The 72,089-nt window shown below is 38.8% G+C and overlaps 2 protein-coding genes and 1 non-coding gene across 4 annotated transcripts; 1 reads left to right on the top strand and 2 right to left on the bottom strand.

Moving 5' to 3' along the window:
- Positions 1-283: 283 nt before the first annotated feature.
- Positions 284-4,167, bottom strand: LOC133798812 (probable receptor-like serine/threonine-protein kinase At4g34500). Of its 2 annotated transcripts, none has more exons than XM_062237257.1 (7): positions 3,395-4,167; positions 2,386-2,490; positions 2,165-2,287; positions 1,746-1,916; positions 1,498-1,627; positions 1,193-1,409; positions 284-651 (listed from the first exon to the last, which is right to left on the bottom strand). In XM_062237257.1, the coding sequence occupies exons 1-7, from the start codon at positions 4,012-4,014 to the stop codon at positions 635-637; spliced, it is 1,383 nt and encodes a 460-aa protein (XP_062093241.1). In that variant the 5' UTR covers positions 4,015-4,167; the 3' UTR covers positions 284-634. The 2 variants fall into 2 exon arrangements, with proteins under 2 accessions (XP_062093241.1, XP_062093240.1); XM_062237256.1 differs by having other exon boundaries at positions 1,200-1,409; positions 3,395-4,166.
- A 16,094-nt stretch (positions 4,168-20,261) lies between these two features.
- LOC133813274 (small nucleolar RNA R71) lies at positions 20,262-20,368 on the bottom strand. Its single transcript, XR_009884304.1, has one exon. It is a non-coding gene; the product is annotated as a small nucleolar RNA R71 (small nucleolar RNA).
- A 3,814-nt stretch (positions 20,369-24,182) lies between these two features.
- On the top strand, positions 24,183-25,103 carry LOC133823335 (uncharacterized). The gene is made up of 3 exons (XM_062256012.1): positions 24,183-24,302; positions 24,432-24,636; positions 24,799-25,103. The coding sequence occupies exons 1-3, from the start codon at positions 24,183-24,185 to the stop codon at positions 25,101-25,103; spliced, it is 630 nt and encodes a 209-aa protein (XP_062111996.1).
- Positions 25,104-72,089: the final 46,986 nt, after the last annotated feature.

Raw genomic sequence — 72,089 nt, forward strand, 5'->3', positions numbered from 1 at the left:
GAAAATAATAAAAATAAAAACTCCTATTTTCAACCACATGGTACCTCATTAATATAATCAAACTGAACAGTATTGCTTATAATAATACACTTGTTACGCCAAAACAATAACTGAAATAGACCTACTGTAATTTTGTTACACTGAAAAAGGCTGTCTTTTTTGCAAGGCACGCACAGCCAACGTTTTCAACGCACTTGGCAGGTCAAGCATTCTCTTCTCTACATAGTCTGATGTGAAATTCTAACCATGAGAACTGCAAATACCACTTTCTAATACCACAAACTAAGAAAAGTAAAAACCAAACAAACTTGGTATTGATATTTTGAACAGGATTCACGTACTAAACATTTAAGTTCATATTTACAAAGCTCGTCTACATAAAATAAGCAGCAATACAACCCAAAAAATATATGTGATCAAGAAAGGTAAAATATGTATGATTATGAAAAGTAAAGGCTCTGCAAGCGTGAAAAATTATGATACAGATATGGCCACACGAACTACTGGTTCTCTTACAAAAAAAAATCACCTCCATCTTGATCTCTCTGTACCGGGATCACCTATCTCAGAATGCTCGGGCAGATATGGAACTTTAATGGATGCAGCTACACAGGTAGGAGTGGGACCTTTATCTCTAGCTGCACGTGGTTCCTGTAAGCAGTTCATCAAATTAGATAGAGTTTTTTTTATTTTGCACCTTAAGGTGTCCAACACCACAAGAAGTGGTATCCTTAGTTAGTGATACTCCATAATAATTATTAATTAAAATATGTATGACCCATATTAGATTTTACCAATAGCAATATACCCCTTCTTTGGTGTTGGGCACCATTACTGCCCCTTGGTAATTCTCAATTAGATCAAAATGAAGAGAATAAATATGGCATAAAAACGTGTTTAAATAATGAATAAAACACCAAGCACCAAGATGGGTTTAGCTCAAATGATGGAATGACTTCTCTTGAAAATTAGAGGGGTGCAACTTGAAGAACATATTATAATCCCCAACCATTCTAACTGACAATTCAAAAAAAATAATGAATAAGACAAAATACCTAAAATATTTTAGTATTATCTTATGTAGTATAAGACACGTGGGCAAATATGCCTTCTTTCCAATAATATCAATTTGTATCAACATGGTATATGAAGCAAACTAGTATAATTTGATAAGAAGAATGATGTAGACCACCGGTTACCGTGCGAAAAGGGAAGTCATCTCCTTCAAGCATATGAACAATTTGGCCCATTTTTGGCCGCTTTTGGACATCTAAGTCTATACAGCGCAGGCAAACAAGCAAAGCCCGTTTCAGAATCCTTGGAGGAGGCTGAACTACGATCAAAGGATCAATAACCTCCTCACCACGACGATTTGAAACCATTCCCTTAAACCAATCGACCAAATTCATCTGAAATTCCCCAATCAAACGGTCATTATAAAACTAAAAATGCATTAATGCTCGAAATGGATTGAAGGAAGAGGATACTTGATTTCACCTCCCCAGCTGGTCTGGAATAATCAATTGGGCTTCTTCCTGTTATTATCTCCATAAGTAGAACTCCGAAACTATATACGTCACTTCCCTCATTTAGCATACCTGTGCTTGCATACTCTGGGGAGACATATCTGCAGAACGATGATAAAAATTAGGTAATACAGAGTAGAGACCTATAAGAACTCCCTTTAAACCTGAATAACTTAAAATTATCAAAACTAGCTTCGGCAGTATGAAGGAAGAACGAACCCAAATGTTCCCATAACTCGTGTAGTCACATAGGTTGACTCAGGCCCTAATAGCTTGGCCAATCCAAAATCTGATACTTTGGCGTTCCACTTTCTGTCCAGAAGAATATTACTAGATTTAATATCACGGTGCACTACTTTGGGCTCTAATCCTTCATGCAAATAGGCCAGTCTGTAATAATGACAAGAACCAGAATTATTAAAAAAAACATGAAAAATCCAAGGAAAAATAAATCTAAAATTTAGGGGAACCAATGCAAAACATTATTTTATTTCTAGTCTAAATTTATTTTGTTTTTCACTAATTAACCATATCGAAGTAGAGAATATCGATAATAGCTTCACTTTGACCAATCAGGAATGCGGTGAGATGAAGAAAAATCCCGTCAAGAGAACACAAATATGAAAGGATCTCTATACCCTTTAGCTGTCCCAATGGCTATCTTTAATCGAATATCCCAGGTCAAAGGGCTAACAGGCCCAACATCCCCATGCAACCACTGCTCCAAATTCCCATTGTCAATATATTCATACACAAGCATCCTGAATAGCCAAAACAAATGTTCATACAACATTATAAAAGAGAAAAAGCAATCTTATAAATTTTCAGACAAATAAAGCAATCTTATTACTGGGATTACCTTTGAGGGCCGTCTGCACAACAACCTACTAAACCCACCAAGTTCTTATGCCTAACTTTCCCAATGGCTTCGACTTCAACCTTGAACTCCTTCTCAGCCTGACCCCTATACGAATGAGATAATTATAACGTTTGAACTTCAATAAATTAAACTAGTTAAGTTAACGCATTAGTTAAACAAAAAATTATTTTAGCAATGTCCTGATGCGTAAAAATAGTAAAACAATTGGGTTTCATAGAATTTTTATAATCTCAGACATACATCCAAAAACTCGAATTTTTCTAAATAAGATTAGATCAGGAGGAGCATTAGCATTAGCATTGGCATAGCGTTGCCCTTCATTATTATTGTTCTCTACCATATAACTTTTTAAAATGTTGTTAATGCGAAAGAGGATAGAGATTATTGTTTTTCAAAATAAATAAATATTATTAACTCTAGTATTTGGAACAAGGGAAATGAAATAAAGAAATACAGAATAAACTACACAACAAAGAAAGATAACAAAAATGAAGAAACAAAAGATTATATAAATAAGTTAATTAAAGTGAATAAAGCAGAAAGTGACTATCCATGCCTTTTTCTTTTCCTTTTTTAAGAATATTTCTTTTTACTAGTAGAAGACCGCAATGACCGGAAAAACAAAGAGAATCTTTAACCCATGTACTAAAAAAAACGAAATGAAGAACTTACTAAAAACAATACAATTAGGCTAATACCGACATAAATTATGCGATCCCAGATCCAAGTTTTACTGTATAAAATTTTACAAAGTAAACGAATGAGTTTAATAAATAAGTTAATAACAGAATGACGGAGTCAAATTTATATATTAAGGAAAGAGTAATTAAACCAAACCTCTGTTTGTCTCGCTAGAAATTGTTTCAATTGTGAACTTTCTCGAGAAAATTAAAGATGAACAACAAACACGAGATACAAGTATAACCAACTCATAGAAAAGAAGATTAATAATTAAAAAAAAAAGTTAGGATATGGAAATTTCATGTACTTGTTGTTAAGAAGATTCTTTACGGCCACCACAGACCCATCCTGCAAAACTCCTCTATACACAATCCCGTACCCTCCTTCACCAATCACATTCTCTTCGGAAAATCCACGAGTTGCAATCTCGAGCTCCTTCAAGCCGTACCACCGACCCCAACCGATATTCTGCGAATCCACCGCCGACGCGTCGCTGCGGCTCCCACCGGAAGTATCGCTCTCTTCGCTGATTTTTGCCCTTTCAACGACATCAACCCTAACCTCTCCAGCTCTATCTTTCTCCTCCTCCTTTAAATCCAAACTCCCAATTTCGACCTCCGCCTTCACAGAATGATCCAACTTTTTGTTGATGGCTCGATCAGAATCTTTGATCTCCACGATCTCCTTCGACACCAGAGGGATGGATCCGGAACTATGCTTCACGCGCATTCGGCGCTTACGGGAACTTCGATTCGTACGGATGCAGAAAAAGATCAGAAGTACTAGAGCGGCAAAAACGCAAAGAGAGAGAATTGCGATCACCACGTAGAGCTTCAAGCTGAGAAATGGCGTCTTGGAGTTGAGCTTTTGGGTGATAAAATTTCCAGAAGCTTCGGCCTCGCTGGAGGTGCTTCCGGAAACCGGCATTGTCACCGGCGATGATTCAAAGAGTCGGAGAGTATTTTCTCGGGAAAATGAGGGAGAAGATGTGACCTCAGGAGAGAAAAAGAAATAGAGACGTTAGAACTGGTAGCACTGTCTGATAGAGATGGATGAGAGAGAGATTGCGATTGCTGTTTCAACGGATCAGATTGAAGAAAAGGAAGTTTAGGAGGGACGACTTATAGTTATTTGGGTTTGTCCTGTTAGATTATTACGGAAATGCCATTGCGATGTTTATGCTTTTTAGCTTCATATCTAATTTTGCTTTACTTGACTGTTTGGCTTTCTTCTCTTCTAAAATTACGAAATCACCCCCAATCACTTAGTAGAGTAATAGTGTACTGTGAACTGTACCTGTGCGTACCGTTTTAAAATAATGCCCAATGCTCATCATTGTAAAGATAAATATAATTTAGGCACGAAAGGAAAAATAATATATAAATAATCTTTTGACATGTTAAAAATAAGAATACTTTGAAATATCATCGTATTACTAAAGATACATGTATAACCAAAAAAAAAATCAAACTATATTATATGTGTTACATGTTAAGCAAGCAACACTCACTTTTTCCTTTTCTACTACATTCTATGTACAACAAATATTAACAAGGATTCTAAATTGTTTGAGTTTCTTTTATTTCAATTCTTAATTATTATGCGTCTGTTTTACATTGTCTTTTGTTTTTTATGTTTCAAAATTGTATTTTTTATTTTTTATTTTTAAAAATCTTAAATAAAAAATTAATAAATATATTTATAAAAAAAATATTTTAAAAGTTTGTAATAAATAATTAAATAAAGTAATATGAAAGAAAATTTTATCAAAATAAGGAGAGAAAAAGATTTGAAGAAAAATTGAGAAACGAGAAATTGATGCAAAAAAAAAAGTAATGAGAGAGAAAATAACGAAATAGAAAAAAAATAAAAAGAGATAAAATAAGAATATAGGAATGAGAGAGAAAATAATGAGATAATAAGTGATGAGAGAGAAACTAATATTAGAGAAAGTGAGGAGAGATAAATTAATGAGAGAAAAAATAATGTGAGATAACAATAATTAAGAAGGTTACGTGAGAAAAAAAATTGACAAAAAAAAATTTAAGAACAACTAAAAACAATTTTTAGTTGTTCTCAAAATTTTATGTCTTTATAATTTTATTTTTAAAAATTGTTTTATGAAAACAATATAAAACACCCTTACTTATTTTTAAAAAGCAGTTTCTATGTTTTAAAAATAAAAAATATTTTTTTAGTTAAGGAGTAAAACACCATTTATATTTCTAAAATGATTTTATTTTGAATGACAGACTTAGCAGAGAGAGAGAGAGAGAGAGAAGAATAGAACCCAAAATCCTCCAATATTTATCGAAGCACTAAAAGTAATTTTAAATAGGAAATTTGATATATACACTTTAGTCTTATTATCTCTACGTGCACAATGTCATGACTTCTTTATTCTTTTTTAGAATAAATAATATTTCATCTCCTAAATTATGACCACTAGATCGCCCCCACAAACTGTGTTAAACCCTGATTTTAACATTATAAATTATCCAAAAAATTTCAAAAAAATTTGCAGGAGGCCAGATATGACTACAATGAACACTGTCATTAAAAAACTAAAGTAAAAATAATTTTACATGCCTCAATTAGGAGTGTGTTGTATATGTGCGACATTTTGGCGTGTCGCATTACAAACTAGTCATATATATATAAATATAAAATAGATAATGAATGGAGAATTCTTTTAACCCATTTTATATATATTTTTGTTATCCATATTTTCCACCTTTGCCACGTAGGCCTGAGCCTAACTTGGGCCCAGTGAACGAGGAACGAGGAAACCCTGACAGCCTAGATCATACTGAGCCTAATGACGGGCGAGTGGCGCGAGCATTATAAAGGGACCGGGACTAAGATGCAGGCCCGAATTACCTTCTCGATCACACCCAACCTACATCCTCGAGGATGCAAATTATGGTGGCAGACTAAATATTTTTAGGAGACGGATCCTATCAAGAATCAAGGTGAGGTCTCTGCCATCAAGATGTCTGCCTTGACAAATAAATCGGGGTCCTGGTAAACGAACCAGGACTTCGGTAAACGACCCGGACACTGGTAAATTAACCCGAACCATACGTCTGGATAGTACAAGCCTAGTCTTCCCTGATGCTGATGTGTCCCCGAGAAATCCAGAAGTTTCCCTAACTAACCTGGAGAATGGGGTACGAACGGAACATACACTGCTCCTAGGAAACGGTACTGCCACTACTCTGACAGATACTGTCCCCAGGATCTCCTCGATAGCCCACGCAGATTAGTCCGTGCTAACGTACAAAGGAAAGTTGTGAGGCTTTACCACGCCTAAGCCAGCCCAATGGGCCCAGATTAACAACCCTTAATTATGTTACATTTCTTATACTATGGCTCCATTAGCGAGCAATTGTAATTATATCCCTATTGGGCCCGGATTAGTCCGACCCAAGTGACATGACTGCCTATAAATAGGGTCAATTGTGCACTGTAGCGGGGATCCCAGATTTTCTCTTGTAAGCAAAAACGCTGGTAAACTTACAGAAAACCTCCATTGTCAAAACGCTTTAAATCCTAATACTAGTGACTCGTGGACTAAGGCTCATTAACGCCCCAACCACATAAAAATTGTGATCTCATTTAATTCTTAGTCTTTCTTTCTAGCTTTGATTTCTTAATATATTTATAGTTTTTGAAAAACTAGATAAACATTTTGGTGCTTTCATTGAGAGCTGAAGAAAGCTTGAATCAACCTTGATCATCTACGAAAATGGTGAACACCAGGCATACTGTGTTTGATCCTGCTCACCAGCAACAACAAGACAATGGAGAACCATTGCCAAATCAACCACTTCCTCAAGACAACCAACAGATGTGCCTTATCATGGGCCCCTGCCTGACGACTCCCAGAACTTTGGAGAAGGGGGTGACTACGATGAAGATTACTACGAGGAAGATGGAGAGGGATATGAAGACCACGAAGCTTAGAATCCCATTGATCCTGACAAGAATGACGTGGAACCTAAGCAAGAGGATCCAAAAGTGGTCTGTCTGAGGCAACAAGTTTTGGACCAAGAAGCAAGAATGGTGGAACAGTAGAAGACCACCCGCCAGATACAAGAGTCCATCTTGGCTCTTCAAGCTTTTATTGTTGCGCAGGGATTTGCAGCCAATCCCTCAGTCATTCCTCCTCCAAGAATGTAGCCGCTTGTCCCACCTACAGGGACTGGCGTGCCCAACAACGCAACCCCTATCCCTCCTCCGAGACGATCCCCACATCCCGGAGTCGGTCCGTCAAACCCAGTTCAAGAAAAAGGGAAAGCCAAAGTGGTCAATCCCATCGAAAAAGCAAACCCCACAAGAAAGCTTCTCCCGCTCCGAAAATTGGGGTTGGCCTAGGGCAATTCCCTAGGAAAGAACGGATGAATCCTGCCCCAGGACGAAATCATCCGAACAATTTGCAAGGGAATCGCCCGCAGGGTACTAAGCCTCGGAACGTCCCCAGACTGGACGGTAAGGGAGGACGCTTCTATCCCACTGCTTCCGTGAACAAGGATCATAGAGGGCGTAGACGCGGAGAGGACTCGAAAATGGTCAGTTCGGGAGATGATACATCCCGAGTGAATTTTCGAGACGGCCTTAACGCCTGGAAGGAGCAGGCCCGGAAAAAAAAAGATTCGCCCTCGAGGAGGCGACTTCAGGAATAACCTCAACGACAGGAGGAACAAAAGAGTTCCCCTAGACGATGGAATGGGCAGGCAGTTCATGCAACAGCTGCCCGCTCTAAAAAAGGTCACAAACTGCTTGGTCCGTAAACAAGAAGGCAGAGGTTCCGATTCGGAAGATGAGGAAAATGAGTCATGCGCCAAGCACATCCTGGGCATCGTGTTACCCAAAGGGTTCAAGATGTCGGACATACCCACCTATACCAGGAATACTAACCCCAAAGATCATTTGTCCCGCTACAATTGCCTGATGACTGTAGCCCATGTCTGCAACAACAGTAAATGCATATGCTTCTTGATCACTTAAGTCGGACTCGTTGAAGAATGGTGGAAAAGGCTCAAGATGGGATCGATCCAATCTTGGTCCAGATTGCAGTCAGCTGTCCATAAACAATTTGTGGCCGCCCAAAAGTTGGACATAGAAGTTAGTGCGTTGGCCAACATCAAGCAACTTCCTACTGAAACACTTAGGGCTTACCTTTAAAGCTTCACGGAGGAAGCCTCAAAGACTAAGGTGGATGATGGACAGCGCCTGGTAGCTCTCCAATCCGGAATCATAGTTGGATCCCCTCTCTGGGATGATATGCAACGCAGTAAGGCAGTCACACTCAAAGAATTTATAAGGAGAGCACAAGGCTTCATCAACTGGGAAGAGGGTCGAATCTAAGCCTTCGGATGGCAGCCAACACCCTAGTCAATAGCACAAACCATTCCTGGGTACGGAGCGTAGTACTCGACAAGCCTCTATCCAGCACCTCCAGCGGTGTCCAGATCCGCTGGATCCCTTGAGATGTCGTTCATGACCCCAACTGTCTATGGACCCATTTCGTCAAGGTATTCCCCAGCTCCATCAACCCCTTTCTCCAGGTACTAAGTAGCACCAACCGAGTATAGTGCCATTCTTAGAGGTGCCCAACCCTCCTAGGCCGGAATGGCTGAGGCAAGCATCAACCATTCCCAGGGAAAAGGGTCTAGCAAAAGTCAGAATTGATCTGAGCTCACGAAGAAGGGAAAGAGGGGGTACGAACCCTGGTATACGGAGTATACAAACTTGATGGATACCTGGGAAAACATCTCCCTTGCAACGGGCAACGTAGTCTAATACCGGAAACCAAGCCCCATGTTTAAAGGGGGAAAGAACTTGAGGGACACCAACAAAAGGTGTGCCTACCATAAGGACGTGGGCCACACGACTGAAGAATGTCATCAGCTGAAGGACAAGAATGAGAACTTGATCAAACTGGGACATCTCCACCAGTGGGTCAGAATGCCAACAGGAGTTCCGGGACTGCCAACAGATCCCGAACAATCTTTGGCCCAGGGTGCGCAAGGACCATACCGAACTCATCAGGGAGGGTATTCTTCGGGATCGAGATCACATGCCCCTCAGGGGGCCCCAATAGTTCAATCATCTGGAGGTCCTATTGCTCTAGGGCCCACGATGTCGTATTTCCCCAGAACCACGCCTCCTTGAGTAGATGGCCACATGGCCACCATATCGAGAGGCCCACATCTAGGAGGACCGTCTCAGAATGATCAGAAGAGATACCTCAGCGAGCTCGATCACGACCATGAGGTGTGCGCATTGGTCTAGACTCCAACCTAGCACCCAAAACTGATGAATTTGCCAATAACATTCATGGAGGAAGATGCTCGAAATGTTCATTTCCCGTATCACGACCCCTTGGTCATTGATGCTCAAATCACCAACAAACGAGTATCCTGAGTGTTGGTGGATGACGGAAGCTCCGTCAATGTCCTATTCAAGCCAGCCTTCATGGCGATTGGGCTAACAAAGGCAGACCTAGCCTCCTGCCCTACGCAGATCTACAACTTCAATGGGGATTCATTGCTCCCGATGGGCAAGATTCAACTCCTTGTGACATTGGGGAATGAGGTTCAGGGTTCGTTCAAGTACTGCACCTTCTTGGTGGTGAATTTCCCCACTGCATACAACGTGCTCTTTGGGCACCCTGCTCTAGTTAACTTCGGCGCCATCACCTCCATCCGCCATCTACGTATGAAGTTCTCGTGTGATAACAACTGAATGAGAACTATACGGGAAGATCAGAAGATAGTCCAAAAATGTTATCACTGTTGGGCTTTATGCCCTTATAAAACCATGTTGGACATGTAACACGATTTCATATTGTCAATAAAAGTAGTAGAAATCATTTAGTTTGATAACTATGTTTCTTGCTTATTTTATTACATGATTATTGAAATAATACAAACATTTATAAAATCCCGAACATATGGATAGTTACAATTATAGTGACTAGGTCACAGTGGATTGTAGTTGTAATTATATGTTCAAAAGAACGAGTCCTAAGATTAGATCAATGCATTGGATTTTCACTGATTAGGTAATCTACGATATGATCTACTTACACATTCGGGGTATGATGTCTTGTCCAAGGCATTGACCAAGTAGACAAGATCGGATGTATTTGGTTACATCGGACTAGGATCGATATTGATTATTGATTGATAAATAAGTATCGTTGTTATTGAATCTAATTGTAATGCCCTAGTTAGCCAAGACTGTCACACTGTGTACTTTAAATAGTGCTTAACTCGCTAAATGAGTCATTAGGCCATAAACATGCATCTAAGTGTTATTAATGGGCCAGGGTGAAAATCTCGGTCAAAAGGAATGGATATATTTTACTTAAAACATTAAACTGTACATGGGATCCCATAAGAGTGTTTACAAAGTTATTTACTATCCAAAATGGTCATTACAGTTCAAAAGTTACAATCCACCGACCTAAGCGACAAAAATAAAATTAAACCCTAGTTCCCCTGAGAAACACCTTGGTCGTGATGGTCAAGCGGCTGCATATGTACACGTCGCCACCTAAGCTCTCCACTCAAGGCTGGGTGAGCTTTTCTTTTCCTTTACATGCACCGCATATCACCTGTGAGCCAAGGATCAACAAGAAAACTTATTACTGTACGTATACAATATAAATAAATGATCATGTAATCATTCTAGGGCTTCAGCCTTAATCAGATGACTAATGAGTCTCTCGGGGGTCCTGCGCCCTGAATAGATGATTAATGAGTCTCTCTGGGGTCCTGCGCCTTGAATAGACGACTAATAAGTCTCTCTAGGGTCTTGCCCCCTGAATAGATGACTAATAAGTCTCTTTGGGATCCTGCGCTAAGCCATGTGACTATCAAGTCACGTGAACCTTTTTGGTTTTGACTCTGAGTAACTAGTCATAGACTAGCCAAGCACTTTAGTTTTCTTCAACCAATAGGTCGGTCAAGCATTTAATGCTTATGTTGATTAAATATAATCATTTTGGCCTGCAGTCAAAATGCTAATGTTGTTCTTGACTCATAAGTGAATTCTATACGACCAGCACTCAGTACTATTGCCGATCATGACTGATAAGTCAGAACTTCCCAACCATTACTCAACACCATTGTCGTTTCTAACTAATAAGTCAGTGCCATTCACAAATAAGCAACCCTGCCAATCATGCACAATGCAACCAATGTCCATATACAGAGCACTTAACATGCCTCATCAATAATCGTGTATGTCACATACTGGGTGCAGTTTTCTTACCTCAGGTTCGAGCGTAAAATAAATAAAGAACGACCCTTGAGAACGATCCTATCCTTAGGCCCTTAGCGGTCACCTAATCATAACCAAATATGAAATCTCATCAATAAAATAAGTAATAAAAGGTTCATGAACTAAAACCTAGCTCTTGGGACCTCGAATCCTACTAAAACGATTAGTAGATTCGATCCCGAGCTAAGAGAATCAAAAACCCGCGCTTAAGAATTGTTAAAACCCAACCTGACACAAAGAAGATAGGTGGGCCATGACCTGCCCCCAAGGGTTGCAGTGCGCCCCCAAGACAGGAAACCCCCCTATCTAGGTGCCAGGGGTGGGCCACGAGTTGACCCTAAGGGTCGCAGCACGCCTACCAGACAGAGCCTAGGGGAGGCTCTGGGATACATTCAAGTTGCGACTTACATAAACTCGGTGGCGACTTGACCCCGCGAACCCAGCTCCCCTGCATTTTATCCAATCTAAACCTCAACCAACACAATCCCAAAATCACAACCAAACATCACCACAACATTATCACCATTGAAACAACAAAACCCAAGCCTAGAAACACTTAAAACATCAACAAATAGCCACTTCTAAGATCAAAATCTCAAGCTTTCAAATAACCTCAAAAAAGAGTAAAAGCTCATAAATTTACAACTGAAAACCTTACCTCAAACTTGAATTTAACCCCTTTTTAGATGCTAATCACTAGCCTAAACCTTCAAGCCTTAAATCCTTAAGCTTTAATTCTATAGCCTGCTTCAAAACTCCAAATCGAGAGAGAGTGAGTGAGTAGAGAACCCTGTTTTTTTCTGCCTTAGTTAATTCCATAGCCTTCTAAACTTAAACTTATCTAATGGTCAAAATGACCAAATTGCCCCTAGGGCCTTCTAAAGGCTTCAAAGCCACCAAGGGCAAAACTGTCATTTCCCACCTATCTCGTTAATCATAATTAACGTCCTCCAATTCCCGTTACTCCTATATCCTCAAATAATTATTAAAGCATATCCCATTACCCGCTCATTCCCGGTAATGTACTAAACATCAATTTGCCCCTAGGCTCACCCCGAGCCCGGTAATTAACCCCGTTATGACCAAACCGCTAACTTGCATCCTAGGATCGTCTCATGCCGAATAGCTCAAACATATCCAAATAATAATGTGGTCTCACCCATATATCACATACATGCACATAAATATACAATTATGCTCTCAATGGCCAAAATAAGAAGTGGGCCCACATAAATGCTATTATCATCATATAATAATATAATTAACATAATCATGCATATAATCACATAATCACATAGTAAATCAATTATGGCCCTCCTGACCCCTAATCCAGGCACTAAGCCACATTAGGGAATTTAGGAAATTACAACTATCCCCTCCTTACAAAAATTCTATCCTCGAAATTTACCTGAACAGCTTGGAATACCGACTCTGCATATCTGACTCCAGCTCCCAGGTCCCTTCCTCAACCTTGTTGTTCCTCCATAATACCTTAACCAAAGGTATAGTTTTATTCCTCAGGACCTTGTCCTTTTTGTCTAGTATCTAGACTGGTTGTTCCTCGTAGGAGAGATTTTCCTCAAGCTCCAGATCTTCATAACTCAACACATGAGTCACATCTGATACATACCTCCAAAGAGCTTAAACATGAAATACGTTATGCACGGTCGATAATGCCGGTAGTAAGGCCAACCTATAGACCATCTGACCAATCCTCTCCAAGATCTCAAATGGATCTACAAATCTAGGGCTCAGCTTGCCCTTCTTCTCAAATCTTCTCACCCCTTTCCATGGCAAAACTTTAAGGAAGACATAGTCTCCCACCTGGAACTCCACGTTCCCGCGTTTGGGATCTGCATAACTTTTCTGTCTGCTTTGAGAAGCGATCATCCAAGCTCTAATCTTCTCAATGGCCTCATTGGTCCTTTGAACTGCCTCAGGACCTAAGTATCTCCTTTCTCCTGTCTCATCCCAATGAATGGGAGATATGCATTTCCTACCATACAACATCTCATAAGGAGCCACCCTAATGGTCGACTGGTAGCTGTTGTTGTAGGAAAACTCTATCATAGGTAGATACTTACTCCAGGACCCACCAAAGTCCAGCACACATGCTCGCAGCATGTCTTCTAATATATGGATCGTCCTCTCAGATTGTCCATCTATTTGAGGATGATAATCAGTACTGAACTTCAATTGTGTACCCATGGCCTTCTACAAACTATCCCATAACTTAGAAGTGAATGTAGGGTCCCGATCTGACACGATCGACCTCGGTGCCCCATGAAGGCCCACTATCTCTCTCACATAGCAATCTGCATACTAGTCAACTGTATAAGTAGTCCTCACTGGTAAGAAGTGAGCTGACTTGGTGTATCAATCCATGATAGCCATACTGAATCATGTTGACCCACATTCCTGGGTAACCCCACCACGAAGTCCATCGTGATGTCCTCCCATTTCCACTCTGGAATGTCCAGAGGCTGTAATAGCTCTGATGCTCAGCCTTGACCTATTGACATGTCAAGCACTTAGCCACATACTCTACCACATCCTTCTTCATCCCAAGTCACCAATACAACGATCTCACATCCTGACACATCTTCATGGTGCCTGGATGCAAAGAGTAAGGAATAGTATGAGATTCATCCAGAATCTCCTGTCTCATAGTAGTGTCCATCGGAACACATATCCGACCTTTGTATCTCTACAAGCCCATCTCTAACATTGTATAATCTTTGGACACTCCAGCTAAAACGTCCTCTCTGGTCTTGGTCAGTTGTGGATCACCCAATTGACCTTCCTTTATTCTTTCCACAGCGTAGACTGTAGGGTAATGTTGGCCAACTGGCCTACCGGCAACTCTATAATGCCCTACCTCCTTAGAGCCGCTACTAAGTGAGTTTAAAACATGCAATTAACTCGCTAATTGAGATTTAAGGTTAAAAGTGTAGCTAAACTGTAATAAAAGTCATATAATTTGAAAATGTAATCATTCATTGAAATTATAAAGCGTTATACATTTGGGATCCCAAAATATTGTCTAGAAATATTTACAACTCAAAATATAATTAAAGTCGACTAGACTACAAAATTAGGTTTAATACACATCATCTCCCAAAAATACAGGCAGGCCGAACATGTACACGCCGCTTCACGCTCTCCGTACTCATGGTTGATCGACCTTTCCCTTGCCCTTACCTACACCATAAAGCACCCGTGAGCCGAAGCCCAGCAATAAAACTCCACACAAGAAATCAACATATGCACAACTATCAATCGGTATATAACAAAGCCGCCAACAGGCTAAACACATAATAGCCATGCCATCCCAGGCACTTTACCAGGCCATGGGTTTACGGTCTATACCGTGAGGATATCCCAGGTATCCAATAGGGGTCTCACCCTGGCAACTTGCACTCCACGTGCTTAACGTTGCTCCCGGCTCCTTGCCATACTCGGCCTTGCCGTTCTCAGCCTTTGCCATTCCCGGCCCTTGCCTTTCATTCACAAATATGTACACATAGCTTAAATTTAACAAATGCTTAAACATATATAAACATAATCAATTGGGCTATGCCCTAAAAATCATATAGGGCCATGCCCTGCAATACAAACTATAGGGCCACGCCCTGCTCTATGGGTACAACAATTTTCTTACCTGTGTCCCAAGCTTTCCGAGCACCGATATCCTGAGAACAGTCCCCTAGTTCGAGCCTCACTGAAAACCTAGTCACAATGTATCAACAACATCCATCCATCAAGTTCTAATCCATTAAATAACTTTAGGTTATAATTCTAGTCTCCGGGACCTTGAATCCTATCGATCCGGGTGATAGAATCCATCCCGAACCTTAACTTTTGGATTCCCGAGCCTAAAACCCTCTCGGGGTCCAAAAACCCACTAAGCACCGCGACCCCAAGGCCTTGAACTACGGCCTGTCTTAACCAGAAACCAGCCTCCCATTTCAGCCTATGCGAGCCGCGGCCCAACCTATAGGGCGTTGCGGCCTGCCCCTCTTCTTGGCCTCCCAACCGTTCTAGAGGGTTGCGGCTCACCAAGAACAATGCCGCGGCTCGACCCTTTGAACCCAGAAAAATTCCCCATTTTCACAACTAAAACCAAGTCAATTTACCCCAAAATCAATCTAACAACTAAATTTAATCACCATAGAAGTTCTAGAATAGTCCCAGCAACACAACCTAACAAAAAGCTAGCTTAAAAACCTCATCAAATTCCAAATTCAATCTTCATTTTCAAAGACTTAAGAAAGCTAAAAACTCAGCCAATAACTACAGAATCTAAAGGCTAATATCACAGTTCAAAGCTTACCTTATCCTCTACTTGAATCCATAAGTTGAAACTGAGCTAATCTCCAAGTTTAGAGCCCAAATTCCTTGCTTAATCTTCAATGTTTCCCTTGGTAAGGTTTAGAGAAAATAAGAGAGAAAGGAAAGGGAGATAGGGTCGGTTGCCAAGTTTCTGAGTGTTTCCTAAGTTTTGTTTTACTTATTCTAGGTCACTTAAGTTACCTCCAAGGCTAGTGGTACCAAAAACATCCCCGAGGGCAAAATGGTAAATCTCCCCGATATTCCCTCCTAAATGTCCTAACTTCAAATATATCTCCAATTATTTATTTTCATAACCCGATAACCCAGTAAAATGTCTAAGGCTCGAAATACCCCTTGACTCGCCCCGAGTCGGGTATTGGGTCCCGTTGTGACTTCCTAGCTAAACTGCTCCCTAGGACTGTCTCAGATCGTGCATCACAAATATATCACCGCTCACACGTGGTAAAGATCACAATAATCACAAGTATTACATTTATGCCCTCAACGGGCTAAAATTACAAGCATGCCCCTAAGAACTAAATGGGGCCCACATGCATATTTAATTCACCTAAACATGCATTTCTAATCACATACTCATCAAATTCACATATTAATATAATAAATCACTTATTTCCTTCCAAGCACGCTAATCAAGGCCTTAAGCCCTATTAGCAAATTTGGGACGCTACAAACTCTATGCCAGCTCTGTTCATATCCTCTGCTATTTCTCTGGATATCAACCTCGCATTGAAAATCTATCACGGACCCCTCCAGCTTAAAGCATCTGCAACCCGTTGTCCTTCTTTGGGTGATACAAGATTTCACAATCATAATCTTTCACTAACTCCAACCAATGCCTTTGTCTCATATTCATGTCTTTCTGTGTGAAGAAGTACTTCAGGCTCTTGTGGTCAGTGTAGATCTCACACTTCTCCACATAAAGATAATGCCTCCATACCTTTAATGCAAAGACTACAACTGCCAACTCTAAATCATGAGTAGGGTATCTCTGTTCATACCCTTTCAACTAACATGAGGCATAAGCAATCACCTTGCCTGACTGCATAAGAACACAACCCAAACCCTGATGTAAGGCATCATAGTATATCACAAACTTCTCCTGATCTGTTGGAAGACTCATAACAGGAGTTGTAATTAACCTTTGTTTCAATTCCTGGAAGTTGTTCTTACACTTGTTTGACCACACAAATCTCTAATTCTTGCGTGTCAGCTTAGTCAATGAAATGGAAATCATTGAGAATCATTCCATGAAACGTCTGTAATAACCTGTCAATCCAAGGAAACTTCTAACCTCTGAAGCATTCTTTGGCCTTGGCTAATCCCTGACCGACTCTATCTTGGCTGGGTCTACCTTAATTCCCTACTTACTGACAATGTGTCCAAGGAAAGTTGCCTGAGATAACTAAAACTCACATTTCTTGAATTTTGCAAACAATTTGTGTTCCCTCAGTCTCTATAAAACCAACCTCAGATGTTGCTCATGTTCTGACTCTAACTGAGAATAAACCAGAATATCATCGATGAAGACGATCACAAACTGGTCCAAATAATCCTTGAACACTCTTTTCTTCGAATCCATAAAAGCATCTAGGGCATTAGTTAGCCCAAAGGACATGACCAAAAACTCATAATGCCCATATCTAGTGTAAAAGGCATTCTTTAGTATGTCTCCCTCCTTGACCCCCAGTTGACGATAACCAGATCGAAGGTCTATCTTAGAGAATACCCCTTTACCTTGAAACTAATCAAACAAATCATCTATCCTTGGCAGAGGATACTTGTTCTTGATTGTTAATTTATTCAGTTATTTGTAATCAATACACATCCTCAGAGAACCATCTTTCTTTTTCACAAACAAAATGGGTGCACCTCATGGTGAGAAACTATGTCTGATAAAACCTAAGTCTAACATCTCCTGCAGCTGTACTTTTAGTTCTTTTAATTTTGTTGGGGCCATTCTATAAGGTTCTCTAGACACTGGCCCCATCCCTGGTGCCAGTTGAATCACAAATTCAATCTCTCTGTGTAGTGGCAACCTTGGTAAATCTTCAGGAAACACATCCAGAAACTCACAGACTAGTTTGGTATCCTTTGGTCCCACTACATGACCTGAGTTGTATCAACCACACTAGCTAAGATCCTATGCAACCTCCTTGCAATAGTTCTCTAGCCCTCAGAATGGATATCATAGGTATACAGAGTCCATGCACAGTACCAACAAACACAAAAGGATCCTTAACTTTAAGATCAATGGTTATCATTTTCCTTCTTCAATCTATGGTTGCCTCATACTTTACCAACCAATCCATACCCAGAATCATGTCAAAGTCGGTCATAACCAACTTATCAAATCAACTGATAACTCTCTGCCCTCCACTGTCGCTGGCAATGATCTGACCCATCTTCTGGATACTACTAGCTCCCCAATGGGTAATAAGGTTCTGAACCCCACAACATAATAATCACATGGTTGATAAACGAGTTTTAGGCTCATTTATGGTCTAGTTTTTAGGTTGGTTTTCGTTAGTTTAGGGTTATTTTATTGGGGAATTATGCTCCTTTGTTCATGTTTTAGGTTTTCCATGATAAGTTGGTGAAAAGAGTGGAATGAAGTGAAAGTGGAAGAAAACGGAGTTAATTTGGAGAAAATCGTGTTTTTCGGGAGCAATATGTCTGAGTTTTGATACTGTCAATAGCGCTACGGCGCTATCAAAGTGGTGCCACACTGCTAGGAAGAATATGATGGAGCCTGTTGAATCTGTAAGTAGCGCCCCAACGGTACAAGGCAAGCGCTACAACGCTATCAAGAACAGTAGAGCAGCGCCCCAGCGCTACATCAAGGTCGCTACAGTGCTAGTGAAACGATTTTTAGTGCATTTTTTACTCTGACTATAGCACTATAGCGCTCAATACATAGCGTCACAACGCTATAAATGCGTTTTTTCAGATTTTTAGCCACTTTTTGAAGGACAAAATGATCTTTTCACTTGGGAACCTTGGAAAACTATTGAATGAACATTATTTTGCGATTTTTGATAAGCAGTTTAGTTTGAAAAATCATAGATTTAGAAAAGGTTGTTGTAATTAGATTTATTTTTATCTGAATTCTTTAGGTTATTTTCTATGAATAATTATTTGAAGTTTATTCTCATCGTGTTATTTATGAACTAATTTCTTTTATCTAGGGATTAATGTAGTCAGTGGGATTTCTATTTAATTTTATTATGATATTCTATTGATACTTCTTCTCTATTCTAATCTATATGATGTTTGTTTAATGTTGGTAAATACTTGATCACTATTTACTTAATTTAATGGTTTTGATTCAAAATTCAAAAGATAAGAATTGAATATGCTATCATTATATAGACATAGGTTGCATATTGGACGAAAGTACCTGTATGACTTGTGTAGCAATTAAAGTTATTTGCTTAATGCCTTCTATATATTCAAGTTTATCACAGAAATGTAGAAAATCTGCATATAGACTGGGATCTTATATCTTGAAAAAGAATAGGAATCGATTATATTAACCTACTATTAGAATAGGAAGAAGAGGTTTAGAATTGATTAGTAAAATTAATAGAATGAAAAGCTGATGAAATTAATTCCTAGGCTTTTTAGTATTGATTTTGAATTAGTTGATTCATTGTTTTGCTTATAGTTATTTAAATTATGTTCATAATTTAGGGTATTCATTTTAATTTTAATTATTCATTTAAGTTTAAATTCACCAAATAGAAAGTTAAAGAACAAGTAGTGGTATTTGGAAAGCAGTCTTCGTGGGATCGATACTCTACTTATCGTATATTACTTGAATTGACCACGTATACTTGCGTGCTAATTTTCACAGATCAAGTTTTTGGCGTCGTTGCCGGGGACTTAATTTCCAATATCACAGTTAATTGTTGTTTGTTCTAATTTGGTTGTTTATTTTATTTTATTTCTGTTTAACATTTATTTGGATCTAGGTTCTATTGTGTTTTAGGAATTGTTGGTATATGCGAAGAAATAGACAAAAGGAGATTATACCAATAGATTTGGAAATTGAAAAAGCGTGTAGACAGAACCGAAAAATAAAAAGGAGATTGGAGTTTACCATGGCTGACAATTTGGGAAACGGTGCTAATAATGCTGCAGAGGTTCCAAGGGAGCAAGGACCAAGAACATTGAGAGACTATGTACTTCCTACTGTTATAGGAGTGCATTCACGCATTAGACCTCCAACCATTGCTACAAATAATTTTGAGATTAAACCAGCAATTCTTCAAATGGTCCAATCAACTGTTCAATTTGGAGGTATGCCAACAGAGGATCCCAATTTACACATAGCTAATTTTCTGGAGTTATGTGCTACGTTCAAGATGAATGGGGTGAGCGATGATGCTATAAGATTGAGGCTATTCCCATTTTCATTAAGGGATAGGGCGAAGAGTTGGTTGATATCCTTACAGGCGAATTCTATCACTACATGGGAGGAGTTAGCTTAGAAGTACCTTGCCAAGTTCTTTCCTCCAACGAAGGTTGCAAAACTATGGGGAGAGATCAATAATTTTTATCAGATGGAAGGGGAGTCACTGTATGATTCTTGGGAGAAATTTAAGGAGTTGTTAAGGAAGTGTCCACATCATGGTATAGAAAAGTGGATGTTGGTGCATAATTTTTACAATGGGTTGAATGGAACAACTAGAACAATTATAGATGCTGCGGAGGGAGGTGCTTTTATGAGTAAGAGTGCTAATGAGGAGTATGAGATATTAGAAGAGATGGTGATGAATAATTATCAACGGCCAACTAAAAGGGGCCAACCAAAGAAGGTGGTTGGAATGATGGAATTGGACGCTATATCAATGCTTACAGCTCAAGTAGCAGCCTTGACAAAGCAATTACAAAAGACTACACTCCCATCTCAAGCTATGCAAGTTCAAAACCTTTGTGAATTGTGTGGTATAACCCATCCACCCAACCAATGCCCTGCTCTAGATATGAATAACATGCCTATGGAAGAAGTTCAAGCTATAGGGAATTACCCGAGACAACCCAGTAATCCCAATTCCATGACCTACAACCTAGGTTGGAAGAACCATCCTAATTTTTCATGGTCCAATACTCAAAACACTCAACAACCTTACCCTCCACCTCAGCCACAATATCAACCTTCTCAAAATAAACCACCATATCAACAACAACATTCATACCAACAACCTCCACCTGGATATTATTAACCACAAAATAGACCACCACACCAAATGCTACTGAAACCAGCTGAACCCCAACCTGATGCACTTAACCAATTTATGACTGAAACCAGGGCGTCTGTAAGGAGTTTGGAGACTCAAATAGGGCAGTTGGCTACTTTAATGTCTAATAGAGCTCAAGGAAATTTGCCTAGAACTACATAAGTTAATCCTAAAGAATAGTGTCAAGCTATTACTTTGAGGAGTGGAACAAGGTATGAAGAGCCAAAGAAGAATCAGTCAGAAGAAGAAGGTTAGAAAGGAAATACACAAGGCATAGAAGAAGAGAAGTCTAATGAAGAAAAGGTTATTGAAGACCTTAACAAGAAAGAAGTGGTACCACCTGTGAGCATTGACCATTATGTTAGAATTCCATATCCACAAAGGCTTTGTAAGCATAATCTAGATAAGCAGTTTGCAAAGTTTTTAGAGGTGTTCAAGAAGCTACATATTAATATACCGTTCGCAGAAGCATTAGAACAGATGCCCAGCTATGTGAAGTTTATGAAGGAGATTTTGTCTAACAAGAGAAAGATGGGTGATTATGAAACAATAGCGTTAACAGAAGAGTGTAGTGTTGTGCTGCAAAGGAAACTTCCTCAAAAGTTAAGAGATCCTGGTAGTTTTACTATTCCATGCACGATTGGGGAGTTTGAATGTAAGCATGCACTTTGTGATTTGGGGGCAAGTATTAATTTTATTCCTTTGTCGGTATTTCGTAGACTTGGTTTGGGTGAAGCTAGGCCAACCACGGTAACATTGCAGCTGGCTGATAGGTCTATGAAGTATCCACGTGGTATTATAGAAGATGTGTTGGTGAAGGTGGATAAGTTTATATTTCTAGCTGATTTTATAGTTCTTGATATGGAGGAGGATGGGAATGTTCCTATTATTTTTGGGAGGCCATTTTTAGCAACTGGGCAAGCATTGATAGATGTGCAAAAGGGAGAGTTAAGGCTAAGAGTATAAGGGGAAGAAGTAGTATTTAATGTGTTCAAGGCTATGACTTATCCTAAAGCAAGCGACAATTGTTTCTCAGTGGATGTGGTAGAAGAGGTAGTAGGGGAAGAAAGTTAATTGAAGATCCCCTTGAAATTAGTCTTACAGTTGATGATGTAGATGGTGAGGATAGTGAAGTAGCATTGAGTTATTTGAAGTGGATACAATCATATGGGCCATGGAAGAATAAAAGGTTTGAAGAATTAGGCGAGGGATCGAAAAGACCATTACCATCAATTTTAAAGCCACCTGTGTTAGAATTGAAGGCTTTACCAGAACATCTACGCTATTCTTATCTTGGGGAGAAAGAGACTATTCCAGTCATAGTTTCATCATTTCTTTCGAAAGTAGAGGAGGAGAAGTTGTTGAGGGTATTAAGGGCTCATAAAATTGCTATAGGATGGACTCTTGCTGATATAAGAGGAATAAGCCCATCGACAGTTATGCATAAAATTTTGATGGAAGAAGATGCTAGACCAACTATTGATGCTCAACGAAGACTTAATCCAACAATGAAAGAAGTGGTGAGGAAAGAGGTCTTGAAATGGTTAGATGCTAGAGTGATTTATCCTATTTCTGATAGTGCTTGGGTAAGTCCAGTACAAGTAGTACCTAAAAAGGGTGGCATGACCGTGGTGAAGAATGAGAGTAATGAATTGATTCCAACAAGGACTGTGACGGGTTGGAGAATATGTATAGATTATCGGAAGTTGAATAAGGCAACTAGGAAAGATCATTTTCCTTTGCCTTTTATTGATCATATGTTGGCTATTGTTTTCTAGATGGGTACTCAGGTTATCATCAGATTGTAATTGCACCGGAGGATCAAGAGAAGACAACTTTTACATGTTCTTATGGTACTTTTGCTTTTAGAAGGATGCCATTTGGGCTATGCAATGCACCAGCCACATTTCAACGGTGTATGATGGCGATATTCTCTAACATGGTTGAGAAAGGGATTGAGATTTTTCTGGATGATTTCTCGATTTATGGGTCTTTGTTTGACAATTGCTTAACTAATTTGGAGTTGGTTTTGAGGAGATGTGAAGAGTCTCATTTAGTACTTAATTGGGAGAAATTCCACTTTATGGTGAATGAAGGAATTGTATTGGGGCACAAGATTTCTAAGAAAGGTATTGAGGTAGACCGAGCTAAGATTTCTACAATTGAGAATTTACCAACTCCAGTTTCAGTTAACGGAGTGAGAAGCTTCCTTGGTCATGCAGAGTTTTATAGAAGGTTTATCAAGGATTTTTCTAAGGTTTCAAAGCCTTTATCTACTTTGTTGATGAATGGAGTTCCTTTTGATTTCGATGAAAAGTGTCACCAAGCTTTTAAAATACTTAAGGAGAAATTGATTTCGGGACCTATAGTTGTAGCACCTCAATGAGATTTTCCATTTGAATTGATATGTGATGCTAGTGACTTTGTAGTTGGGGGAGTGTTGGGACAAAGAGTTGACAAGGTATTTAGAACGATTTATTATGCAAGTCATACCTTGAATGATGCTCAAATTCATTATGCAACTACAGAGAAGGAGTTGTTTGCCATAGTGTTTGCCTTTGAGAAGTTTAGGCCATACTTGATTGGGAATAAGGTGGTTTTTTACATAGATCATTCTGCGATAAAATATCTTATGACCAAGAAAGATTCCAAGCCTCGTCTTATTTAGCGGATTTTGTTGTTACAAGAATTTGATGTGGAAATTAAAGATAAGAAGGGCACAGAGAATTTCGTGGCTGATCACTTGGCTAGATTGGAGGTTGATGAGGATTCTCTTGATAAAGAAGTTCAGATTAATGATACTTTTCCTAATGAGCAGTTGTTTGAAGTAAGTGTTTGTAAAGATGTTCCATGGTTTGCAAACTATGGTAATTTTTTGGCTACAAAGGTTATACCTCCTAAGATGACAATGACACAATTAAAGAAATTCTATGCGGAGGTGAAGCACTATTACTGGGAGGAGCCTATTCTGTATAAACATTGTCCTGATCAAGTTATTAGAAGATGTGTGCCCGAAGAGGAGATGCTGTCAATCTTGACTCACTGTCATACTTTGTATTGTGGCGGTAATTTCGGAGGAACAAGAACAGCAACAAAAGTTTTGCATAGTGGGTTTTACTGGCCTCATTATTTAAAGATGCTAATGTCTTTGTCATAAGTTGTGATTGTTGTCAACAAACCGGGAATACATCAAGAAGAGATCAAATGCCAATGACTGGTATTTTAGAAGTCGAGTTGTTTGACGTGCGGGGAATAGACTTTATGGGACCTTTCCTGTCATCGTATAATAACAAGTACATTCTGCTTGCGGTGGACTATGTTTCTAAATGGGTAGAAGCTGCAGCAACTCCTACTTGTGATGGGAAAGAGGTACTTAGATTCCTTCACAAAAATATCTTCACTCGGTTTGGTACCCCAAGAGTAATTATTAGTGATAGGGGGAGTCATTTTTGCAACAAGTCTTTCACTGCTCTCTGTGCTCATTACGGTGTTCATCATCGAAAGGCATTGTTTTATCATCCACTTTCCAATGGTCAAGCCAAAGTTTCGAATAGGGAGATTAAAGGTATCTTGGAAAAGACTGTAAATACATCAAGGAAGGATTGGTCGAAGAAGCTCAATGATTCACTTTGGGCTTATCGCACTGCATTTAAAACTCCGATTGGTATGTCACCATATCGATTGGTGTTTGGTAAGGCATGCCATTCACCAATGGAACTGGAGCATAGAGCTTACTGGGCTGTGAAAAAGTTAAATCTTGACCTCTTTATGGCGGGAAAAAATAGGCTTATGGAGTTAAACGAGCTTGATGAATTCTGAAATGAAGCTTATGAGAATGCAAGGATTTATAAAGAGAAATCGAAGGCCTTTCATGATAAGCGGATACTTAGGAAGGATTTTCAACCAGGAGATAAAGTGCTGCTATTTAATTCAAGACTTAAGCTCTTTCCTGGTAAATTGAAGTTGAGATGGTCTGGATCGTACACGATAGTTTCTTCACTTCCTTATGGAGCAATGCAAGTTCATAGTGAGAAGATGGGACACTTTAAGGTGAATGGTCAGAGATTGAAGCATTATTTGGAGGGCCCGGTGGAAAAATGCCAGTTCGTGGTGATTTTGAAACCACTTTGATCTGAATACAAACAAGAGTCTGGCTAAAAGACGTTAAAGACAACGCTTTTAGGAGGCATTCCTAAGTTTAGTTTTATTTTTTCTTGTATTTTAAATTTATGATTTTTGTTTTTGTTTGGTTTGGAACAATGTTTAGGGAATTTGTTTTAGTGATTATTTTTAGTTTTAATTAGAACAATTTTGATGTATTGTATGAACCGTGAAAAACGTGAAAAAATGCAAGAGTTTACAAGAAAGCGGTTAGAAAAATGTTATTTTTGAGGCAGTAGCGCTACAGCGCTGGGAAGGAGACGCTATGGCGCTGGTTATAGAAAGGTTGGAGGATTTTTTTTTTCAAGCAACAACGCTAGGCATTTTTTGTTGCATTTGGGGTTGGGTACATGTGTTGCTTGTTTTTGGTGGAATTTAGTTTTTGCTGCTGAGATTTGGAGAATTTGGGTGATGTGTTGTGTGAAATTGAATTGATAGGGTGGTTGTGAATAAGGAAAGTGTTTATTTTAAGGGGAGGTGCTGTAAAAAAATTTCTAGGTTTGTGTGTTGTTGAGAGTGTAGACAATGGCTCCTAATAGTACAGCGGGAAGGTCTAAGGATAAGGGAAAAGGCCAAGCTTCTGCCTCCCAACAAAGGGATGATAGCTCGGAGCAGGAGTTTGATGAAACTAGGTTTATAAATTTTCAAGCTCAAGAGCGTTATGAAAAGTTTGTAAGAAAAACATTGATTTCTGAATGTGAGGTAGAATATCAATCTGAACCCTTTGAGCATCAGATTTTTGAGTTGGTTAGAGAAAATCCTGCAGCTCGAAAATGGGACAATTTTGTTACAAAATTGGCGCATGCAAATGTATCATTGGTTTATGAGTTCTATGCAAATTTAAGAGCTAAACACAATGATAAAGTTTTTGTCAGAGGTAAGCGGGTGCCGTTCACTGCCAAATCGATTAATAAGGTTTTCAATGTCCCGCACATAAAAGAGCAAGAGGAGGAATATGCAAGATTTTTGAAGGGATATATAGATTATAATGCTGTGGCTGAAAAGCTATGCTTTGAAGGGGCTCCATGGAATTTATATGGCTCTTTATCCAAGAGTATCACGTCATGCCAATTGAATATTGAGGCTAGATTTTGGGCATTCTTTGTATGTGCTCGGTTTATGCCAGCAAGTCATGTGTCTGACATGACTAAGGATCAAGTATTTTTTATGAATGCATTGATGACAGGAATGACTGTTAACGTGGGTTCGTGGATTAAAGAAAATATAGAGTTCATTGAAAAGGGCCATACCACTGGAGGTTTGGGCAATGGATCTGTCATCACAATGATATGCTATAAGGCTGGAGTTCCTGAGTTAGTTACTGATATTTATCAGTCTTTGCAGTAACCTTTGTCGATTACTTTGATGAAGGATTCTCCCGCCCCTGCTCTTTATGTGCCACAGACTAGGAAAAAGGGTAAACGTCGTGTGGAAATGGAGGTGGAAGAAGAGGCTGATCCAGTGTTGTTGGGGGGTATTAGTGACCATAGCATGAAAGAACGTCAGTGAGAAGTTGGATTATCTTCTCCAACAAAATTAGTATATGGTTCAACAGCAGCACATGATGAATCAATACATGGGCCAACGGTACGAATAAGAGGTGAACCATGTGGCTCACTTAAACAACTTGGTGAGTCGGTGGTCTTTAAACAAGGTGGATCAAACTTATTTTGCTCCACCACCACTGTATCCACTGTATTCTCCGTTTTACTCTCTGCCTCCGCCTCAGTCATTTGTTGGATATCCAGAACCTCAACCTCTGCCGTCTCAACCTTTCGAGGGACCTTCGTCCTAGTCGCCACAACCGCCATACTGATGTGGCTGGTCAGGTAAGTCTCTGTTCTCATTCTTTCTGTACTTTAGCATTGGGGACAATGTTCGGTTTTAAGTTTGGGGGAGAGATTTATTTCTGGTGTTCTTTGATGCGTTTGCATTTTATGGTTTGTTTGTTTTTATTTTCGTTATCTATTTTGAGTCATGCTATAGAGTGTAAATTAAGTTGATGATAGTTGCCCTTTTAATATGATTGACTGATATGTTGTATAATCCAAAGGAAAAATTGATGTACTTCTGAAACAATCTGTGTGATTGGTTAGATTACTTTGTTTTTTTACTGTGATTTGTTGACATTAGAGCTCTATTGCTCATAAATTGCAAATGTTATAATTGAGTTATTTTATGCATGTCGTCATTGGATTGTGGATTGAGAAGATTGAAATAACTTCTAAAACCTGTTTGCTTACTATTTGAGAAGAAATTTGAAACAATGCGCATTTTGGGGAAAGGATATAGGCAATTTTTTTGGACTGGTTGTGCCTTTCAAGCTAACCCTATTAAATTTTATCCTTAGTTAACCCTTTTGAGCCTTATAATTGTTTTCTTGTTAACACATTCTTTTGAGCCTACCTGTGAATTGGATTACCATTTACTCTTTTTGACCCATACCATGAGCATGCAAATTATTATATGAGGGGAGTGAATGTGTAATGGGATGTTTGTATTATGTGTTATTCAGAAAATTACTTGTGATTGAGAAAAAAATTAAAGAAAGAAAATGAAAAGAAAGTGAAAAACGATTATGCTCCCAAACAATTACTATTGAAAAAGCAAAGTTTGGGGGAGTGTATTGAAAAAACGAAAAAAATATTCTCAATCATTGCACAGAAAAAGGGCTAACAAGGGATGAGTGGTGTGAAATTGCTGGGAAAGTTTGCTTTTGGTATGATTAAGCCTAAAAATGTCTCTTTATCTACCTATACCTAAGCCTTCTATTACAACCCTTATAAAGTCCTATTGATTCTTGTTTGTGCATTTGTTTATATTAATGGAGAATAGTAAGTAATGCAGGCATATGGAAATATTTGGTTATGTGGTTAGTTGGTGAGAATTTGATGTGCATAAAGTGGTTCGATTATTTTATGAGTTATGAGTAAATGAGATTTGGTGTTGATAGATTACAGTGAAAGGGTGAAGTAATTTTGAATGAAAATCTAGATTACTGTCTTAAATAGCATGATTGTTTTTCTTGAGAATTATATGTGCATAGCAGTCTTGAGTGTTGGAATTGGTTAGTTATGTCAACTTGGTTTGTTTAGGTTTGAGTCTAGTTAGATTCTTTACTCGAGGGCGAGTAAAGGTTTAGTTTGGGGGAGTTTGATAAACGAGTTTTAGGCTCGTTTATGGTCTAGTTTTTAGGTTGGTTTTCGTTAGTTTAGGGTTATTTTATTGCGGAATTATGCTCGTTTGTTCATGTTTCAGGTTTTCCATGATAAGTTGGTGAAAAGAGTGGAATGAAGTGAAAGTGGAAGAAAAAGGAGTTAATTTGGAGAAAATCGTGTTTTTCGGGAGCAATATGTCCAAGTTTTGATACTGTCAATAGCGTTACAACACTATCAAAGTGGTGCCACAGCGGTAGGAAGGATATGATGGAGCCTGTTGAATCTGTAAGTAGCGCCCCACTGCTACAAAGCAAGCGCTACAGCGCTACAAAGCAAGCACTACAGTGCTATCAAGACCAGCAGAGCAGCGCCCTAGTGCTACATCAAGGGCGCTACAGTGCTAGTGAAATGGTTTTTAGTGCATTTTTGGCTCTGATTATAGCGCTACAGTGCTCAATACATAGTGCCACAGTGCTATAAACGCATTTTTCAGATTTTTAGCCACTTTTTTAAGGACAAAATGGTCTTTTCACTTGGGATCCTTGGAAAACTATTTTAGGAACATTATTCTACGATTTTTGATAAGCAGTTTAGTTTGAAAAATCCTAGATTTAGAAAAGGCTGTTGTAATTAGATTTATTTTTCATTTGAATTCTTTAGGTTATTTTCTATGAATAATTATTTGAAGTTTATTTTCATCATGTTATCTATGAACTAATTTCTTTTATCTAGGGATTAATGTACTCAATGGGATTTCTATTTAATTTTATTATGATATTCTATTGATACTTCTTCTCTATTCTAATCTATATGATGTTTGTTTAATGTTGGTAAATATTTGATCACTATTTACTTGATTTAATGGTTTTGATTCAAAATTCAAAAGATAAGAATTGAATATGCTATCATTATATAAACATAGGTTGCATATTGGACGAAAGTACCTGTATGACTTGTGTAGCAATTAGAGTTCTTTGCTTAATGCCTTCTATATGTTCAAGTTTATCACAGAAATGTAGAAAATTTGCATATAGACTGAGATCTTATATCTTGAAAAAGAATAGGAATCAATTATATTAACTCGCTATTAGAATAGGAAGAAGAGATTTAGAATTGATTAGTAAAATTATTAGAATGAAAAGCTGATGAAAATAATTCCTATGCTTTTTAGTATTGATTTTGAATTAGTTAATTCATTGTCTTGCTTATAGTTATTTAAATTTTGTTCACAATTTAGAGTATTCATTTTAATTTTAATTTTTCATTGAAGTTTAAATTCACCAAATAGAAAGTTAAAGAACAATTAGTGGTATTTGGAAAATAATCTTCGTGGGATCGATACTCTACTTATCATATATTACTTGAATTGACCACGTATACTTGCGTGCTAATTTTCACAGATCAATGGCCTACACAGTCTATCAATAATTCTACCAGCAACAAAATAATGTATAGCACTAGAATTAATCAAAACAGTATAAGGGTTCCAGCACTAAAAAGTTGATCTGTAACTACGAGGGACAAGCCTTAGTTTCTGCCTGAGTCAATGAGAATACTCGAGCTGGGGCCGAGTTGTCCACCTTTCTTGGCTCTTCCTTTCTTGCTCTCGGGCAATCTTTCTTGAAATGTCCCACTACTCCACATAAGAAGCAAGATTTTTCTCGACACTCCCCTAGATGGTGCCTCTTGCACCTAGGGCACTCAGGAAAAGTCCTCCAGGCCTCACTGCCACCCTGGCGGCCCATTGTAATACCACGTGGTCGCTTGTCAGGGCATGGAGTTGGGAAGGCATTAGGAGCCTTCTTCTTCTGATCACTGGGGCCTCCGCCCCTACCTGAACCTATAAATGGAGGTTCCACCCTCCTAGTGTCTCTCCTTGTTGCACTATCACACCAGATCTTGTTCTCTGCGCTCTCTACTGTGAGCGCCTTCTTAATTACCTATGCATAAGTAGTAACTCTAGACATAGTGATAATACAAACATCACGGGCTATCCTAGGTTGTAGCCCCTGGAGAAACCTCTCCCTTCTGGTCCCATCAGTGGGCATCAGTTCCATTGCAAACTTTGCTTGTCTGTCAAACTTTAAAACATACTCAGTCATTGACAGACTTCCCTGAAACAACTTGCTGAACTCTTCAGCTTTTGCAACCCTGTTGGCATCATTATAGTACTTTTCATTGAACAGAGTTTGAAACTCTTCCCAACTCAGGGCATTAACATTTCTGGTCTGAGATATCACTTCCCACCAAATTCGAGCATCTTCCCGAAACATGTATGTGGCACAAGCCACCCTCTCATTACCAGACACCCCCATAAAGTCAAGGATGGTGGTAACCATGCTCATTCACTGCTCATCTTTAGTTGGATCTGCACTACCCTCAAAGACTGGAGGGTGTTGTTTCTTGAACCTTTCATAAAGATGTTCCCATTTATTCTCAGCCTTTGACGGCTGCTCAATTGTTGGCACCGCTACAGGTGGTGCCTTTGGTAAAATGTACCCTACAGGAACCTATTGTTATCTCAGGAGGCAAATTTCTTCTTCCTGCCTCATTACTATGGCTTGTAAATCAGCAAACAACTGTTGCAAGTTATCAGAAGCTGGCTAAGGGATCGATCCTAGTCATTTTCCTGACCCTGTCTGTCATTCTGGCCCTGATCTTCCTGGCCAGCTGATGAGTCTACCTGTCTTGGAAGTATACTATCAACTTATACCTTACTGCAATAATCAATACAACCAGTTAAGTAGTGATAACTAAACCTCTTGCTGCCTCACGGTCCAAGATCCAATAGAACTCATCCATGTTCCACAATCATGCTAACAAACATGTTGATTTATAAACATAGCAGTTAACATTTAACATTTAGCATGTAACAATTAACAATGCTAATAAGCATGTTCTAGCAATATCAGTGCTAATAAGCACGTTAATGCTTATAATGCAGCAGTCAAGGGCCAGCCCTATTAGTGTATCTCATGTAGGCAGATAAAGCATTTATATTATAATTAAGCAGTTAAATACATAACCACATAAATAGTTACCAAACCATGAGTCGAGCTTGTCTTCAGTGGCGAGTGTACATGCCCAACCAGTCTACAGGAACCTTAAACTTTGGCACGCTCTGATACCAAGTTGTAACACCCTGGTTAGCCAAGATTGTCACACTATGTACTTTAAATAGTGCTTAAGTCGCTAAACGTGGCATTAGGCCATAAACGTGCATATAAGTGTTATTAATGGGCCAGGGTGAAAATCTCGGTCAAAAGGAATGAATATATTTTACTTAAAACATTAAAATGTACATGGGATCCCATAAGAGTGTTTACAAAGTTATTTACAATCCAAAATGGTCATTACAGTTCAAAAGTTACAATTTGCCGACCTAAGCGGCAAAAATAGGGTCAAACCCTAGTTCCCCTGAGAAACACCTTGGCTGTGATGGTCAAGCGACCGCATATGTACACGTCACCACCTAAGCTCTCCACTCAAGGCTGGGTGAGCTTTTCTTTTCCTTTACCTGCACCATATATCACCCGTGAGCCAAGGTTCAGCAAAAAAACTTATTACTGCATGTATACAATATAAATAAATGATCGTGTAATCATTCCGGGGCTTTAGCCCTAATTAGATGATTAATGAGTCTCTCAGGGGTCTTGCGCCCTGAATAGATGACTAATGAGTCTCTCTGGGGTCCTGCGCCCTGGATAGATGACTAATAAGTCTCTCTGGGGTCCTGCGCCCTAAGCCATATGACTATCAAGTCACCTGGACCTTTTTGCTCCTGGCTCTGAGTAACTAGTCATAGACTAGCCAAGCGCTTTAGTTTTCTTTGACCAATAGATCAGTCACGCATTTAATGCTCCTGCTGATTAGATCTTATCATTTTGACCTGCAGTCAGAATGCTAATGCCGTTCTTGACTCATAAGTCAATTCTATACGACCAACGCTCAGTATTATTGCCGATCATGACTGATAAGTTAGAACTTCCCGACTAGTACTAAATACCATTGCCGTTTCTGACTAATAAGTTAGTGCAATTCACAAATAAGCAACCCTGCCAAGCATTCACAATGCAATCAATGTCCATGTAGAGAGCACTTAACATGCCTCATCAATAATCGTGTATGTCACATACTGGGTGCAATTTTCTTACCTCAAGTTCGAGCATAAAATAAATAAAGAACGACCCTTGAGAATGATCCTGTCCTTAGGCCCTTAGCGGTCACCTAATCATAACCAAATATGAAATCCCATCCATAAAATAAGTAATAAAAGGTTCATGAACTAAAACCTAGCTCCTGGGACCTCGAATCCTACTAAAACGGTTAGTAGATTCGATTCTGAGCCAAGAGAATCAAAAACCCGCGCTTAAGACTTGTTAAAACCCAACCTGGCACAAAGAGGACAGGCGAGCCGCGACCTGCCCCCAATGGCCGCAGTGCACCCCCAAGACAGGAAGCTCCCCTGTCTAGGTGCCAGGGGCGGGCCACGACTTGACCTTGAGGGTCATGGTGCACCTACCAGACAGAGCCCAGAGGAGGCTCTGGGATACATTCAAGTCGCAACTTGCATGAACTCGGTCGTGACTTGACCCTGCGAATCCAGCTCCCCTACATTTTATCCAATCTAAACCTCAACCAAACAATCCTGAAATCACAACCAAACACCACTACAACATTATGACCATTCAAACTACAAAAACCAAGCCTCGAAACACTTAAAACATCAACAAATATCCACTTCTAAGATCAAAATCTCAAGCTTTCAAATAATCTCAAAACAGAGTAAGAACTCATAAATTTACAGCTGAAAACCTTACCTCAAACTTGAATTGAACCCCTTTTTAGATGTTTATCACTAGCCTAAACCTTCAAGCCTTAAATATTTAAGCTTCAATTCTCTAGCTTGCTTCAAAACTACAAACCGAGAGAGAGAGAGAGAGAGAGAGAGAGAGAGAGAGAGAGAGAGATGATTGAGAAAGAGTGAGTAGAGAACTCTGTTTTTTCTTGCCTTAGTTAATTCCACAACCTTCTAAACATAAACTTATCTAATGGTCAAAATGACCAAATTGCCCCAGGGCCTTCTAAAGCCTTCAAAGCCACCAAGGGCAAAACTGTCATTTCCCATCTATCCCATTAATCATAATTAACATCCTCGAATTCCCGTTACTTCCATATCCTCAAATAATTATTAAATAATATCTCATTACCCGCTCATTCCCGGTAATGTACTAAACATCAATTTACCCCTAGGTTCACCTCGTGCCCGGTAATTAACTCCGTTATGACCAAACCACTAACTTGCATCCTAGGATCGTCTCATGCCGAATAGCTCAAACATATCCACATAATAATGTGGTCTCACCCAAATATCACATACATGCACATAAATATACAATTATGCTCCCAATGGCCAAAATTACGAAAATGCCATTATAATAAGAAATGGGCCCACATGCATGCAATTATCATCATATAATAATATAATTCCCATAATCATGCATATAATCACATAATCGTATATTAAATCAATTATGGCCCTCCTAGCCCCCTAATCCAGGCACAAAGCCACATTAGGGAATTTAGGAAATTACACTAATCAATGTCACAACGTTGACCATAGGTTATGTCGATCTTAATTCTGAGTGATAATATTCTGCTAATTACACTATTTAAATCTTTTGACTTGTTCGTTACCATCTTACCCTACGGTCTAGCCCATACTTACATCTTGAAGATTTAGTAGTGTATTTGAGTGGGAGTATTATTCATAGATATGAAATCTATAACTTCTGTATGAGAAATGAAAAGATGATTTCCTTAATTTTTTTGTTCAAAAGGTTAAATGATCGAGACCTCATTTCTGTGATTAAGTTCACAGAAATATCATTTATAAGGAACATAGTGGGGGTTAAGGATAAAATACTAATGAGGAGTAAAATGGTAATTTGCACCCAGCTCGTTAGTAAGTCATCGATAGTGGATTGAATGACTGTAATGGTTATAACAATGGATAACCTATTTCTGGTTTGGAAAATACGTTCTATGAATTCAAGAGTTCAATTCCAAGTCTATAGTGGAGTCACGAGGAATTAATAAGGTAGTGAAATTATTCGTAAATAAATTTACGGTAACTTATTGGAGCTTGATTTCATGGATCCATGGTCCCTGCATCTCCTTTGAGTAAATCATCTAGAATGTCTCAATTAATTGATTTAATTATCAATTAGGATTTTTAAAGTTGACTAGTTCAATTTTGGAAAATTTATAGAGATATGAGATTTAGAAAATAAAAGAGAATCTTTGGGTAAATTTATTAATATTGATAAATTGGTGTCAATATAAATAAATAATATTAAATCAAGTTTCAAATTATAATTAGTTAATTTGAATAAGGATTTAATTAATTAATTAAAAAATAAATAAAAGGTTTTGAATTTAGGCCCACTTGGGATTTAAATTCAAAATAAAGAGATTGAGCCCAAGTTCATTTGTGGGAGCCCAAGGCTTTTATCTGTTTGTTTATTATTTTAATTAATCTAAATTTAAATTTAAATAAATCTCATTAAGGTTCCTATATAAGGAATATGATATCTAGGTTTTTTATAAGGAAGTCATTCTCAGTTGATTCATTGGGTAAGTGAAAACCTAGACAATCTAATCATTTCTTGGCCAATCACTCTTCTTCTTCTCTTCTAGATCTCTATCTCATGTGTTGAGAACCAACCCACATTAGTTCTAGGTTGATCAAAGGCTTGGTGAGGAAGTGTTGCTAATTTAGTTCAATCTCTTGATAATACTCTGCTACAGAACGGAATCAAGGGTTAGAGAGATTGAAGGAAGGAGTTGTTCCAGTTCCACTGCATAATGTAAGATTTTACTTTACTTTGTATTTGTATCAATTTCATAGAAGCATGTTCTAGGAATTTGCATGTTTGTTTGATAATATATAAATTACATGAAAATAAATAAAGATCCTGCAATATGTTTTTCCTACAATTGGCCTCAGAGCCATAGGTTGCTAGTTTATTTTCATGAATGAACATGTATGAAGTTGATTGATATGTTAGGGTGTCAATTTGATGGTACATGTTATTAGTGCATGTTTATGTTTTGTTATGTAAATTTAGCAATTTTTGGATTAAAAAACTGCACAGATTTAAAAAAAAAAAATTGACTGATTGGGCAGTGTGTGTGCTGGACACGCATGAAGACACCGCTGGGACCCGGCTGTACGAATCCGTACGTACGTCCATACGACGTCAGTGCTGGACCCCGCGTCGACACATTTTTGCCAAAAAAATATATTTATTTATTCTTTTAAAATTGGATACTTTGTGCAGTTAAGTTTAAAATATTTAAAATTGATTATTTGATTATTTTAGATATTTTAGCTTTTTAAAATACTTTGAATTGATTATCTGATAATCATGATATTTTAAAATATTTTTTTTACTCTTTTTATAAATGAGATATTAAAGTTAGTTATCTGATTATTCAAGATAGTTTTATTGTTTAAAATATTTATAATTAGTTATAAGATAATTCTATATATTTTAGATATTTTAAATTTGGTTAAAAGATATTTTGATGTTTTAAAATTGGTTAAAATATTTAAAAATAAAATATCTTGTTATTCCTAACAACTTAACAATCTAGGTTAAATTAATTATTTGAAATTGAATTTTTTTTATATGTTCTATTTTAATTAATTTAATATTTTGCAATTTGTTTAATTAATTATATTGAATTTTGTTTGATGAATTCTATGTTAATTAATTATGGTATTTTGAAAAATAGTATATTGTTGTGGTATATTTGCATAATTTAATAATACATGTTTATAGAGTAACATATTAGGCCCATCCAATCATTAACATTTCAAGCATCATTATTAAGTGATTTTTTGCATTTGGGCTTTAAATATGAGTATAATGATGACCCAATTTTTGTGTTTGAAAAATGTGAGAAAACTCAAATAAAACTTTCATAAAATGTTAGGTTTTATTTGTGCCCAATTGAACATGTAAAGTTTAAATTCTCTTCTTGTGGGTGGTTCCACTTGTGAATGCTTATTTGCTTTGCATTACTAGATTGAGCCTAATCAATTGAATAACAATTAATAAAACAAAGGTTCAAATTCTTGTCTTTTTGGACTTTGTGTGAAAGTTAGGAAGCCTTAGTAGTGGGTCCGACATAATGAATCCAGCTCTTCTCCATGCAAGCTCGAATTGTTAATGCCTATTTACCTAAGTTGGACTTGATTGTATTAAGTTATTCTTTTTAATTGGACCTAATAATTTATTAGGAACAAATTAATTCTCATTTTTTAATTAATTTTCAATGGTAATTTTAGAATTAATGGAAAAATTATAAAATATGGTTTATAAATTATTTTAATAATTTGGCAAACCTAAGTTGATATTTTTCAAAAATAATAAAATACTAAAATATTTAATAATAAGTTTTAAAAATTTGAATTCGATCTCCACCGTTGATTAACAAGGTCCAAGTTCAGTGGGGCCTCATGACGCTTTGATTTCGTCTCCCTACGGGAGGTGTTCACTAGACTTCTTAAAATGGTTAAATTTCTTAGGATAGATGGTTATAGATGGACCTTCTATAGACTCATCCCTACGGTGACTATAGGAATTAAGTCTAAATAATCGAAATTGTGGGTCAAACTCATAAAGTAAGACATATTTGTGACTCTTGCCTACCGAAACACATGAGTTTTCGTTACTTTGATTGGATGGAATAGGTAGTTAATAAAAGTCTATGACGTTTTATTAATTGAGATGTTTCTCTATTTAACTAAGTGAACATTTGTGACTCTCGCTTACCGGGACACATGGGTTCATGGCTAGTTAAAGTACCTAAGAAATAGAAGATAAGTGTTTTAGTATTTTGCATATCTCAAAACATGTTGTATGTTATGCTATTTCTAAAAATTTAATGAATAAATGTCTGTCAAGCAATGCGTTGATTTCTACTTAGTTGATAATCGTAGCTCTAGGCTTCCCACCTCATACTCTCTCTAATCTCTAAAAGGTTACTCTATGGTGAGAACCTCACGAAATGTTTGTCCAACATCAACATGGTGTTGATTATGGACAACATTGAGTTCGTGATAATCAAATATATTCCTATTTTTTCTATGCAACGATCACCAAATCCTTCAAAAAATGATTGTTGATGGTGGTTCAAGCAAAGGAAACGATGCTAATACTACTAAACAAGCTCAAGGAGAAGCTGCTTTAAGCTTCTTCTTCGAAGAGAAAATGAGGAAGAAATTCAAACAAAAAGAATAAGAAGTCCACTGGCAAGGCACCAAATGTTGCAAAGCATCTTGGAGCAATGTCTAATTATAAGTACAATAATAGGGAGTGTTTCCAACTGCAAGGAGACTGGGAATTGGAACAAGATTGCCCAGCACTCAAGGCATATGGAACCCAAGATAATTAAATTTGTCTTAGATGCATGTGATTTTAGAGGATGATACTTTGATTTTGGATCGTTGAATCAAGATCTACTAAACATACATGTATTTTTTTTACACCTTTTTAGCATTGGGAAATCCATGAAGGATAAAAAGCCACAACTTGGAATCCATCAAGGGTTGTTCGTATCAAACAAGACAAAAGGATAAGCTTGAATGAATTTTGAAAATAAATATATTGTTTTAAGACAATTTTTATTTTATTCCGATTTTTAGTGGACATTTTTAATTTCAATTTTTCTTATTACATCAATAACAATTTGTAGTTACTTTCACAAGTAATAAAATCATATTTCTTTAAATGGATGTGAATTGTGGGGTGGATGTATGAAAAACGGGCTATACCTATTGCAACTAAACGAACCCTATGTTCTAAATCATGAGTTGTTTAAATCTAGGACCGTTAAACTACAAAAGGTCAATAACGTTAGAAATGACGTACCTTTGGAATTTTCGCTTTGGTCATATTTGCTATGATAGAATTCAAAGACTAACAAAGGCTGGGCCTTTGAGGGAACTCACCTAAGGTGACCTACCTGTTTTTTAATCTAGTCTTGAGGGCAGAATGACAAAGCGTCCATTCTATGTGATAGGAGAAAGGGCCAAAGAACAACTAAGGCTAGTATGTTCAAATGTCTGGGGACTTATGAATGTTCAAGTGAGGGGTGGTTATGAGTATTTCATCACCTTCATCAACGATTTCTCTAGAGACTCATGTGTAATGCCTAGACTAATTCTAGACCTCGAACCATTAAAACTGTAATGCCCCAAATTTCCTAATAAGGTTTAGAACCTTGATTAGGAGGCCGGGAGGGCCATAATTGATTTATTATGGTATTTAATGATTATATGCATGTTTACGTAAATTATATTATTATATGATGGTGAATGCATGCATATGGGAGTATTTATTGTTATAAGGGTATTTTGGTAATTTGGCCGCTGTGGGCGTAATTGTGTATTTTGGGTGCATGGTTGTGATTAGCTAATATAGCCACATTATAAGGTGGATTGGTTCGAGCTATTCGGCATGAGATGATCATGAGATGTAAGTGTTCGGTCTAGTCATAACGGGTTTAAGTTCGGGGCTCGGGGTGAGTCTCGGGGTCATTTTGATGACTAGAACATTACCGGGAATAAAAGGGTAATGGGATATGATTTATTGGTATTTGGGAATATTGAGAATAGCGGGAACTGGAGAGCGTTAATTATAATTAACGAGATAGGCGGGAAAGGACGGTTTTACACTCGGAAGCCTTTAGAGGGATTTATTTGGCTTAAGGGCATTATGGTCTTTTGACCTTAAGGATTTATATGACTTGAAGGCTGTAGAAAAAATAGAGCATCCTTATCATTATGCTTCTCTCCCTTCCGTGTACCATTTCTCCTTTATCCTCCTTTCAATTTTTGAGAGCCAAAACAGAGTGTCTCTCTCCTTCCCGTACACCACCCTTCTTCATATTCTTCTTTGGTGTTCTTGAGCTCAAAGTGGGGTATTAAGCTAGGGAATTCAAAGGTTGGGTTTGTGGTCTTGGTTCAACTATTGAGGAAGGTTCAAAGCTGGTTTTGAGGTGAGTTCTAGTCATTGAATTCAGGTTGTGCTCTGTTTTTCCCTTTAGTTATTCAGCTTTTGATTCTTGTTGGAAGGTTGGATTTGAAGAGGTTTTAATTGATGTTTAGGTTGGGTTTTGATGATGGGAAGTTATGGGTGATGCTTAGGGGTTTAATTGAGTGTTTTGAGAAGGTTTGGAGCTAATTAGAGGGTTTGGTTCCAAGGGAAAACGCAGGGCAAAATCTGGTGTTGTGTGCTGTCATTTTGGGCTGGTCTGGGCTGGGCGGCGTGGCGCGGCTGTGGTGCGCCGCGGCGCAGCTGGGGCGGGCCTCGGCCCTTAGTGACCTTTTTGACCAGAATGGTGTTTTAAGCTTGGGGATTCAAGCCTTAGGCCTCGGGGTTGAACCTAGTACCCGGTTAAGTGGGGATTGATGTCCCGGAGGCTAGGTATTGGTTTGGGAACTTATGTTGATCATTTTTATTGATGGTATCTTATATTTGGTTATGACTAGGTGACCGCTAAAGGACTAAAAGTTGATCGTTCTCAAGGGTCGTTCTTTTAATCATTCTAGCTCGACTTTGAGGTAAGAAAACTGCACCCTGTGTATATGTGACATGCACGACTATTATTGATGCATGTTGGTTGATTATTGAGCATGACATGCATGGCTATTATTGATGCATGTTGGGTGATTAATGAGTATGACATGCACGGCTATTATTGATGCATGTTGGTTGATTATTGAGTATGACATGCATGGCTATTCTTGGTGCATGTTGGTTTATTATTGAACGTGACATGCATGGCTATTACTGGTGCATGTTGGATTGTTAAGTATGATGCATGTGATGCACGAGAAACATGTGATTAGGACATGCTTTGTATACTGGGTATGATATCATTCAGAGCTTGAGCCTCTGTGTTGTGCATGGTCCTAATCGTACTAGTATCTGTTTAGTAAGCATGTTGAATACCTTGTTTATGGATATTGAACATGTGATATACGTTTGGTGGCATGGCTTACCTGTGTATGACACTGACTAGTCAGGGACCGACTCTAAAGTCGATGAACATGCATTGAATGGCTCTATGGCATTAATGCTAGACCGACTCTAAATTCGATGAACATGCATTGAATGGCTCTATGGCATTAATGCTGGACCGACCCTAAGGTCGATGAACTTATAAGCGCTTGCCTGGTCTAAGACCAGATGATCATGGCCCTGGTGACTGTTTGTCACATGGCTGGGGGACGCTGTCCTTAGTTACGACTCTAGAGTCGGGAGGATGGTTATGTTGGTGACCAATCACCATGCACCTATCCTGATCGAGTTTATGAAAGAACCGCTGAACAATTAAGCCCTGGTGACCCTATCGTTACATGGCAAGAAGGAGCTGCACCTACCTTTGTGACTTTCGCTACAGTCACCTATCTATTTTGGACTGATAGTCCTGGATGATTATTATGGTCATTGTTGATATTATATCATGCCTTATTGTGTTTTCTTGCTGGGCTTCGGCTCACGGGTGCTTTGTGGTGCAGGCAAAGGCAAGAGGAAGCTGGACTATTCTTGAGTTGGAGAGCTTAGGTGATGACGTGTACATATGCAGCTGCTCGACCACCACGGCCGAGGTTTAAAGTGGAACTAGGGTTGAACCCTGTTTTGCCGCTTAGAACGACCTGTTGTAAATATTTTATGTAATAGACTCTGAAACTATATTTTCGGGATCCCAATGTATATATTAAACGTTCTAGTGAAACGTTACATCTTAGCCAAAATCTTTAATCCCTAAACTGCTAATCATACTTAGTTCACGTTTTTGGCCAAATGACTCGATTAGCGAGTTTAGCACTGTTTACAAGGCACACCGTAACGGTCACAGGAGTTGGGGCATTACAAAAACCTACTAAACATAACTACTATTTTGGAATACATACATACATAAAATTTTATAACTTTATTAAAAATCCAAAATACGATACGAAATACAAAATAAGATATTGGTACACATTGTTTTGTACATAAAACATAAAAACATAAACTTTAATCAATTGTTTAAATACTAAGTGTAGAAATACATAAAACATAAATTAAAAGACTTTAAACAATGTCATCCTTGATCTTCCCTCAGTCCATTCAATCCATCCATCCCTAATACACATGCCAAGCTGCCACGAATCTGTCCTTCCTTCCAAGTTCATTTTCCTGCACCATCTAAAATAAAAGTAATGAGCCTAATGCCCAGCAAGGAAAATCTACTAAAAACATATATCATAAATCATAAGACTATATCATAAAACATATACTATAAAACATAAGACGTAAAAACGTATATCGTATAGGACTACAATATTAATGGCCATTAACTCATTACCGTGGTATGTGATAAAACCATCTAGGTCTTCAGTCTACTAATCGAGGTAGGTTAGATCACAAGGTAGTATATGATAACCCATCTAGGTTCTCAGTCTACTAATCGAGGTAGGGTAAATCATAACTCTAAACCACAATAATGATAAAAATCTTGAGGTTTGCTATCTATTCAACTATAAGCCCCAAGTGACTACAAAACATATTTATGCATATATACATAACACATATCATAACATATAAACATATCATATCACATCATATAAACTCATATAATCTAACCTATTTTCCTTACCAAAAACTGGGATATTGGAGACAAGAACGTGATTGGAACACTGCTAAAACCAACAGTAAAAACCATGAGTTTCTAAAAAAAAGAGATGAAAAAGAGAACTAAACCATCAAAGTAGAAACTTACCGAAGAACCTTAAGTTTCAAGAACATAAATACCTAACCAAGAAGTCATAAAATCAATGTTAGGATCTAAAAGAAAGTGGAAGAAAATAAAAGAACTATGATGAACTAAATCTGAGAATAAGAATACCTTGAATGGACTATGATTTTGATCTACACCTCGATACCGAAATAACACTCTATCTTACTTTCCAAGTGTTTAGAAAAGCTTAGATTGGAAAAGCTTTAAAGCCAAAACCTAAGTGTTTTCTCTCTAGAGTAATCTTAGCAACTTGGATGCTCTGAAGAATGCTTGAATGATGAGTGAAATGGCTGAGTACTAGGTCCTTTTTATAGATTTCAAGGAGTGAAACTAACCCCTTTTAAATTGAATAAATAAATGAATATAAATTGAAAATATTTGAATTTTTGTTTCAACAAATGCCCAGAACTCGGTCAAAAATGTTCAAGAGCAAGTCCAAGTGGTTGAGGGCTGTTTCTAGCTCGGATTCCACGAAGTTCCAAAAACTGACCCAAGGGTCGATATATCGCCTTACCCTAGGTGATATATCGCCTAAGCCTATGCCCCGAGTCTTCGTGGTTTCGTTCGTGCGAAGTCGATGTGTTTTTCGTATCTCCCGTAGGTGATATATCGGCCCCCTGTAGCTGTGATATATCGGCATACGTTGATATATCAAACACGTTTTAGCACTCTTTCGGCATATTTTGAATTTGTTTAAACAATTTTGATTGAGTAAAATGTGATCCTAATAGCTGCTGGAAGGTTCTAGAGCATCTAGATTCATCCATTATTAAATTATTCATCCAAAATCCTTAAATTCTTAAATAAACATGCTTGTGACAAGTGTCATGCTCTTAATAATTCTATCTAAACCTTAGGTTATAATAAATAATGTTTCTAGGACTAGCTATATTAATCAAACCTTATGTTATAATTAATATTTCTAAACCATAGGTTAAAGTTATAAAATCCATAACTGTTTCTATGAGTTTCCAACTAAATCCCGGCTTAAACCAATATCCACGAAAACTAAAATACTACAAGCTATTACAATACTACTACTATTACTACTACTATCTAGCTAAGTAAAATTTCGAGACACTACATCATGTAAGATAAAGCATAGGAATTCTGTGATTTTGTTAAGAAGTTCAAAGAATTCATTGCTATGGCTTTAAAACCATATTAGATAAAACGTTAAAGATCTTGCGATCTGATTGGGGTGGAGGATATTCAGATAATCAGAACCAAGATCATTTAATTGAACTTGGAGAATTGTCTAGAGAAACTGTCCCAAGGACTTCACAACAGAACAGTGTTGCTGAGCGGTGTGAATTGCACGTTTATGAAAATGTGTGTTCTATGATAAGCTATTCAACTCTACCAAGTTCTTACCCAGATCTTTTCTGGAGACATGCTACCTAGACCGCATGTACATTTTTTAAATGTTGTGTCGTCTCAAAAGCTGTCTCAAACACACCACTAGAATGGTGAAATGGCCGTGAACCTGGTTTATGTCATTATGGAATTTGGGGGTGTCTTGTTTATGCCCTGAGGAAAAAGGTAGGAAAGCTAGAATAATGAATTAAGGTTTGCTTGTTTGATGGCTATCCTACAGGTACTCAGGGTGGTCTGTTTTATAGTCCAGTAGACAAGAAAGTGTTTGGCTCTACAAATGCTACTTTCATGGTTAACGAATACATAATGAATTTCAAGCCTCATATAAAAATAGCATTAGATGGAAGAACAATCAATTATTGTTCCATCCTCACTGACGCAAGTCGATGAAAACAAGGTAGATTTAGAAACCACTAATCCAAGTTAGAAAGTTACGATGCCTCATCATAGTGGGAGGGTTTATTGGAACCTGGTACCTATGATATGGATAGTGAAACTAACAAGTTGGTTGGGGACACAAGTAACAATGATCTATTGGCATTTAAATAGGCAATGGGTAAGTCTGAAAGCGATCTTTGACTCGAAGCCAAGTACCAGGAAATTGAGTCTAAGTACTCTTAATTTATCTGAGTTCTTGTAGATGTGCCATTGGACTTTAGGCCCATGGGGTGCAAGTGAATCTATAAGAAGAAGAGAGGAGCTGATGAAAAGGTCGAGACATTTAAGGCTCGACTCGTGGCAGAGAGAAAAGTTGACTTAGAGAAAACTTTTTCTCCGGTAGCCATGTTAAAATTCATTTAGTATACTCTTATCCATAGCCACAACTCTTGATTAAGAGATAAGGCAAATGGACATCAAAGAAACATTTTTAATGGCTATCTTGATGAGACCATTAACATGAATTAATCAGAAGGATTTAAAGTAATTGGATAAGAAAGTTGGCAAGCTGAGTAAGTCAATCTATGGACTTAAACAAGCTTCGCGCTCCTGGAATTAAGGTTAAATGGAAACATTAAGACCTCAGGTTTTGAACAAAATGTAGTTGACCCTTGTGTTTGAAAACTTAGGGAAAAAGACATTGTGGTGTTCTTAATCCTTTATGTAGACGATATGTTATTCATTGGAAATAATGTCAAGAAATTATCAAACATAAAGAACTGGCTGGAAACGAAATTCCAGATTTTGTTGTAGCATGTTGTTACACCCAGATTTCGAGCCATGAGAGTTGTGACCTCAAAAGATGGATTCATGATGAATGAACTCGTAAAGTCTGGAATATGTCCAAAATCTAAACATCGAGCCTCCGAAGCAGAGACGACTTCGAAGATGATAGCCTCGAAATCCTCACAAGCTTGAAAGATAGACCCCGAAGTACATCTGTTCTCGGGATGGCCTCGGATCAGGGCTCCAAGCCTGATGCGTGTATGAGCTCGAAGTCATGTAACCTCGGGAAGATGCTATAGCTCGAAAGTCAATAAGGAACCTGGGTGAATAGGGCCTTGGTGATATAGGACAATAACTTTGAATATCCTAATGAGTCATCTATAAGAGACGCAATCTACATTGATTACTATAAATCCCCTATAATCAAGGGATATTATTTGTTCAGTTATACGCCCCTTGATCTTCAGGGGACGTTTCCTTGTATATAGGATTGCTGGCTTTTAATGCCATTTAATTTATTTGCATATACAGAATAACTTCCCGAAATATGTGGGATAGTATTCTGAAATCTTCTCTATAAATAGAGAGGTCATGCACCATTGTAAAGGAGGGAATTTTAGTGATCTTGAGAGAAAACTCTGGAGAATTCATCCTTGAAGAATTTTCAGAGATCATCTTAAGTTTAATAACAAAGACTCGTGGACTAGGCAGATTTAACTGCTGAACCACGTAAAAAATCTCATTTGTATTATCATATTTTTATTGGCCATTACTGATTATTGTTTTCGTGCTCTTCTTTTGCTGTTGACGAAAAACGGCGTCAACAGTTTGGTGCTTTCATTGAGAGCCTTAAGCATTCAGTCCCTGAATAAGTTATGGCCGCTAATAATCAGAATGTTCCTGAAGAGAATTATCCAAGACGTCCTGGGAAATAGCCGATGGAAAACCCGGATGTTGAAGAAAGAAGTGGATCCTCCGATTCTCGCGGACCACCCGCTCCACCACGAAATGAGGATATGTATTACAATCCTGAGCAATATGTTCCCATTGTGAAACTTGAGAACTGGCAGCTGAAACAATAGTTGGCAGAGGCCAACAAACGGAATGAGGAGTTAGCTAAGATAGCCGCAGAGGCGCAGGTGGCTCAGCCCCCGCCTCCGCACGAAAACCAAGTTCCTCCTCCTAGGGACGTGCATGTTCCTCCCCGTAGGCCCCGTGGTCATCCGCAAAAGGATGCTGCCACAAGAAGGCCGGCATAACCTCCAGCACCAGCAGAGCCAACCGCTCCCCCTAGGCCCCAGAGAAGTACTCGGGCTAGGGCCCCGGTTAATCCACCTGTGGAAGTACCTGCGGGAACTGAGAACAACCAAGCCCCTGCAGAGGCTCGGACTCAAGTCTCTGGGAGCACACCAAATGCAAACAACCCATCTCGGGCAAACTCCAGACTGTCCAGACCGCGAAATGGGGGGCAGCCACCATCACCCATACGGTTCCCTCCATCACCTATAAGATATCCTTCACCCCCTCGCAGGAATGCTCAACCAGTTCGAGATCAGGACGAAAGGCGTGCGGGGAGGAGACAAGGAAACAGGGAAGCTTTCCAGGAGAGGAGAGATGCCCTATCAGAGAGAAGTCAAACGTCTCGGTCTCGCACAGCAAAAACGAGGCGACACGGAAAAGATTCATCTCGAAATAACCACGCAGCAAGTTTTACTAGTGACGACTCTGGAGATACCAGATCGGTTAGCATGCATGATCGAGGTCGTAAGAATATTGGAAGCCGCAGGAATCGCTCCGACCTGCAAGAACACCTGAATCAAAGTCGGGGTAATGATAACCCGATAAACTCGGACCTGAGGGATCGCTTGAATAGGCGTCAAGACCCCCTACGGAGGCGTGAGCCTGGAATTGTGATCGGCGACAACCGATTCCAGACAGTACCCCTCGCGGACCCGGTCCAGGAAAGAATTGATCAGTTGGAAAAAGCCTTTAGCCTTTTGAAAAGCGAGCAAGGTCGTGATCGATATGAAGATTCTGACGAGGAGCTTGAACCGTTTGCTCCCCATATTTCTAACACTCCATTTCTCCAAGGATTTCGGATCCCTCACGTCCCAACGTTTGAGGGGAAGTCCGACCCATGCAGCCATCTAAGTTCGTTCAACACCATAATGAGAGCAAGCAACGTGGGTTACGAGCTCAGATGCATGTTATTTCCAACATCTTTAACAGGACCAGCCAAAAGCTGGTTCGAAAAATATAAAAGACACTCAATAACTTCATGGGAGCAGCTGTCTAGAGACTTCAAGAAGCAGTTTAGAGCCATGACGGGGGTTAGGCCTGAGGTGTCAACCCTGACTAACGTACGGCAGCAACCAGGAGAAACATTGAAAAGTTACCTTACGAGATTCAATTTGGAAGTTGCCCGAGCTCGGAACGTGGATGACAGCGGTCACCTAATGGCTGTCCAAGCTGGAGTTATGCCAGGAAATGCTCTCTGGGACGACATGCAGAGAAAACCTGTGAGGTCCATAACCGAGTTTAACAAGCGGGCACAGAGGTTTGTCAATGTAGAGGAAGCGAGGTCGACACTTAATATGACTTCCCAGCCTGCAACTACAACGATAAACATAAACTCTGCCCCAACCTCGGCGGATCCACCAGCTTCAACGCCTGCTGCGGAGAACCCTTCCAAGAGAAAAAAGAACGAAGGGAGTAACCCCGAGGCCGAAGGAGGAAAGAAAAAGAAAGGGGAGAGATATTTCTCCGTGTACAGAGTGTACACCGAGCTCAACGAGTCTCGGGAGAACATATACCTGGCTAATGAAAACCAGGTCCCCTTTAGGCGTCCGGACCCGATGAGAAATTAAAAGTCCAAGAGGGACTCCAGCAAGTATTGCCGATTTCACAGAGACACCGGGCATACTACCGATGAATGTCGACAGTTGAAAGACGAGATCGAAGGATTGATCTCGAGAGGTTACTTCAGACAATATGTCAAGAACCAGAGTACTAATCAGGCGACCGCAAGCTAGAAAGCAGCCGCGCCGCAAACCACGCAAAACAATAATTCTCGAGTTCGGGAAGAAGATAGGCCCCCACCGATAGATGGAGAGGATGTAATAACCATCTAGGGAGGGCCTCATCCCGAAGCAATGGGCAGAAATGCTCAAAAGTGATACGTTAACGAGCTGAAGGCTGGGGATGGGTCTCCCTATGAACCCGAACCTAGAGCTCCAAAAAGTCAGAGGATTGAATCCCAACCAATAACCTTCACTGAGGAAGACGTGTCCCATGTCCAGTTTCCTCACCATGATCCACTGGTCATCACTCTCCAGCTGGAAAATAAAAGGGTCCACCGAGTTCTCATAGACAATGGAAGCTCAGTTAGCATTCTCTATAAAGCGACCCTCAAAAAGATGGGACTCTCCCTTCGCGACCTGAAAGTGTGTGCAACTACTTTATACGGCTTTTCAGGAGAAGGGACCGCCTGCATGGGTTCCATCGAGCTTCCCGTAACCTTAGGAGACTACCCAGTCTCGGCAACTAAGATGATGGAGTTCGTGGTAGTGGATCTACCTTCAGCCTACAATGTGCTGCTTGGGAGACCCGCCCTGGTTGGGATGGGGGCAGTCTCATCAGTAAGGCATCTAGCCCTTAAGTTCCCGACCCCTAGCGGCATCGGAACATTAAAGATAGATCAACTAGCTGGGAGGGAATGCTACAGCATTTCCTTGAGAGGAAAGAAACAGACGAGCGCACAAGCACTCGTCATTATTCAAAGTAAAGATGGGACGGTCTTAGAGATTGATGAAGAGATCAATCCAAGGGTTGAGGAGAAAGCTGACCTCGAACCCTTAGAAGAGCTTGAAGAAATTCAGCTTGAGGAAACTGATCCCTCGAAAAAGGTGAAGGTTGGAAAATACCTCCAGGATGAGACAAAATAGAAACTAATTTGCTTTTTAAAGAAGAACCAGGATGTCTTCGCATGGTCACATTCGGACATGTTGGGAATAAGTCCAAATATAGCAAGCCACGCACTAAATATAGACAAAAGCTTCCCTCCGAAGCAACAAAAGCGAAGACAGCTGGACGACGACAGAAAGAAGGCACTGAAGGAAGAGGTTGACAGGTTAAAAGCAAACCGATTCATTAGGGATGCCTTTTACCCTGACTAGGTAGCCAATCCGGTGTTGGTCCCAAAACCTAATGGGACGTGGCGGACCTGTATTGACTATTCAGACCTCAACAAAGCTTGCCCGAAAGACTGTTTCCCATTACCAAGGATTGACCAGCTCGTGGATGCCACGGTGGGGCATGGCCTGATGTCATTCATGGATGCCTATTCTGGATATAACCAGATTCCCATGCATGCCCCCGACCAGGAACATTCGAGCTTCATAACGGATAAGGGGCTATACTGCTATAATGTCATGCCATTCGGGCTCAAAAATGCCGGGGCCACATACCAGCGGCTCGTGAACATGATGTTTTCAGAACAGATAGGCAACAACATGGAAGTTTATGTTGACGACATGCTTGTCAAGTCTCAACTTAACAATAACCATGTTGATGACCTCGAAGAGTGCTTTGGCGTGCTCCGAAAGTATAACATGAAACTGAATGCTCAGAAGTGCACTTTCAGGGTATCTTCAGGAAAATTCCTAGGCTTTATCGTGAACGCTCGTGGAATAGAAGCCAACCCCGACAAGATCCAGGCCCTGATTGACATGCCCTCACCTCGAAGACACAAGGATGTCCAAAGTTTGACCGGCAGGATGGCGGCCCTAAGTAGGTTCATTTCAAAATCTACAGACCGATGTCTTCCGTTTTTCAACCTTTTGAGGGGAGGTAAGAAATTTGAATGGACAGAGGAGTGCGAGCTGGCTTTCCAGGAGCTTAAAAGGCACCTCGCAGAACCCCTTATCTTATCAAAACCTGTTACGGGAGAAGTACTGTACCTATACCTCTCCACCACCGAACACGTGATAAGTGCAGTACTCGTGCGAGAAGAAGAGAAGGTACAAAGACCCGTTTACTACATCAGTAAAAGGTTACTGGGGGCAGAGTCAAGATAACCCTTGATGGAGAAGCTGGCTCTCAGTTTAATTCATTCATCTCGTAAACTTCGTCCCTACTTTCAAGCGCATCCCATCCATGTGTTGACTGATCAACCACTTAGACAAGTCTTGTCTAAACCAGAGGCTTTAGGTTGACTTCTTAAATGGGCGGTTGAGCTCGGGCAGTTCGAGGTCACCTACCACCCGAGGACGACCATTAGGGCACAGGCATTGGCATAATTTATAGTAGAATGTACTAGCATGACCAACGATGGAGTTATAACCCCGGCCCACAAGCTGTGGAAACTTTACGTCGATGGCTCATCCAATGAAAATGGATCGGGGGCAGGAGTCATTTTAATTACCCTTGTAGGGAGCAGATTTCATTCTGCCTTAAGATTTAACTTTAAAGCATCGAACAATGAGGCCGAATACGAGGCTTTACTAGCGGGACTTCGTATAGCCAAGGAGCTCAAAGCTAAAGCAATACATTGCTACAGCGACTCCCAGCTCGTGGTTAATCAAATCCTGGGAGAATACCAGGCTCGTTGCACGAAAATGGCAGCTTATTTGGAGAAGGCAAAATCCGCATTAGAGCATTTCAAATTTTATGCAATCGAACAGGTTCCCTGAGAGCGGAACTCAAATGCTGATGCCTTAGCTCGGCTCGCCACCTCCGCTGAGAATGATGAATTGAACGTTGTGCCGATAGAACACCTCTCGGCACCTAGCATTAACGAGCCAGAGGAGGAAGATGTGTGTATGATTGAATCAGAGCCTACCTGGATGACCCCAATAGTTGAATATCTAGAGAGCGAAGTCCTTCCAAAAGACCGGAGTCAGGCTTGAAAATTAATGTATCAACTTCCCCGTTACACCATTTTCGATGGAAAGCTGTACAGAAGGGGGTATTCCATGCCATTACTTCGGTGCGTAACTCCACCCGAAGCTAAGAAGATCATTGAAGAAATTCATGAAGGATTCTGCGGAGATCACACCGGGGGGCATAGCCTATCCAAGAAAATCATACGCCAAGGATATTTCTGGCCAACCATTAAAACAGATTCTTTCGAGTACGTGAAGAAATGCGACAAATTCCAGAGATTCGCCACGATTCCTTGAGCTCCTCCATCCGAGTTGACCATGTTGACTTCCCCATGGCCATTCGCGGTATGGGGAATCGACCTCATAGGCTCTCTCCCAACTGGCAAGGGCGATGTGAAATATGTTGTCGTCGCTGTGGACTACTTCACGAAGTGGACGAAGGCTGAACCATTGGCAACAATAACTTCCAAAAAGGTCCTTGACTTCATGGTAAAAAACATCGTATGCCGATATGGGATGCCGAGGAAGATTGTATCCGACAACAGAACCCAGTTCGATTGCGACTTGTTTACCAACTTTTGTGAAAAGAACGGAATAATAAAGAGTTTTTCATCAGTAGCTCATCCACAGGCGAATGGCCAGGTCGAGGCTGTAAACAAAACTCTCAAGAGTTCACTAAAGAAAAATTTGGAGGAAGCAAAGGGACGATGGCCCGAAGAATTGCCCCAAGTCCTATGGGGATATAGGACCACAGCTCGAACATTGACGTGGCATACCCCGTTCTCTCTAGCGTACGGTTGCGAGGCAATGTTGCCTATCGAGGTCGAAATTCCAACAATCCGAACTCACATTTACGACCAAAACTCAAACCACACTCAGCTTGAAGAAACCTTAGACTTGATTGAAGAAAAGAGAAACGAGGCTCAGCTGAGGAACGCTGCCTACCAGCAACGAGCTACCAGGTATTTCAACAAGAGGGTTTGAGATCGAAAGTTCGGTGTGGGAGATCTGGTGTTGAGACGCGTATTTTTGGCAACACGAGATCCAGCAGCTGGTGTGCTCGGGCCGAATTGGGAAGGACCATACCAGATAGAGTCAGTCATTCGGTCCAGTGTTTACAAGCTAGCGAGATTGGATAGGAGCCTGGTACCGCGAGCATGGAATGACGAACACCTTAGACCTTACTACCAATAGTATAGGAAAAGTGTCGCCTGTAACCATGATTTTTCTATCTGTATTAATTTGTCTGCTTTTGAATTCCATCAAATAAAGATCTATTTCATTCAATATGTTATGTCTCTTTTTAGTTTTTCAACCTCTCTTAATTTAATAACCTATGGTCAAACTCATAGGATATTAAGGGGGCATCATTGGTATATATACCATCGGCTTAAAAAATAAAATAACATACACGAAATACATACAAGTGTTTGGATACAACCAGATGCGCGAGCTTAGATAGTTTGGACGTAACCAAATCATCAAAAACATACAAGTGTTTGGATATAACCAGATGCGCGAGCTTAGATAGTTTGGACGTAACCAAATTATCAAAAGATAAAAACGTTTGGATATAACCAAATGCGCGAACTAGGTTAAAAATGTAAGTGTGAATTACAAACCAAACACGAACTTAATAGGTTTGGAGCAAACCAGCTAAAACTAATTGATGATAAGTGGGAACCTAAACCTACTTCGAGATAAGTCGAGATCGAGGATGGAACATCTTAAAAGAAAATAGTTTTGAACTTATAACCTCGGAGAAATAACCGAGGACAAGAAAAAGTAACTAAGCAATAAGATGTAACTAAACCATTCGCATTACATACCATACAAGTACTTTCAGGTTCATGGTTAAAGTAATATCTGACCTTGATAAATAACGAGGTCGGAAGCGGATAATTCGAGCAAACGATGCACGAATGCGTTGGGGTTCAAGCCTAAATCCAAACTATGTTTGTATGAATAAATAAACATAAACGATTCATTAATATAAAATGTGCAAAATATTTCGAACCAAGAAATGTAAAGCATATGTATTAATATAAAAAGAAATTGTATTAGCCCTACGGGCATAAATTAAAACAATTACAAAAATAAGGGGACGCAGCCCCAAGATAAGATTTCCCCGAGATCAGATTCAAGAGGAGGAGTCTCCTTGGCCTTCTCAGCACCGGCAACACCGGACCCCTCAGGACGAATAGCATGACTATCCTTCTGAGCACCTTCGGAGGTGGCCTCCCGAGCAGCCTCTTCCGCCTCAAGCCGAGCATTCCACTTATCCAGAAGTTTCGCCTCATGAGAACCTAAGAAGCTGGTATCCAGGTCTTCATTGTTGGCCCACATTTTGTACATGGCCAAATCAACCGCCTGATCCTTCTTCTCTTTATACTCAGCAAGGAGACGAGCCTTTTCACCCTCAATTATATCAAAGGTAGCGGCTTGGTCTTCTTCGAGCTTTTTGTTAGCCTCTTGGAGCCGAGTGTTCTCCTTCTCAAGCCCCGCGAGCCTGGCATTCTCTTTCTCGAGCTCCGCGAGCCTAGCATTCAGCTTCTCAAGCTCGGACACTTTGGCCTTAAGCTCCTCGGCTCCTGCCTCAAGCTTTTCATTTGCCACCTTCAGGTCGTCACTCGCTTTGAGTTGAAGATCCTTCGCCTCCTGAGCATAAGACTTGCTCGAATGGATCTCGTTGTTCAACCTATAGTTGAGCTGGGCAGTAACGACAAGAGACTGACAAAAGAAAAAATCATCATTAACACCAGGACTGTATAAATATAACTAAGAAGTAGAAGAAAACTTACCGCGACAGCAAGCTCGATACTCTTCTCATAGAGGGCAGTGCAGTCTCGGGCATTGTTCAAAAATTGCCATTGAGGAGCATCGAAACTGCTGAAGCTCTGGCCGATTCGGGACATAACATCCGAACCCAGCATAGACCCATGGGGTCCAGCCGCATTGTCAATTACATACTCCTCGACGTGAGTAGAAACTGACAGCTTGTGAGCTCGAGAAGCGAAAGGCTTTCTGGGAGGTGGACCAAGTGATGACTGGACCATTACAGGAAGTTGGGGCTCGGCCATAATGGAGGCACCGACCTGCAAAGTCGGCGCCACGGTGGAGGCACCGACCTGCGAGGTCGACGCCACGGTGGGAGTAACAACCTACGAAGTCGGCGCCGCAACGGGGCTCGTAACGGGCGGAGCCGGGGGAGGAGGTATTTTCTCGGACCTCTTGGGGACTTTGGTGTGCTGGTCAACCTTTCGCGACCTCGCCCTGGGACGCTTGCTCCTCTTGGCACCGCCAGTCTCGAGGATGTTGTCAAGGTCGGAATCCATCTTGCCTGCATAATCACGCCACAATGTGAATCATAACAAAAAGAGGGAATAGTATATAAAGTGATTCAGCATCGCATAGATATACAAAGTAATGATAGAAGAAACCTAACTGGAACTCTCCCCCGAGCTCGAGCTCGAGGACCATGAAATTCCCCCATCTTCAGAAGAGGCGGGGGGAGTACCTTCCCTATAGGTGGATGTCAACCTCGAAAGGTCCATATAGTCATTGGTCCCATATTGGACGGCTATCCCATCCCACACCTCGTTCAGGCTGTACATGGTGTCATACTTCCCGAGCCAACTATGAAACCTATGAACTCGGTCGTCTACCCAAGTCCATATATAGAAGTGGTCCCCATCATCTGGGCACAAGACTAACCTATCAGGTCAGTGCTTTAATAAGGAGGGGGACCACATTTTCGAGCTAAGGATGACTTTACCTTGATCATCCGAGTCTGAGCTCGAGGCTTCATCGTTAGCCTCGTTCCCCGATGGTGGGCTTCTTCAGCGAGCTGGGGGTGGGGGCCTCACCTCTCTCCTCAGAGGGAGGATGCCCATGGGCAAAGGCACATGATCCCAGCGGTCGTACTTTTTATTGGACCAGTCCGAGGTGGACTGGCCATCTCCCAAAAGCCCGCAAGCTCGGAGCTTACTCTCATGTAAAAGGTATGAGAGAGACCTCCTGCCGTAAGGGAGTTGGAGCAGAGTCTCTCTATGCTCCTTCATTGCGTCGTCGGGAGTAGGACGGTGAAAATTGGCTGGAAAATAAGACACATTGCAACTAAGTACGAACCTACAAATAAAAGCCCGAGTACAGAGATAAAGAAGGTTGGAGTACTTGCGAATCCGTCTGAATGAGTAGCATCGAGACGGAGACAAGCCATCTGTCCAGAAGAAGGCTTTCTTAAAGTCAGGTGGATGATTAGGAAGATCCTCAAACACCTTTTTCTCTTTGGGGTAGCTCTAAAGATAGTAAAATCCGTCTCCTCCCCGAGCTCGGGAGGGGTTGCTTTTCAGACAGAAGAGGTATAAAATCTCCTGTGGTGAGGGTCCTTCCCACTTCAGCTCGTGGTATAGCGACCTTAGGGCAGACAGAACCCTGTAAGAATTGGTGTTGAGCTGGAATGGAGCCAGCCCAAAAAATTCCGTGAAGTCTTTGAAAAATGACTTCAAAGGCAGTAACGCTCCTGCCTTCATATGCTCTTGGCTCCAGGCCGCGTACCTCAGCTTGGGATTTCCATCTCCCGGGGCACGGCAGCTTCGCTCACTGGGGGTAGGGGCTCGACACCTTAGGCTGCTTGACAGCCTAAGACCATGGAAAGCCAGGATATCAGTTATCTGGCCTAGTGAGGTAACCGAGCTCCAGTAGTGCTCGGCCTCGAAGAATTCTCTCCTCGGTTGCGAGGTAGAAGGCTCACCCATCAGCGAGAATTGGAGCTCTCCCGGACTATACGCAACGGTCACTTTTAATTTAGGGTCGAGGGGAATCGGCCTGGGTCCAGAATCAGGTTCTGGATAAAGAGCCTCTCGAATGGTTCTCCTCTTCTTTTCTATAACCTCGTCAATTTGGCGGCAATAATGAGATCGAATCTCCTCCTGTTCGCATGCGAGATCGTACTCGCGAATCAGACGTTGATTCCGAGAAAACAGCGACTCTGGGCTTGGGGTTTTTGGCGAGTAAGGGATTGCCAACAACGACCCCCACCGTCTTTCCAGAGTCTGTGACATCTAGCGAGAAAGAAAAAATGGTGAGGGCCATGCATGCAAAGGTTCAAGAATTGCGAGCTTGACAAGACAAGCTCGAAACTTAAGAACGAAACGAGCTCGATACTAAAAACTCGTCTAAAGAGTTGGAACATGTACTCTACGAGAAAAATGAGGAGAGTGGATGGAAATTTTTGAAAATCCTGAAATATCAGGGCAAAAAAAGGGTGGCGGTTATTCGGAAATGGTAATCTTGGGTATCGTGTGTTCTTTAAAACCAAGATTTTATACCTGATATCTTGGTGTGCAATATATGTCTTTTAAATTTTGAAACCCAGAAAAAAAAATACCCGAGGACCTTGTTCTACACCAAAACTGGATTTAGAACCAGTGATTTAAACCTAGCATGGAGACTTAAACGTGAAAGCCTATTGATAAAAAAACTCCTAGCGTGACAAACTAAGAAAGTAAACTAGTGCATTCACAGAAATTGCATTCACAGAAATAAAAGAACTACGCAGACAGAAATTGGCATAATAAAAAAAAAGAAAAAAAAAGGACAATCGGATACTTACACAATGATGGCGATTGCAAAAAAATCATCGATTGAAGGAGAGGCTACAGATATGAGCTCACGGTCTCGAACAAACTGGCGGTCCTCTGTTTCTTCGGCTGAGAAAACATGCACAAGCAAGAAGTTCTCAGGGATAGTTTCTGGTTTTGCTTCTTTTCTTTCTTCTGATGAGCAAAAAATAAAAGGAAGATGATGAGTGGGGTCTTATATATAGATGGTAAAAGGGGATTAATCTGAGCCATTGAGCAAAACCCTTGCAAAATCCAACAGATAGGGATTAATGATATGATGGTACCAGAAAGGTGGCAGACGAACGATCGTGGGCAGATTTCCAAGGTACTCGAGTACCCTGAATGGGCAATACCCAACTGACACGTGTCCATTTTCAAGTATGTGACGGTGCGGTTCCCGAAGAAAGTAGTTCAAAATTTTCCTTCTCATAGGATTCGAACAAATACTTTTGAGGGGGCAAAATGTTACACCCAGATTTCAAGCCATGAGAGTTGTGACCTCGAAAGATGGATTCATGATGAATGAACTCGTAAAGTCTGGAATATGTCCGAAATCTAAGCATCGAGCCTACGAAGCAGAGATGACTTCGAAGATGATAGCCTCGAAATCCTCACAAGCTCGAAAGATAGACCCCGAAGTACATCTGTTCTCGGGATGGCCTCGGATCAGGGCTCCAAGCCTGATGCGCGTATGAGCTCGAAGTCATGTAACCTCGGGAAGATGCTATAGCTCGAAAGTCAATAAGGAACCTGGGTGAATAGGGCCTTGGTGATATAGGATAATAACTTTGAATATCCTAATGAGTCATCTATAAGAGACGCGGTCTATATTGATTACTATAAATCCCCTATAATCAAGGGATATTATTTGTTCAGTTATATGCCCCCTGATCTTCAGGGGACGTTTCCTTGTATATAGGATTGCTGGCTTTTAATGCCATTTAATTTATTTGCATATACAGAATAACTTCCCGAAATATGTGGGATAGTATTCTAAAATCTTCTCTATAAATAGAGAGGTCATGCACCATTGTAAAGGAGGGAATTTTGGTGATCTTGAGAGAAAACTCTGGAGAATTCATCCTTGAAGAATTTTCAGAGATCATCTTAAGTTTAATAACAAAGACTCGTGGACTAAGCAAATTTAACTGCTGAACCACGTAAAAAATCTCGTTTGTATTATCATATTTTTATTGGCCATTACTGATTATTGTTTTCGTGCTCTTCTTTCGCTGTTGACGAAAAACGGCGTCAACACAAGTCGTGTTCTTGGTATCCAGAACATCAGGGATAGAAAGAACTGGATTTTGGCTCTAACTCAAGAATAGAAACAATTTTTTGACTGGGTCAATCACTTTTCTCACATTTTTATTTTCATGATTATTTGTTTAATATAAACTTCTATTAAATCCCGAGCATATAGCTAATCATATTCATAGTGACGCAATCACAGTGAAATATAAATATGATTATATGTTCAAAATAAGTTAGTCCTAAGACTAGTCAGTGCACAGGGTTTACACTGACTTGCCAATCTATGATATGATCTACTTACACATTGTAGTGTTATGTTCTTTCTAGAACATTAGCAAAGTAGATAAGATCAGATGTATTTGTTATATCGGACTGGACTAATATTGACAGTAGACAAGATAAGTAAACATACTGCTATTATCTATTATAGTCATATCATATAGTCGACCATAGGTCAATTTAATCTCAATTCTGAGTGATTAGTATTCTAACTGATTGTATTATTTGAGTTCTTTGACTTGTTCATTACCAGCTTACCCTACGGACTAGCCCATCCTTACATCTTGGGAACTCGGTAGTATAATTGAGTGGGAGTGTTAATCATAGATATGAACATCTATAGCTTCTGATGAAGAAGTGAAACGATGGTTTCCGTTTAGTTTGGTTCAAGGTGCTAAATGATAGAGATCTCATTTCAGTAATTAATATTAGTTTACTGAAATATCATTTACAAGGAACTAAGTGTTTTAAGGATAAAATACAATGAGGGGTAAAATGGCATTTAGTCCCATCTCATTGTAGACTGTCTATAGAGGATTGAGTGACAATTATGGCTGTAACAATTGATAATTAATAACCTATCTATATTGCTTATAGAGTGTTCAATGAATTCAAGAGTGCAATTCTGAGTCTTTAGTGGAGTCATGAGAAATTAATAAGTTAGTAAATTTATTTGTTAGATTTATGATAACTTATTCGAGCTTGATTTCATAGGCCCATGGTCCCCACTGTACCTTGGATAAAATCATCTAGATAGTCTTAATTAATTGATTTAATTATCAATTAGAATTATCAGAGTTGACCAAGTCAATCTTGGTTAGTTTCACAAAGTTATGTAATTTAGAGAATAAAAGAGATATTATGGCAGATTTATTAATTAAGATAGATTGGTGTCTAAATTAATAAATAAGTTTAAATCAAGGTTCAAATTATAAATGATTAATTTTATAAATGATTTAAATAATTATGTAACTAATTAATCAATAAAAAATAATATAGGCCTTGATTTTAAGTCAAATGGGGTTATAATTAAATGAGAAATTTCACGGGCCTAAAGCCCATGAGAATTTCGACCTAGGGCTGATAATTGACTATTATTTTATTAATTTTTTAATTAAATTAAATGACTTAATTGAGCCTATAAAAAGAATGCTATGTGAGAGTTAAAAACAATTGTTTTTAGATTTTTTAAACACTTGTTTTCTGAGAAGATCATAAGATCTAGTAGGTTTTAGATTCTCTCTATAGCATAAGTTCTTTTATAAGCCTCAATATTCTTTTCTCTTCTTCTATTTGTATCCATCTCATGGGTTGAGAATTTCCCACTCTAGTCTAGGTGATTCTAAGGATACTTTGGAAGTTTGTGAAGAAAATTGAAGAGCGGTTCAGTTTTTTGGTGATACTCTGGGACAGAAAGGATACAAGGATTAGAAAAACTGAAGGAATGATTCAATCATTCCACTGCATAATAATGTAAGTGTTCCTATCATTATCTCTGTATGAATTCAATTTTAGAAACATGTTCTAGGTTGTCTATATTAATATGTTTAATATATGACTTACATGAAAATAAACAAAATCCTGTATAAGTTTTCCCAACAACTGGCCTCAGAGCCTTTGGTAATCTTTATTTTCATGCATGAACATGTTAAAAATTGAATTATTTAATGTGTTGAGTAATTGGATGGACTTCATGTTTTTATGAAGCTTATTGAATTTTATGTGATTATTAGCAATTTTAGGTTATTTTTTTATGTTTTCTATGCCATTAGTTTTTATAAATATTTTTTTGTGTCAAACATGGTAAAAATGAATTAGAAATGGTTTTGGTTTAAAAAAAATTGCACAATTTTTTTGCCTGGCTGCCAGTCGCACGCATGCGCGCATCACCCCTCCAGTACATGCAGCTCCGCGCATGCTCCCTCGACAGCCAGCCCACCCCGCTCGCATACCCTTGGTAGGCAACCCCCCTCCCGCGCGCGCGCGCACCAAGTGCGTCTCCTCAGCAAATCGGCCACGGTGAGCAGTACCTGTTTCGGGTACTATTCATCCCAATTTTTTTTATATATAAAATTAAAGAAAATAAAATTGTGAAATGTATTTTTATATGTCAAACCCAAAATATTAGATTTATTTTATTTTTTAATATAAGATATTTTTGTTTTTGATATTTAAAAGTTAGATATTTTCTACAAAGAATCAAATTCAAATTTAAAAATAGGCTAACTACTTAATTTTAAACCTTTTAATATATTAAAATATTAGAATTAAGATATCATATATTAAAGATATTTTCTTTTAAATATTTGTTATTTTTATTAAATCTTTATTTGAAAATATTAATATCTGTTTATTCTATACTTTTTTTTAATATTTAAATTATTTGAAATTTGAAATTTGTTAGTTAGATATTTTTATAGATATTTGAATTTGTTTATTTATTTTAAGATATTTTAGGGTTGTTATAACTATAATATATATATATATTAAATGGTTAAAATATTTACTTATAGTTGTAATAACACAATATTTTTTAATAAAAAAACTGTTAAGATATTGATTTTAAAATTTAAAATTGGTTAAATTTTGAAAAATATCAATTTTTTTCAACCAATTAATAAAATATTTTTTTATAAATGCGGTTTAAATTAACTATTGTTGATTATTGATAAATTCTATTTAAATTAATATAATATTTTTTTTTCAAATTAACCTAAACTGAGTTGATTATTAATAAATGATATTTGAATTAACTATTGTTAATTGCTGATAAATTTCGTTTAAATTGACTTAATTTTTGTAAAAAATTAACTAATTCGAATTTTTGATAAATTCTAGAAAATTAATTGTAGTATTTTTGCAATAAAATAAATTGTTGTATTTTTTCATAAATTCATAAACTTGTTCATATAGTAACATGATTATGCACATCCAATTATAACATGTCTGTTTGCACTATATGTGGTATTTTTACAATTGAGCTTAGATGCATATATAGTGGCCCATATGTTTGCTTAATATATGGATTTTGCCAAATAAAATATTCATAAAATGATAAGTTTTATTTGATCCCATTAAAAAATGTAAAGTTTAAATTCCTCTCTTGTGGGTAGTTCCACTTGTGAAAGTCTATTTGCTTTGCATGACTATAGTGGGTCTAATCAATTAATAACAATTAATAAAATGAATGTTTAAATTCCTATTTTTTAAACCTTGTATGCAAGTAAGGGGGTCTTAGTAGTGGGACTGACATACTGGACCCAGCCCTCCTCCATACAAGCTCAATTGTTAAGGCTCATTTTCTTGAACTGAACTTAATTGTATAGGTTCATTATAATAGTTAAACCTAAATATTGATTAGCAACAAATTAATTCTAATTTAATTAAATTTGTTTCAATGTAACACTTTAGAATTGATAGAAAATTATAGGACCTTAGTTTTAAAAAATTTAACTTTTCAATTTTTTAGAGAACCATAGTCATTAATTTTCGAAAATAAATAATAAAAATACTATTTTATAATGAGCTTATTTTAAGAATTACATTCGATCTCCACCGTTGGTTTAACAAGGTCAATAGCTTAATGGGGCCTCTAGACGCTTTGATTCGTCCCCCTATGGAAGGTGTTCTTTAGTTATTTTGACAAAGTTAGATTTCGAAAGATAGATAATTATAGGTCAAATTCTACTAGACTCACCCCTATGGTGACTACTAGGACTAAATCTATTGATTATCGAAACCGTGGGTCTAGCTCATAAAATAAGAGATTTTGTTTTCTTATTTTGATCAAATAGTAGGTTGTTAATGATGGTGTCCATTATTTAATAAATTTACAACTTAATTTAACTAGTGGTGTTTTTTTGACTCTAGCCAATCGGGACAAGGATATCATAGATTAGTTAAAAACCTAAGGAAATAGAGATATGATAGTTTTTGGTATTTTTTCTCATATCTTACATATTTTTGGTATATGGTGTGCTATTTCTTGAAATTTTTCTGAATAAAAGTTTTATTGAGCAAATGTGATTGATTTCTATTTTATTGATAATTGGTAGTTTTAAGTATGGTTGTGTCTACTCCCATCATTTCTCAACTTTCAATGGAGAAACTCACTGGAGAAAACTTCCTTAAGTGGAAGTAGAACATCAGCATTGTGTTGATTGGTGACAACTCCAAGTTCGTCATGACTGAGGAATCCCCGGAAGTTCTAGCTGAAGGAGCCCCCAAGTTTGTGAGGGATAAGTATGAGCGTTGGTGGGTGGCTAACAATAAGGTGTTGTACTACATGTTGAATTGTATGGTCAGTACTCTCAAGACAAAGATGAAGAATGTTGAGACGACCTACAAAATCATGGATCAACTCCAAGACATGTTTTGTGCCAAGTCAGCGTAGACTCATTTTGAGGGCACCAAGAAATATGCCAATGCTCGGATGGCACCGTCTCAACAAGTTCATGATCACCTGATCAAAATGACAAACTACTTTTAGGAAGTTAAACTACATGTAGAACCAATAGATGAGGAAACTCAAGTCAACTTAATCCTCAATAGTCTCTCTCCAGCTTTCCTGCCGTTCACCACCAACTATGTGTTGAATAAACTCAATTATTGTCTGACGCAGCTCATGAACAAGCTTCAGACTTTTGATTCTATCATGGGTGGACCAAGTAAAGGAGGAGAAAAGAAGACAACTATTACTATTGCTGCTTATCTAGCTAAGGCTGAAGCTAACCTAGCTTCATCTTCGAAAGCTGGAAACAAGAGGAAAGGTGGACAAAAAGACAACCCCAAGCCTGCAAAGGCTACAAAGAGGAGTGCACAACCAAATGCACATACACCTAAGGGGAAGAAAAAGAACAAGAAAGGTACATGCAAATGCTTTCACTGCAATGAGAAGGGACATTGGAAACAGGATTGCCCCAAGTTTCTAGCAGTGAAAAACAAAGGTAATGATTATAGTTCATCTATCTTAGAAACATGTGTTTAGAGAATGATAAATCCATTTGGATTATTGATTATGGATCTACTAACCATGTTTGTAATTCTGTGTAGTTTCTTGAATCGTGGGAGGAAGTGGACGAAGGCAGCTTAAAGCTTAAAGTTGGGAATGGAGTGTTCGTTGTGGTCCAAGCTAGAGGAAAAGCTCGCCTGAAGTTTGGAAATAAATTTTTAATTTTGAAAGATGTATTTTTTATTTTGGATTTTAGTAGAAATTTAATTTCAGTTTCCATGTTGCAATTAGAACAATTTGTTATGACTTTCACAAGTTCTAATATATCTATTTCTTTCAATGGATCACAATTGTGTATTGCATGTTTGAAAAACGGGCTTTATATTCTGCAACCTTACGAACCTCTCGCTCTTAACAATGATTTATTTAAAGTAGCTAAACCTAGGACCAATAAACGTCTTAAGACCGATAACAACAACATGACGTATTTATGGCATTTAAGACTAGGTCACATTGGCTATGATAGGATTCAAAGACTTACAAAGGACATACCTTTGAGGGAACAAACCTTAGGGGAATTATATGTCTGTGTATCTTTTCTAGAAGGCAAACTGACCAAGCGTCCATTCTCTGCAAAGGGTGATAGGGCCAAAGAACCACTTGGGATTTTATCACAAGTTATTGTCCCATGTACTCCAGAACAAAATGGTGTAGTGGAATATCGAAACATAACTTTATTGGAAATAGTTAGATGCATGCTTAGTTACTCAACCCTGCCAACTTCGTTATGGGGACATGCAATTGAAACCACAAATAACATTCTTAATGTCGTGCCATCTAAATCAATCCCCAAAACATCTTTAGAATGCTGGAATGGTCGTGAACCTAGTTTACGCTATTATAGAATTTGGGGGTGTCTCACCCACGTTCTGAGGAAAAAGGAGGGAAAGCAAGAACCTCGAACTAAAGTTTGCATGTTTGTTGGCTATCCTAAAGGTACTCGGGGTGGACTTTTCTATAGTCATTCAGAAAAGAAAGTGTTTACTTTTACGAATGCTAATTTTTTGGAAAATGACTATGTCCAAAACTTCAAACCACACATCAAAGTAGTTTTAGAGGAGATGGTTGAAGAATTGATTCCAACCAATGTTCCATCGTCATCAACGCGAGTTGATGATGAATTCCCACTCTTCATATCCAACCAACGCAAGTCGATTTAAATGAAGAAAGTACCACTGTTCCTGAGCAAACAATCACAGAGCCTCGTCATAGTGGGAGGGTTTCTAGGAACCCAGTTCGCTATGGTTTGGATGGTGAAACCAATATGGTTGTTGGTGACACTGGTGACGATGATCCATAGTCTTTCAAATAGGAAATGGCTAGCCTTGAAAATGAACTATGGCTCGAAGCCATGAAACAGAAAATGGAGTCCATGTACTCAAATTCTATTTGTGATGTTGTGGAAGCACCTAGTGACCTTAGGGCCATTGGGTGTAAGTGGATCTACAAGAAGAAATGAGGTGTTGATGGAAATATCGAAACTTATAAAGCTCGATTAGTGGCAAAGGGTTATACCCAAAGAGAAGGTGTGGACTATGAGGAAACTTTTAGTCCGGTAGCCATGCTCAAATCCATTCGCATCCTCCTATCCATAGCATCCGCTCTCGACTATGAGACCTGGCAAATGGACGTCAAGAAAACTTTTCTTATTGGGAAGCTTGACGAAGTCATTTATATGGATCAGCTAGAAGGATTTAAAGTAGCTGGACAAGAAGGAAAAGTTTGCAAGTTGAATAGGTCCATTTATGGACTTAAGCAAGCTTCTCGTTCTTAGAACCTTAGGGTTGATGAAATAATCAAAACATATGGCTTTCAAAAAAATATTGATGAGCCTTGTGTTTACCAAGTGAAGGCAAATCAAATAGTGGTATTGCTAGTTCTTTATGTAGATGATATCTTACTCATTGGAAACAATGTTAAGAAATTGTCAAATGTGAAGAATTGGCTGAGCACTCAATTCCAGATGAAGGATTTGGGTGAAATAAGTTATGTTCTAGGTATCCAGATCATCAGGGATAGAAAGAACATACACTTAGCTCTATCTCAAGCAACTTACATTAATAAAATGCTTGAACGTTTCTCAATGACAAATTCCAAGAAAGGACATCAACTGTCTCACCATGGGATTCATCTTTCAAAGAAGCAGTCTCCCCAGACTCCTGAAAAGGAAGATACAATGAGAAAAGTTCCTTACACATCTGCAGTTGGAAGTCTGATGTATGCTATGTTGTGTACTAGACCAGATATCTGCTATGCAGTGGGAGTAGTGAGCAGGTATCAGTCAAACCCAGGACCGAAACATTGGATAGCAGTTAAGCATATCTTGAAGTATTTAAGGCGGACTAGGGATTATATGTTAGTCTACAAGGGTGGTGTTCTGAACCCTGTAGGCTACACTGATTCAGATTTTCAGAGTGATGTCGATGACAGGAAGTCTACTTTTGGAATGGCGTTTACTCTTGGGGGTGGAGTTGTGTTATGGAGAAGCATAAAGCAATCTGCAATCTCAGATTCCACCATGGAGGCTGAATACATAGCTGCGTCAGAAGCAGCTAAGGATATAGTTTGGCTAAAGAAGTTCTATTCGGATCTTGGTGTTATTCCAGAAATGGAAAAATCGCTTGTGTTATTTTATGGCAATCCAGACGTGATAGCCAACTCGAAAGAAACTCGTAGTCACAAGAGGAGTAAGCATATAGAAAGGAAGTATCACATAATTTGAGAATATGTGGCCAGGAGAGATGTGAAGGTTATGAAGAATGCATCTGAAGACAATCTTCCAGATACGTTTAAGAAGACACTACCAGAAGCTACATTTGATAAGCATATCAAGGAAATGGGATTAGTAGAATTAAGGCATTATTTTCAATTAGTGCAAGTGGGAGTTTGTTGGGGTTTTATGCCCTAATTAAAACCTAATTTCTTTGTAGTCTCATTTTAATATCAATAAAAGCATAGAAATCATTTTTTGACTTAGTCAATTACTTTGCTCACATTTTTATTTTCATGATTATTTGTTTAATATAAAATTCTATTAAATCCCGAGCATATAGCTAATCATATTCATAGTGATGTAATCACAGTGAAATATAAATGTGATTATCTGTTCAAAATAAGTTAGTCCTAAGATTAGTCAGTGCACAGGATTTACACAGACTTGCCAATCTATGATATGATCTACTTACACATCACAGTGTTATGTTCTTTCCAGAACATTAGCAAAGTAGATAAGATCAGATGTATTTGTTACATCAGACTGGACTGATATTGACAGTAGACAGGATAAGTAAACATATTGTTATTATCTATTCTAGTCATATCATATAGTTGACCATAGGTCAATTCAATCCAATTTTGAGTGGTTACTATTCTAACTGATTGTATTATTTGAGTTCTTTGAGTTGTGCGTTACCAGCTTACCCTATGGACTAGCCCATACTTACATCTTGGGAACTCAGTAGTATAATTGAGTGGGAGTGTTAATCATAGATATGAACATCTATAGCTTCTGATGAAGAAGTGAAATGATGATTTCCTTTTAGTTTGTTTGGTTCAAGGTGCAAAATGATATAGATCTCATTTCAGTAATTAATATTAGTTTACTGAAATATCATTTAAAAGGAACTAAGAGTTTTAAGAAAAAAAATACAATGAAGGGTAAAACGGTATTTTAGTCCCATCTCATTGTAGACCGTCTATAGAGGATTGAGTGAAAATTATGGTTGCAACAATGGATAATTAATAACGTATCATTGTTTATAGAGCGTTCTATGAATTCAATAGTGCAATTTTGAGTCTTTAGTGGAGTCACGAGGAATTAATATGTTAGTAAATTTATTTGTTAGATTTATGATAGCTTGTTGGATCTTGATTTCATAGGCCTATGGTCCCCACTATACCTTGGATAAAATCATCTAGATAGTCTCAATTAATTGATTTAATTATCAAAGTTGACCAGGTCAATCTTGGATAGTTCACAGAGTTATGTAATTTATAGAAGAAAAAAGAAATTAGGGTTGATTTATTAATTAAGATAAATTGATGTCTAAATTAATAAATAAGTTTAAATGAAGGTCCAAATTATAAATGATTAATTTGATAAGGGATTTAAATAATTATTTAATTAATTAATCAATAGAAAATAATATAGACATTGATTTTAAGTCCAATGAGGTTTTAATTAAATGGGAAATTTCACGGGCCTAAATCCCATGAGAATTTCAACCTAGGATTGATAGCTGGCTATTATTTTATTGATTTTTTAATTAAATTAAATGACCTAATTGAGCCTATAAAAGGAACATTAAGTGAGAGTTGAAAACAGTTGTTTTCAAATTTTTTAAACACTTGTTTTCTGATATGATCAGAAGATCTAGTATGTTTTAGATTCTCTCTACAACATAAGTCTTTTTCTAAGTCTCGATATTCTTTTCTCTTCTTCTATCTGTATATATCTCATGTGTTGAGAATTGCCCAATCTAGTTTAGGTGATTCTAAGGATACTTTGGAAGGTTGTGAAGAAAATTGAAGAACGGTTCAGTTTCTTAGTGATACTCTACGACAGAAAGGATACAAGGGTTAGAGAAACTGAAGGAATGACTCAATCATTCCGATTATCTTTGTATGAATTCAATTTTAGAAACATATTCTAGGTTATCTTATATTAATATGTTTAATATATGATTTACATGAAAATAAACAAGATCTTGTATAAGTTTTCCCAACACCACATTATCTAGGATGTGCGGCAAAAGTGTGATATGAAGGTGATGAAGATAGCATTGGAAGGCAATCTTTCATATCCCTTTACAAAGATAAGCAGATAGCATAATTGTGAAGCATGTAGAATGCATGGTTTTGATAAACATGTCCCATTTGTTTTAAAAGGGCAAGTCGGAGTTTGTTGGGTTTTATGCCCTTATAAAACCATGTCGGACATGTAACACGATTTCATATTGTCAATAAAAGTAGTAGAAATCATTTAGTTTGACAACCGTGTTGTTTGCTTATTTTATTACATGATTATTGGAATAATATAAACATTTATAAAATCATGAACATATGGATAATTACAATTATAGTGACTAGGTCATAGTGGATTATAATTGTAATTATATGTTCAAAAGAATGAGTCCTGAGATTAGATCAGTGCATTGGATTTTCACTGATTAGGAAATCTATGATATGATCTACTTACACATTCGGGGTGTGATGTCTTGTCCATGGCATTGACCAAGTAGATAAGATCAGATGTATTTGGTTACTTCGAACTAGGACCGATATTGATTATTGATTGATAAATAAATATCGTTGTTATCAAATCTAATCAATGTCACAAAATTGACCATATGTTAAGTCAATCTTAATTCTAAGTGATAATATTCTGCTAATTGTATTATTTAAATCTTTTGACTTGTTTGTTACCAGCTTACCCTATGGTCTAGCCCATACTTACACCTTGGAGATTTATTAGTGTAATTGAGTGGGAGTATTATTCATAGATATGAAATCTATAACTTCTGTATGAGAAGTGAAAATATGATTTCCTTAATTGCTTTGTTCAAAAGGTTAAATGATTGAGATCTCATTTCTGTGATTAAGTTCACAGAAATATCATTTTTAAGGAACATAGTGGGAGTTAAGGATAAAATATTGATGAGGGGTAAAACGGTAATTTGCACCCAACTCATTAGTAAGTCATCGATAGATGATTGACTGACTATAATTTTTATAACAATGGATAATGTATTTATAGTTTGGAAAATACGTTCTATGAATTCAAGAGTTCAATTCCGAGTCTATAATGGAGTCACGATGAATTAATAAGGTAGTGAAAGTATTCGTAAATAAATTAACGGTAACTTATTGGAGCTTGATTGCATGGATCCATGGTCCCCACATCACCTTTAAGTAAATCATCTAGATGTCTCTATTAATTGATTTAATTATCAATTAGGATTTTTAAAGTTGACTAGGTCAATTTTGGAAAATTTACAGAGATATGAGAATTAGAGAATAAAAAAGAATCTTTGGGTAAATTTATTAATATTGATAAATTTGTGTCAATATAAATAAATAATATTAAATCAAGTTTCAAATTATAATTAGTTAATTTGAATAAGGATTTAATTAATTAATTAAAAATAAAAAAAATAAAAGGTTTTGAATTTAGGCTTAATTGGTATTTAAATTCAAAACAAAGAGATTGTGCCCAAGTTCATTTGTGGGAGCCCAAGGCTTTTATCTTTTTGTTTATCATTTTAATTAATTTAAATTTAAATAAAACACATTAAGTTGCCTATATAAGGAATATGATATCTAGGGTTTTTATAAGGAAGTCGGTCTCAGTTGATTCATTGGGTAAGTGAAAACCTAGACAGTCTAATCCTTTCTTGGCCAATCACTCTTCTTCTTCTTCTCTTCTAGATCTCTATCTCATGTGTTGAGAACTAGTCCGCACTAGGTCTAGGTTGATCAAAGGCTTGGTGAGGAAGACTGTGTTGCTGATCTAGTTCAATCTCTTGATAATACTATGCTACAAAAAGGAATCAAGGGTTAGAGAGATTGAAGGAAGGAGTTGTTCCAGTTCCGCTTCATAATGTAAGATTTTACTTTACTCTGTATTTGTATCAATTTCATAGGAGCATGTTATAGGAATTTGCATGTTTGTTTGATAATGGATAAATTACATGAAAATAAATAAGATCCTGCAATGTGTATTTCCTACAATCACGTCTCCGCCCAACCAATCTTCATGGTCCGCGAAGAGCCTCTCGAAATTGAAAACACTGATCCAATCCCACAACCACAGCCAACACGGAGGATGGTCCGGGAGGACGACGATTTGGACCTGCAAATAGAGGTGAATAGGGCATTAGAGTCCATGGAGGAGGTTGAGGAGGTGTGCATCAGTGACACCGACCCAACCAAAGTGATCCAGGTAGGGAGGAACTTGGACTCAGAGGTCAGGGCTACCATGATTTCACGGGTAAAAGAAAACCAAGACGTCCTAGCCTGGTCCCACTCGGATATGACCGGGATTGACTGCAATGTCATATGTCATGCCCTGAACATTGACGAGAACACAAGTCCCGTCCGACAGAAGCAAAGACCCCTAGGCACAGACAAGCAAATGCCCTCAAGTTAGAAATCGAGAAGTTGTCCTCGATCAACTTCATCCGGGAGAGCTTGTATCCCGTTTGGCTAACAAATCCGACATTGGTGCCTAAGCCAAACGGAACGTGGTCAACTTTACGAACCTCAACAAGGCATGTCCAAAGGATTGCTTCCCTCTGCTCCGAATTGACCAGATGGTGGATGCTACATCTGGGTATGAGTTGTTAAGCTTCATGGATGCTTACGCCGGCTACAACCAGATCTTGATGCATGTAGCAGACCAGGAACACACTAGCTTCCATACGGACATGGGTGTATGCTGTTACATCGTCATGCCATTCGGGCTCAAGAATTCTGGGACCACCTATCAAAGACTAGTCAACAGAATGTTTCAGAACCAACTGGGGAAGAACATGGAGGTCTATATAGACAACATGTTGGTCAAGTCTATGACATCGACTTAACATGCGAACGACCTGGCAGAAACATTTGCCATTATCCAGAAGTATGGGATGAAGCTAAATCCCAAGAACTGCACTTTCAGCGTGGCATCCGGAAAGTTTCTAGGCTTCATAGTAAGCTCAAAAGGGATAGAAGCCAACTTGGACAAGATCAGAGCACTGATCGACATGCCGTCGCCACAAAAACACAAAGATGTTCAAAGCCTAATGGAAAGAATAACAGCTTTGAGCCGCTTTGGATCAAAGTCCACGAACAAGTGCATCCCATTCTTCAACATACTTTGCGAAAACTAGAGGTTCGAGTGGATAACCTAATGTGAAGAGGCCTTCCAAAAGTTAAAGGAGCATCTGGACCAAGCGCCAATCTTGTCAAAACCAGTGGATGGGGAACCACTGTACCAATATTTTGCAGTGTCAGAACACGCCATCAGCGCCGCATTAGTGCAAGAAGAGGGAAAGGTCCAACTCCCAGCCTTTTACGTAAGCAAAAGGTTGCTGGGCGCGGAGTCCAGATACCGTTTAATTGAGAAATTGACATTTTTCAAACTGACCGCTTCCAAAAAAGTTAAGACCTTACTTTCAGGCCCATGCCATCAAGGTACTTACGAACCATCCCTACGACAAGTATTACAGAAAATCGAGACATCGGGAAGACTTTTGAAGTGGGACATGGAGCTGAGCCAGTTCAATATCGCCTATGTCCCCAAAATCTCCATCAAGGGATAGACCCTGGCCGAATTCATTTTGGAATGCACCGGGATAACCGAGGACTAAGAACCTGTTGACCCTATAGTGCCCTTTTGGAAGATCTTCATGGACGGAGCCTCCAATGAGAATGGGGTCGGGGCCCGGATCATCCTGATATCCCCTCATGGTCACCAGTTGCAAAGCGCCCTATGCTTCCCATTCGAAGCATCGAACAACGAGGCTGAGCACGAGGCCATGTTGGCTGAATTATGCTTGGCCCGGGAGGTAGGGGCAGAGAACATTGAAGTCCACAGCGACTCCCAGCTAGTGGTCAGGTAGATTTTGGGAGAATACCAAACAAAGGGGGAGAAGATGGCCGCCTACATGGCGCGAACCCGAGAGTCTCTTCAATATTTTAAGATACTTTATCCCGCCAAATCCCCAGGGAACAGAACGTGTTTGAAGACACGCTGGCCAAATCGGCCATGGATGTTGAACCAGAACTCTCCAGGGTAGTCCCCATCAACCATCTACCAGCACCCATTATTCAAGATCCCGCAATCATCGATGCCATCGATTACACCCGTCCTGGATGGGCCCTCTCATCTAGTATCTAACCACTAGGGAATTTCTTGTGGACAGGGCCGCCGCTAGGAAGCTTCATTACTGAGCTCCGGGATAAGTTATGATGGATGACAGACTCTATCACAGTGGGTTATCCATGCCCTATCTCAGATGTTTATCTGGGACCGAAATGAGCACAATCATGCATGAAGTGCACGAAGACTTTGGCGGCGATCACATAGTCGGGCTCAGCTTGTCTAAGAAGATCCATAGGTAAGGATATTTCTAGCCAACAATGAAGAAGGACTGTGTAGATTACATCCACAAGTGCGAAAAATGCCAAAGGTACGTGAAGATCCTGCGAGCCCCTCCAATAGAGAAAACCCTGATGACAAGTCCCTGGCCTTTTGTAGTTTGGGGAATTGATTTGGTAGGATCTCTCCCGACCGGGAAGGGCAAAGTGAAATATGCCATTGTAGCCGTTGACTATTACACCAAATGAGTCGAGGCAGAACCAAT

Source organism: Humulus lupulus, chromosome 1 (genome assembly GCF_963169125.1).
Source record: "Humulus lupulus chromosome 1, drHumLupu1.1, whole genome shotgun sequence".
Classification (NCBI taxonomy): domain Eukaryota; kingdom Viridiplantae; phylum Streptophyta; class Magnoliopsida; order Rosales; family Cannabaceae; genus Humulus; species Humulus lupulus.

Excerpts from the sequence above, each read along its gene's own strand:
- LOC133798812 (XM_062237256.1), bottom strand. The coding sequence starts at position 4,014 with ATGCCGGTTTCCGGAAGCACCTCCAGCGAGGCCGAAGCTTCTGGAAAT. Across the intron at positions 2,491-3,394 it reads AAGAATCTTCTTAACAACAA|GGGTCAGGCTGAGAAGGAGT; the intron begins GTACATGAAATT and ends TCATTCGTATAG. Across the intron at positions 2,288-2,385 it reads TGTGCAGACGGCCCTCAAAG|GATGCTTGTGTATGAATATA; the intron begins GTAATCCCAGTA and ends TTGGCTATTCAG.
- LOC133823335 (XM_062256012.1), top strand. The coding sequence starts at position 24,183 with ATGACTGGTATTTTAGAAGTCGAGTTGTTTGACGTGCGGGGAATAGAC. Across the intron at positions 24,303-24,431 it reads TGGACTATGTTTCTAAATGG|TCTTTCACTGCTCTCTGTGC; the intron begins GTAGAAGCTGCA and ends TTTTGCAACAAG. Across the intron at positions 24,637-24,798 it reads TGCATTTAAAACTCCGATTG|CTTATGAGAATGCAAGGATT; the intron begins GTATGTCACCAT and ends TCTGAAATGAAG.